At 36.8% G+C, this 72089-nt stretch overlaps 2 long non-coding RNA genes across 6 annotated transcripts in view; one reads left to right on the forward strand and one right to left on the reverse strand.

The window, feature by feature from the left end:
• LOC308192396 overlaps positions 1-10302 on the reverse strand; it is a 12834-nt gene extending 2532 nt beyond the window's left edge. For both annotated transcript variants that reach the window (XR_013948774.1, XR_013948775.1), the window contains exon 1: positions 9303-10302. This is a non-coding gene — a long non-coding RNA (uncharacterized lncRNA). The remainder of the gene's footprint in view (positions 1-9302) is intronic.
• A 21207-nt stretch (positions 10303-31509) lies between these two features.
• On the forward strand, positions 31510-53523 carry LOC308193166. 4 transcript variants are annotated; one of them, XR_013949437.1, is made up of 5 exons: positions 31510-31810; positions 38320-38373; positions 39400-39460; positions 51111-52103; positions 53434-53523. It is a non-coding gene; the product is annotated as an uncharacterized lncRNA (long non-coding RNA). The 4 variants fall into 4 exon arrangements; XR_013949439.1 differs by lacking the exon at positions 53434-53523 and having other exon boundaries at positions 51111-51852; positions 51948-52400; XR_013949440.1 differs by lacking the exon at positions 53434-53523 and having other exon boundaries at positions 51111-51165; positions 51948-52400.
• The last annotated feature ends 18566 nt before the right edge of the window (positions 53524-72089 follow it).

Here is a 72089-nt window from a genome sequence, read left to right on the forward strand (position 1 = left end):
CTTATGATGGGACTTAACTTTGGAAAGTGTGATATCCAAAACTAACATGAGTTCTGTATGTTTAAGCTAGTCTTTACGTTGGGATTCACCATGTTCTGAAGCTGTTGAAATGAATTAAATTTCAGTGGAGCCTTTCCCCCTCTAGAGACAGTATCCAGAACCCATAGTTTTGTCTAGGTAATTGACTTTTAGATTTTTCATAATAAATGAAATGTGTCTAGCCCTAAAAAAACACCTCTGGAACTTCACAGAAATAAGGATAAATATCTCATTACAGAACCAGGACCCAGATATTATCATGACAATATTTTTCTGCTATTTTTGTGACAACTCTGATGTAAAAGTTATGAAGTGGCAGAAACAGAGGTCATTCTGTCAGAATCTTAAAATGTGCAAGCTGAAGGTCCTATTTGTTGGTCTTTTTAGTTGTCCTTTTAGGATCAGCTCACTTTACAGTGTATTTCTCTTTTTATGAAAAGGTGTCAGCTGCAAAAAGTGGTCATAGACAGATACCAGTGCTTGCGCTTTAGGGGATATTGGAGACATACATACGTATATACATATATATTTATATAGAGTGGTGTTTATAATTGAAATGAATGTACAGCTGGAAGATATGAGCTGCAAAATAGTATAAAAATGTATTTTTTCATGTATGTTGCAATATATATTTTTTCTATAATTCATTTATAAACTTGTGATGCAGTTAATGGTTTGAATGAAAACCTTGATTGCTAGAAAGGCAGGGTACAAGAAACAAGCGGTAACGGAATGCTGAATGAGTTATGGACATTGTTCTCCTGTAACTAAATTTATGTTCAATATCTCGCTCAAACCTATTATGTAAACATAGATTGTAAAAAAAAAAATGTAAAAAATAAATTCAATATTTAAAAAAATCTTTTTTTCCCCTTTTTAAAAGGAATGTATCTACACAGAACCAATAGGTTTTCTCATATATTAGAAGTTTGAATTTGAATTGAAACACACTTTAAAAAACTTCTTGATAAATAATATATTTATTATCTTTTTGCAGAAAATAAGTTTCCTCTTTTTCATAATAAGTAAATTTTGATCTTAGTAAATTTAAATAATCCTGAGCAGTTACATTTTTTAACAGTTTTTCAAGTTTTATTTTTTTAATATTTTGACTGCATTTAATATTTTATCTTTCCAAATTTTACCTGAAAATTTGGGATGACTGAAAATTTGACCCTGTGAAAAGTTGATCAGTGTTTTCTGGTTGGTTCTGTATTAATAAGATGTTCTGCTTCCTAAGGAAATATTTATAAAGACATGGTGATTTGCATGCATTGATACATCATATTTTTTTGAGAGGCATGCCTAATGTGTATAATTTTTGTATTTAAAGGCATAAAATTTTGAAAAGGACTAATTATATCCTGCATTATCTCTTGATGACAGAGTAGCAACAATCTATTTTAAGTGACAAGCAATTTGTAGAAGAAGCTTTGCCACTTTCAAATGTCAGTTAAAAATAAAGTCAACCTCTTTTAGATTATGGATTTCAGGGGAGCATGAAGGATGGGTGCTAAAAAAGAATGCATTTGAAACTATGAAAAAAAAAATCGAAGATGTTCTGATACAGTGAATTCTATTAAAACTTCAGTAAATGATACTTCAAAATGGCACTGCAGCACCTTCTTTTTGAGACAGTGGACAGTAGCAAGACCCTGCAGATCCATGGAGTATTGGATATGCATTTTTTAATGATGGTCACAATTTTATTTTGTTCTCATTACCCACTCAGCACTTATAATATTAGTAGAAACCTAGACATGTCAGCACATTCTTGTTTCTCTACTCAACATTTTATAAGCTAGAATTTTTCTGTTCCACTAAACAATAATTTATCTAACTTTAGGTCAACTATTTCCACTTAACAATCAAATTAGTAGGAAAACCTGCTCTACAACAAAAACATGCTTTGTATAACATAATGTTCATTTATCTTAGACTAAAAAAAAAATAAATAAAAAAAATGGAAATGATGTAGTTTTATTCATAATAAAAGCATAAGAACTTCATGCTTATGTCTTGGTTATCTTGCAGCACTTACAATGACTGTAGATGATATTTGGACAACTGAATTGGTCCCTTAATATTTTTAGAAAATTTAGTGAACTCTTAAAATCCAGCAATAAACTATAATACAGAAAACAAAATTAATGACTTAGTTCTGAATCTTATTGTTTGGGTACTTATCTTTATTTAGAAATGTACATAATGAAAGTATTAGGCATATGATATATAATATTTCAAACCCAAACCTTCTCCCTGCTTTAAATATGTACTTAAAAAGAAACACTGCCTAATGAACAGGCAAGTACAAACAGGAGTGTAAAGAAAACCTTTAACAAGTCTCCAGCCAGCCAGAAGTCATGATCCTAATCCTAGATGATCATCTAGGATTAGTGTGAACCTGAGGACCTTACACACTGGATTTTCTCCATCCTGTGTCATTACTGAACCAGAGCTTTCTGATTGCTTTGCTATATTTCATTGTGATAAAAAGTCTTCATAAATTATTAACACATTAATTTGAGTGCTTTTCAAGATTTGAGTATCATGCTTTCCATTTTGCATACCTGTTGCATAGGCAACATCATACAGCAACTCTATATTAGACTTGTCTCTAATCTATTCACAGACCCACACTCTATTAGACTTGTCTCTAATCAATTCACAGACACACACTGTAAAGACCTAATTCAGACACTTGCCATTACTTACAGTCATTGATGTCTTCACTATTTTTTCCTAGCACATTCCCCAGTTCCAGTTCAAATTCTGGATATTTCAGCATCCTTCCAACCCATTTCCCCCCTCCCTCTCCAGCCCCCAGCCCCCGTCATTCTGAATTAATTACTGAATTTACAGATTCCACCAGGAATTTGCTTTAATTCATCATGTGAACTTGAAGTAGCTCCTAGTATTCAGTTCTGTCTCTTCTTCCTCCCTTCTTTCTGACTCATATCAGGCTACTGACAATTTGTCAGTGATCTTATACTCCTACCTCACAGTCATATTTTTTTCTAAACATTTATTATATAGGAATATTTCCTTAATTAATTCAACTCTTTCTTCTCTATGTACACTCATTAGAGGTGTTGGTGTGTTTTTGTTGTTGGTTGGTTGTTTTTTTTTTTGTTTGTTTGTTTTTATTCTTCATGCAAGATATCAACCACTCTAGTAGTTACCTTAAAGGTAACTTCAGTAACCATCAGGTAGCAAACCATGTTGCCCTAGGATCTTATTGTAATAACAATTTTCATTCCCGTTTGATTTTCCCTTCTGTTATTTATATAACTCACTTCCCTCAAAAAGTACAGCAATCTTATGTGAAGATTGCTTTAACTTGGCACATTTAGCAACTGGTATGATACAAACCCACTCTAGCCTGAGATTTCTCTTTGGTATAAGAAAGAAGCACAGCAAAGAAAAAAATAATAAAGAATCCTCAGTGAACTACTTTCAAATATCCATTAAGAATAAGATATGTCAAAAAAAATGTGATTGATAATGTAATTAAAAACTGAAGAATAAGAAGTGCCTCTTTCAGTGAAAGCAATATTTTTGTCCCACAATCAAGAAAATATAAAATATCACCTGTTCCAAAACTTCAAATATGATGTTAAATAATACAGCATCCAGTGATTAAAAAAAAAAAAAAAAAAAAAAAGGAAAATTTAATGTAATGTGTGTTCTTAATTTTAACTGTAATAAAGCTGAATGACAGTTCAGGTAGGATAATGGGTTGAAGAAATATAGATTATACATACAGTGTTTGGCTTTGTAAACTTTTATTGCTGAAGCAAGATTCAAACTAAAATTATACGGAAAAACCCTAATAAAAGTGAACGTGATTTTACTAATATCTGTTTCTTATATATTCAATACAGATTTCTTTTTTCTGTGTTATTTGTTCTCAGTCAAGATTGCTGCCTAACATACCAGTAAGGATGAACTACTCTCTAAAGGTGACTGTTTTTTTCACTGACAAGATATAGAGTGGGGTCTATATGATGAACTTAAACTAGACATCTACATTTTAGATAATTAATGGTAGAGAAAAAAATCTGTCTCATAAATAATGAGACCATCAGAATCTTGTTTGGATTTGTTTTTAATATGTTATGAAAAATGTATATCATTTATTTTTCTCACAATAAATGGTATGTAGCTATGTGGTATATTTTTACTGATATCACAGTAGTTATTTACTTTGCTTCTAAACACATGATAGGAGATACTGTCATCAATATTTTCAGATAAGGAATTACAAGAGGTTTAGAGGGGGAAATATCAAAATATTGGGTTTTCCATTAAAAAAGTTTGGATGTTTTTCTCTTCTTTTTCCTCTTTTTTTTTTTTTTTCTTTTAATTATCCTTCTTGCTTATGAGGATAAAGTGTTGTAAATGCAGGGACAAAATAAGTTTGTTTTTTTAGAGTGGTCACATATTTTAGCAAAACAAAAAGTACTTACTAAGAAGAAAAGGTGAAAAGGTTAGTCATAATACATTATTTTTACTAGTTTGTATTCTTAGAAATGCTCTCATCATATTGTATTGGGTTTATGTGGGAAGGGCTTGGTAGCAGGGGGCTGCAGGTTTAGCTTCTGTGAGCAGAGCCCAGGAGCTGTCCCATGACAGATCAGAGCCCGCTCCAGCCATATCCAAAGGGAACTGCAGCATGACAGCAGCTGAGAGAAAAAGGAGTGAGAATCAGTTCTGTTTTGCCCATGACAGCAATTAGTGAGGGATCTACCTTTCTTTATCTCAACCCTTTAGCCCCTTTCCTTGTGTTTTCTACCCCTTTCCCTTTGAGGAGGGGGAGTTGTTGTGGTGGAGTTCAGCTGCCCAGCAGGGTAAAACCACCACACCTCCCTACCCCAACCTCCCCCTCAAACTATCAAAATATGTAACATGGAATGCTTTACTTCTCTTTTTCCAAGAAACCATAATGTCATGCAATTAGAATGTAATTGGCCTAAGGTGAGGGTCTTGCATACAGGTCTGAATTATGTCATCAAGACTCTGCAGGCAGAGAACACTTAACAAAACTATGGCTGGAAGATATTCTAAGCTTTAATAAGGGGGACGAGGTTTTCAGGAACTCTATCATGTAATTACCTAAAGCAGGAGGTGATATTGTGCATGTTAAATATGGAAATTATGATCTCAGAAGGGGTAGAAAGGTGTTTTCCTTGAAGAAAAGAAGAAGTAGGCAGATCTAAAAATACCAGATACATTTCATGTTGTCACAGCTGTCTTTTAAAATATACATACAGCACAGGTATAACACATTATGCATAGGGCCAGATCAGAATACTTTGTATTTAACTCTGCTTTGTATTTATATAACTCTGCTTAATTACATTTTATTTTGGAGTGATGATTGCAACTAAAAGAATGTTGACCTCAAACTTGGCAAGTCACGGCTAATACTGTTTTAAGATTTTTGACCATATTTGAAGTGAATTGGGTAAGGGTTATGGAGGTGTTCACAGGAGTTCAAAAAGTTTAAAAAACTTTTTTGGCACTTTGTAGGGAAAAGGATAAAGAAATATTTAATTTACTCTGTGTCTTTAGTTGAGAACTAGGGCAACGAGGAAAAGTTTAGATGGTTCTTCTTTAATTTTAAAGTATATTAGGATTTAAAATGGAATGTCTGATTGCCTTGAAAAATGTTGCATAGGACATTCAAGGACTGATAAGAGTTATAGGTTAAATTGTTGGTATTGTTTTATAACTACTGTCGCATTAAACAATTTCTTCTGTTTATAGAGGGTTTTGTTTGTTTGTTTTGTTTTGTTTTTATGGTCTTGGATGTGTGAACAGAGATGTGAAAGCACAGTTAGAAACAACAGCTTCTATGGCTGGTATTTGTAAACAAACACCTTGTAAATTGGAGAAGAAGAAAAAAAAAAAGTAAGTATGAGAAATCTTGTCGTGGATTGTCTAAGATTTTACTATAATTGGGACAGAAATGAAAAACATTTTGTATTTTGCATTTATCTCAAATGAAAATATGTTCACGTGCTCCTAATGAACCTTTCTGTATTCATTCATGCCTTCTTTATCTACGTTTTAGTTCTGTTGGGAAGGCTTGCCAAGGAAAAGGAGACTTTAACAAGCTAAGCAGATGAACAATGTAGACATTAAAACTACTAAAATGCAAAAGAATGTTTCCTTGCATTACACAAATCTGTTGACTCTGTAAACAACTGAAAGGCCTGAGAGAATGTGTTTTCCATGGTGATTGTACTTGCTTTGAAAAATCACAGCACAAAAGATTGCCAGTTACCTATCTTAAAATTTCAGGGAGTGAAGTTTTAAGAATGAGGGAGATTGAAAGTATTTCCTTAAATTCTTTATTGACTGCTCTGGGGTAATTATATAACACAGCTCCTTTACCCATGATCTGATATACTGCAAGCACTAGAATTTTATGACAAATTGTCATTTATACTTCTTCATTTATATATATATATATATATTTAATGTAAAACTAAAGACTCTGCTGGAGACCAACTTGTACTCTCAGTTAATAAAAGTTAACTGAAAATGCCATTTAGCATTTTTTTTGACATTTCCATTTTTAAGTATTTGTTTCTCTTTTTTCCTAAGTTACATGACTAGTGGTGGGCAAATTTAACTGTTCATGCTAATGTTCCTTTTCTACCTTGGGCTCCTCCCTTTAGTCCTATTTTGTGTTTTCATTTCTAAGGAAATAAAAACTTACTATAAACCCTGCTTCAAAACATTCTTACCAGGATAAAGAGCCAGATATAATGTAAATGAGAAAGTGGTAACAGACAAAAGTGTAATTTCTTATTTCTAGCAAATTAAAAAGTATGGTTGTCTGAACTGTAGAAATCTATGCAATTAATGAACATGACTCATAATGTCAGAAATTTATAAGTTGCAGCAAAGTCCATTTCCATTGTGACATAACTAGAATACACCTACTTTGCTTAAATAAAAAACTACCAAAGTAAGTGCTATCTAATACAGGCTAATTTTATTTCTTGAAGGAAAGGAAGAAGGCAGATTTATTTTCTTCTAGGACATGAAAACCTATTTTTTCGTAGTGTTACTCCATAAGGTTTCAGAGTCTTTCTTTTGGAGTATATTTTTTCATTTTGAACCTGTATATTATGAAAAGAGAAAACAAATGCAAGTTAGAAATGGAAACTGAAAACAAGTTTAGGAAAGGTATAAAGGCAGATATTACAAGGCAGATGAAGCAGAAACTCTAAGAATGATGCCACTGCCAAAACAGAGAATGCTGCTCTTAAATTTAGAAATATTATTTGAGACAAAGGGAAAAAGTGTGGCTGGAGAAAAAAAAAAAAAAAAAAAAAAGCTTATTTTGTTCCTGCATTTACATTTTGTCCTCATAAGCAAGAAGGATAATAAAAAGAAAAAAAGTACAAGTAAGGTCTTCAAGTGATCTGCAACTTCATAGAAGCATTTAGAGAGACAGTAAGTTAAATCTAGGCTTCTTCTTAAGCCTTTCCATCAACAAAATATGACAGAATTTAACATGGTAGCTATAGATCCCCTTTATGTAAAAATACCTTGAACTAGAGGTTTTGTGGTCACAGGCAGTTTATTAAACAGTTTACAGTTCTAGAAGGAAATGTAACCTATATCAATAAATAAAATAAGTCCGTGCCCATTATTTTCCCCTGAAGGCAAGAGCCAGTGTGTCCTCACAGTTCAGCACACTCCCAAACCAAGTTTTAGTTCGAAGTTTCTCATCTGAATGCCCTACATATTATGATACAAAGTATGGGGAAACTTTAGGTTTCAAAATATTTTAAATTACCTATGATAACTAAGCCATTGACTTCTGTCATCATGAAAGTAACTCATGGAGGAATATGGCCCACTTAGTAATTACTCTTCATATTTTGGATCAAAAAAATAAATTAACAGGCAGATTTTTTTTTATCATTATTGTTATCTGTATCTTCTCTACAAACAACAGAAGTTCATTAGAGTGCATGATTACCATCTTCTTTTCCAGTGAGTTTGTGCACATGACCTTACACACACATAACTGTGTCCTATCTATGTATTTACATATACAATCACTATGTAGAAGGTGAATTTAGAGTATGTGACTAATCTGCAGAACAGAAAATGAGACTTTTTTTTTTCTTTTGCAAATTCATCCCCTCAAAATGCTTGTTTGTTTCATTAGGGTAAAGCTCCATGGGAAGAAAGCTAAAAAAGAACCTTACAAACGCTTTTTGTAACTTAATCTCTCTGATTTAGATGTTCATAGAGTGGGATTTGCAGATTTGCTCTTGGTTAAGCTCACTACATTCTCACTGAAATCAATTCTGTTGCCATCTTTAATTTCAAGGGAAACCGAGAGAGACTAATCTCAAGGACTTTCAAAACTCCAAATCCTAAAGTCAGTATTCTATTTTTATTAAAGTTCCTGCTCACCCATCTGGATAAATTTCCTGGCAAACTCCAGCCTTTGGAGGCAAGAAGATTTTATTATTTGGCTTTCACTGAAGACCCTAAATTTAACATCTAAAGAGAGGTTGAAGGCAGTTTAATCACCATTTAAATTATCTCAGGGTAGAAAGAAGTTACTTTCTTTTAACACATGTATTTAACATTTTTGAAAAACTCTCTTTGGAAAAACTCTATGACTACTGAATCAATGGATCGTGAAACAGATATCTTAAACAAATACAATTTTACTTTGAAAAAAAAAAAATCAGCAGGAGAATAAACTACATCCTCCTTTACACATTACAAGAAGCTGCTTTGATGGTGAGATCCAAACCTGGAACTTCTTGACAAAATAAAACTCTTCCTATGGCTACACAAATCACTTTTGATTTGTTTGTTTGTTTGTTTGTTTTTTTTAACTTTCAGCTCTTGTGGGAGTTTCACTTAGTCTCTGGTTTGAAACCTCACATTGTCAGCCTCTCTCATATGCCTAAATTCAGCGTGATTTCATAATCTCCTTGGCAATACCCTCCTGACATTTTTACTAATGTTCTCCCTTAGGACATTGTTGTGTTAAAGGGTACTTACCAGAGTCAAATGTTCACCTGTTTCAGAGCCCTTTCAGGGACTTTCACTGAGATAGTTTCATAAAGTTGAAAGTGTTTAATAAGGCAACAGACATAACAGATTCAAAATTGTCATTTATAAATACAGTTACAACAATAGCACTAATATATGATAATAGTGCTAGTAAAATGCTATCCTGGGTATTCCTCACCAAAAGGTGAAGGCACAGAGCTTACCAAGGAGGTGTCCCTGTCTTTGTGGAGGAGAAGGAACACAGCCCGTCGACTGCCTCTTCCAGGTCTCCAATCTCTTCTTTCTGCTCCACCCTTTTCTAACTTTTCTGTCACTTCATCTAACTAATTCTAACACTAACTCTTTTTCCTAACACTAACACTTTTTCTACACTCTTCTTTTCCTTTTATATCCTACTCTTATCTGTTCCCTGCCCTGGGGTGACATTTAGCATGATTTGGGTGGAGAGTTGAGTACTATAGCCTTACATGTTTAGCATGTACTGACATGCATTAATGAGCATTAAGCTCATTATCATTTAATATTCATTCTACAAGCAAAAGATTTCACTCTGGGCGCCACGGCCTTCAAGATTCTGTTCTGCTGACAAAACAAGACTGTCCTGCCACCGCCAAACTCCCTCGTTTGGCAACCTCTCATACCAAAGCCTGTGGACAGCCATCCACAAAGTTTGTGTAAGAGATAAGCAGAAGCAAGCTACTCAACTGCCCCCTTGCCCAAGGCCAGTGCTTATCAGTGACATTAATAAGTCTGACTATTCTCCACAGACATGCAGTGGCCCCATACAACAGTCAGAGCACGCTTTGCATAAGGGAGCAAACCTTTCTTCCAAACTCGTGTAGTAATTTCCTCTAACATTTCAGGCACTCCTTTGATCTTGTGACGTACAATTACTTGCCATTCCTATGCAGTGGTATCTTACCTGCTGGAGCTCATCCAGTCTGCTGTGACTTTCCCAGGTGTAAGTGTAAATCTTTCATACTGTTCACTCTCACTCCTGCAGCAACATTTTCCTACCTCAGAATACCTTGAATGCTAATTAGTTTGTCACTATTCTGATTTCAGATGTTAAAACAAAAACAATTTATTAAATTCTTTTTTTCTTTTCTTTTCTTTTTTTTTTTCTTTTTTTTTTCCCCAAATTGCAGTTTGTCAGTAATCCAAGCCAACAGCAAGAATGATTTCTTGGCAAATCTTGTCCATTCTGACCCACAACATTTAGTGAAGCTGATTTAGAAGATTTTGAGCATCTTAATCCAGAGGGAGGATCTTTTTATTTAAGATTCAATAAATACAGAGAAGATACAGATTTTGCAAAATAAGACAGCAAGATTCTGCTTTGTACTGGCACTTTGGTGAAGACTTTAAGCTTACCACCTTACCATTATGTTACAACCAAAGCAGGGACTTAGATAGCACCAAGGGAAAAGTGAGTACATCTAAGCTCTCCGTGAATCTATGGGGGAATTTCTCTGGCTGAGATGAAAATCCTCCACTGCAGAGGTAGCTTAGGGCAATTTAGGGCTCAAACCTACCAATCCGTCTGCCTCAAATTATATTGTGTAAAACACAAAGTAATCAGTATATCTTTGGAACAGGAAGATCCTAGATGCATTGTGGAAATTTTAGTATTTGTAAGTCTTATAAAGGTCTTGATTTTTAAGCATATATCAGTATTTATTTTTTGAGATAATTAGCAACAACAACAAAAGTCCAAAAGATAACAAAATGGGTTGAAGAAAATAAAACAAATATCATGTGACTTTTCACCACGACAAAAAAAATCAGGAGAAAAGAATAAGCATTTGCACAAAAAATCATCCTATTCTACATCAGCCCATAAAATTTATTCCACATTTAGTAGATTTTAGGTATGTTATATCAACAGAAAACAACTTTTTACATAGTGGAGTATCCAGTTTCAATTTCTCAAGCCTTGACTGCAGGTGAATTGCTGGAGCTGAAGTGGGGTCTGAAGTTTAACATGTCAAAATCTCAGGAATTCTAAAAATATCTTTTCTGACATGTTATGTGATTGTTGATGTTTTGCTAAATTTCTCTCTGTCTAAATACTACCCCCTCTACATAAGCCATAATAAATGCATGGACCTCTAGGTAGATGTATTCAATACCATAAGAATGTTCCTCATTTGAATTTGACTGTTTTTTATCAAGCAGCATTATGAATGCTAAGCAGCTTACTCCTAGCTGGACCCAGGTGAGGAAAAAAGGTGGGTAGAAAGAATAAAAAGATTAGGTTCCAAAAGGGTTTTCCTTCACAGTCTTTTCTTTAACTCAAAGGGAAAAAGAAAAAAGAAAAAAGAAACAAGAAAAAAGAAAAAAGAAAAAAAGTTGCAACTGTTGTTAATATGAAGAAAGTTGGGATTTTTTCTTTCTGAAATGTCTGTTTCAGATACTATGTGTGTGTGTGTTAACTCCTCTAATAACCTCTATAGAAAAGATGATACTAAATGTATATAGAATCTAATTTTCTGCGAAGTGCTATTTCAGCATCTCTCTTTGCCAGACAGATGTTTGACCATCTTTTTCTCATAAATTTAGTCAATTAATGTATTTATGTTATTTTTGGTTTTAGGGTTTTAGACACACTTGATGCTGTGTGCATAAGTTTTGTTAGATTAAAAAAAAAAAAAAAAAGAGAGAGAGAGAGAGTGAGGAAGAGGACACAAGGGATTATTGCTGTTGTATAAACCTATACCTAAGCCAAGTTCGCTGGTTATGCTTCCAGCCTGAAGCAAGACTTGTGTGTTCAGCAGCCCTTTGTTCTGCAAGTCAGTTGTTTTTAAAGAAAAAGGATAGTTGCCTGCCCCTAAAGTCTCTTCTCTACTATAAACAGTGGGCAGATGGGAAAGAAAGTAAAAGTCATGTTAGTGGTTACTATTACAACAGAATAAATCCTAAATAAAACTTCCCTGAACCTGTGAACATTTAAATCATTTAAACATGTGGGGAGTTTCATTGATATCGATGATATTATTCCTCTGCTGAATTTAAGCACATGCTTAAAGGATTTGTTTGGCTGGGGCATGTGAGCAGAAGCTGACCCTGGATTTTTTTCCAAGTCAAGTGTGCACAGACATATGCAAGAAGTGTGTAATGTACACCAGTGCACCTAATACAGGTTTACAATGGCACTCAGAAATGCAGATAAGTCATGTAAATCAGTAGTGCCAACTTTCTGCCTTTTGGATTTATCTTTCAATCACCTCCTTTAATGCTTTGTGAATCTCAAGGTTTTAAGGGAAATGACTTCTCACTAGATTGCAGTTTCCACAGTCAGGAGTTTAATACATGTCAATCTTTTCAAAAAACTTACCAGGACTAAGATAGATTTAATTTACACACTTTAATGTATCCTCTTAATCTCTAATGTTTCTGAAAGACACAATCATGTTTCTTTGGTGTCATTTAATAAAATTAAACAAATCAATCAGCAAATTTCTATTTCAATTTTATATTAGCTTTTTGAAACTAAGTATGCTTGTGTCTGTTCTATCATGTCCAGGGAAAATAATAAGAGTGCATATTTCTTTCAGAATACATAACCTAAGATCATAAACTGTCTATCTACAAAGTGCAGAAATATTTTATTAACAACCTTTCTGGGCACAGTCTGGAAATCAAATGCTTCCCATATGAATGAGAATATGGCTGTTGTGAATCACTAAAACATAAACATACTGATGATATTTCGTTCATATGCACATTATATGGTCCCTTTTAAAGACATAACTCTGAGTTGTGTGGTTGCCATGCAAGAAACAGTGAAAAAGGGAGTTGAGAAAGCTAACCTTATATTAAGTTGAGAGGAAAGAAAGAAGCATTTTCAACATCTTTTTTAATAGAACAGACACTGGGATATACACATATATATGTATATGTATATCTATATATATATTTATTAGTAAGTTCCCTTTTTCACTACAGATCTTTTTTAGTGTTTTGCTTTACAGCTAAACTCCCTGAGACCTGACATGGGATTTAGTAAGCTTTAGATAACATAATCTCCATCTAATGGGAATTTCTGAAGCCAGTCACTAAGTGTATGAATTATTATAAGAGAAGAAAATCAAATTTAATAACAAAGAACTAACTTTAGAAGTTCAAGCAGCGGACAATATTCGTTTTCCATTGACAGAATTGTTTAATAAGAATCTATCAGCAGCACAGGAAACACTAGGTACTCCAGCAATAAGTGAATCATGATGTTTTATTTCCTTTTAATTCTATGATCCCAGCTGGAACAAGGTGTGATTGGAGAATGGTTTAATTGTTCATAGACATCTGTCTTTGGATTCAATTGAAAAATAATATCCTGGGCATAAAATGGGCTACAGAATTTTTGACATTTTTATATCTTTCACAATCAAGGCATTGTCAGAAAGTCAGGTAGTGGAGCCCTGAAAAACTTATGGATATATTTAAAGTAGGAGAGAATAAAACTCTGGTAATATATCAATATACGCAGCTGGAAAGCAGATGTTCAATTGAGTGTACTCAGTACTTAGAGAAAGCTATTAAAGCTGTTACTTACTCAAATGAGAAATTTCTATAATTTATTGTTCTCTCATTTTTGATTTCCCCTTTTCCTTTCATTTTGAACAGACTATAGGATTTTATTTTTTTTTCATATTGTTGAAGTCAATTACCCTAAAATCTGACTTGATGCAGTATACTACATGATTGCTGATGAATGCCCAAGGCTACTGTCAATCAAATTAGCCAGTGACTTATGAGTTGTTTACTGTACTGTGAAATGAAGTGATAAATGTGTGTCAACCAGTAAAATGTGACATTTAGTATTGGATATACCCACTTGAAATAGGTTTTGCGTCAGCTTTATTCATTTCTCACCAGATTGGCACATATTTTAACTGAGCTCTGATTATCAAATGAGACATATTATATTAAGCTTTATAAGGTACTGGCAATCACTCAGCTCAAGCCTTGAAAGGCTTGTGTGGTCCACCTCTTGCTTATTCAGTACCTGAGGTGCACACAGGAGCAGAGCCGGTATGCCACTGAGCATTCACAGTTTTCATTTGCCTGATAAACAGTGGCAGAAAGAACTCATTTTTCTGTCCTTTGATTCTAAACAGTAATTTTGAGGGAGCACCTCTGGTTCAAATAATGAAACAGTGAATTAGAACAAATTGACTGTTGTTTTTACTCTTTAAAAAAAAAATAATTAAAATTTGAAATTGAAATCTGAGCAGGATCTGATCACTTACTTGATGTATCATATTAAAATGAAGCTTGCATTGCATGACTTCATAGACAATGACTTACTAAAGTATTCATCTGAGCTCACACTGCAGTGAAACACTAACCTTCTGGATCTGTGAAACCCTAATTAGTAGTTTGTGAAAGAAAATCAGAGTACTGGAAATCCAAACCAAACAAGAGCATTTTTATTTCCTCCAGAGGGAGATGACATGCCATTCCCACCAAATGTTTTATTAAAAATTCAGTTTAAATGCTTGCAAAATTCCTCTTCCTATGATACAGAAGAGAGCTCACCTCTTTCCCTGTTTGTAACAGCCAAGCACTTCTGTAAAAACTATGTTGGAAATGCAGAAAAGGAAAAGGTACTGATAACTTTGCCTATCATCTTCTCAATGTTTACATTTTTGACATAATTCCAGAGGAAAATTCTCTGAAACACAATGACAATTTGACAATGCCTGGCTTTAAAATTTTATTGTCCATGATGAATCACCAACCTTTGCTTCTGCCATATTATTTTCTACTTAGACATAGTTATGATAAGATGGGGGTTATTTCATAAAAATTTACAATTTAAAAAACATAAATACCTACCAAAAATCCTTACAATTTTAATCTAAGACTGTCTCAAATAAGGTGTATTGATCTATAGACATTTATAGATACAATTCACGGGCAGTTAATCACATTTTTGCTAAGTATTTAAACAGATGAATGGAAATCAGTTGCATTCTTGGGCTCAGATCAACTCCTAGATATATGTTCTCTCATTGGGTTTTTGGTCATTGAAAACAACATAATTATTAAGAGGGGCTCTTTCTATTACATTGAAAGTACTGAAATCCTATACTGCAGCACTACATATTTTCCTTCACAAAGAAACTTAGCAGTATTTTCAAATCCCTACAATCTGTCTTTCAAGAAAAGCATATTTGCCTAAGTTTTTGAAGACTGACTTAATTTGACATAAATAAATTTTAATTTTCTTTAAAAGATATAATAATATTATTAAAGGACTGCAGTGTGATATGGTAAGATATTTTTTTTTCCCTATATAAAGGAAAACCTATGCAAATAAGAGGTAGATGAGATATCTGGGGAGTTGATACAGGTCTCATTTCTGTTGTATCCGTATTTAATGCTAATTCTATCTCTAGTCTGATATCATTGTTTAAAAATCTACAAAGACATTTTTAAAAGGACATTAATGGTGACTGCCACAATGGTGGCACCATTGTGGCAATGGTGACTGCCACAAGCAGTGGTCAACTTTTTTTTTTTTTTCCTTAGTTCTCTTGCAGTATGGATCAACTTTATATAAGACTCCCTATTTTAAATGCATGTGCTCTATTTGATTTCACAAATATTATGCTTTTATTAAAGTAAAACCATATAATCTTAGAAATGGTCAGGATTGAAATAATTCTTATTTTCCCCATTGCTTTGTACATGTCCTAATTTAATCTTTCAGTTCTACCTTTTTGCGTTTAATATGTTTGATCCTCATGAGATAATGACTGATTAAAGAAATCTATTAAGGACCCTGTTGAGTCCTCAGGAACTGACTCCTTAGCTCTTAAACTGTAGGTGCCCTCATCATTGTGCAAGTGAGAGCAGGCAAGTCTTTTGTTACTCCTTACATAATGGTTGAACTGACACGAAAGTGTAAGAGCTGAAAAAGCAACTATGTTGTCTTTTCCAAGGTTTTTCTTTCTTCTCACCTCAGGGGAAATCTTGAACTGGCAACAGCAGCCAGCTTCCAGTTTCTTTTCAGACCTGTCCAACAATTCAAGCAAGCCAAACACAGCTGGAGGAATCTGTTCCAATACATTTAGCTTTCCTGAGTGGAAACAATAATAATAAATAGTGATCATCATGGCATATAATGCACAAAAACGATTTATTCACTGTTAGAAGAAAATTTTTAGAATCTTTTACAACTATTGTACTAACAAAGTATTTCTTAACTCCCTCTGTCCTTTTTGAAAAGAGTACCTAACTTTACATGGTAGGGGCAGCATTTTCGATCTTTTCCAGGTGGATCTAAGCATGCATGCTTTCTCACTCCTCTAATATGTGACCATTCCTTTTTCTGATTCCGAAGCTTAGTTTTTATGGGCCCCTTACTTTGGAAAATCCTGTACTGAGCTGCCTCTGCTGGGCCAAAGCATTATAGCTACAATATACTCCTGTACTTTTCAGTCTTGCACCTTGTAAAAGATGTGAAAAATGTGTTTACATCACTGTCTTTACATCATTTCACAAGCTCTGTTTTGACTTTTCTCATTTCCCGTTCAGACTTATAAGTCTGAAAATATCCTCCAGTTTATCCATCTATCTTTATATTCTGGCCTATTCTTGCTTTTAGGTACAGTGTGGGTCTTTCTGCTGAAACAATATGCAGTGAGCATGTCATGTATCTGATCAAAGAAGTTACACATTGACCCAGATGTAAAAGAAGTGGCACTTAGGGGTAAGTGAGGTTCTGGTGCCATTAAATGCCATTTTGTTTTATTTTTTTCACTTCCTTCTCCTAGGAGGAAAGCTTATGAGCTTATGGACTTTTTTTTTTTTTTTTTTTAATAGAAAACTGTTATTTTCTGTGTGTGAATTAAAAAAAGACTAAAAAATTACATATGAAATATTCAGACAAAGCAAGTATGTATGTGCATGCACACTGGAGACAGACACAAGACTGCACTGAGAAGATTTAATCCCATGGCAAAATTTTAACCCTGTTGATCACATCCAGACCAAGCAGAGAATCAGTCCTGGCCAGGGGGTGCAGTGGCTCCTTCCTGGCCCCCACAAATAGAATTTATTAAAAAAAAAAAAAAGAAAAAACAAACACAAGACAAAAGAAAGGAAGGTCTGGTAGCATTCCTGGTGTGTCCTTACTGGCACAAATGTTCAGCATGCAGCCAGCACATGCAACTCCATTTGGCATGGAGAAGTATTCCTTGGTCAACCAATTTAGACAAAGCCACGGAAATCAAAGGTCCTGCTTTCAGCAGAGCAGGATTCTACCTGGCATCTCTGAAACTACAGGTCAAAAGTGACGGCCTGTAGCAAGAGTATGTGAGCTGGTAGGGCTAACAACAAAAGCAGCAGAGTAAAATTGCCTTGCAAAGGATACAACAAAGCATCCATATTTCCAACTTCATGACCACACATATGGCTGAGCTGTACTGCTGTGCTTCATGTTTTGACCACACTTTTAAAAATATGCATAAGTTATAAACATCCAAGCATTCCGGCCAAAAACAGCTTTAGTGTCTCTGTTCACTGTTTGATTTTCAGCACATTCCTGACACCAAATGCAGACAGCAAAGAGGAGACTCAGCACTCTGGGGAATGTTTGTTGTGACATCGTCTTGCTGTTTCAGGTTGTGTTCTCAAGAAACATCACTGTTAGCAGTTTGCAAGTGTAATCAGATAGTGTTCTTCATCTGGGTTTTCAGTGTGAATTTTGTTACCTCTCAAAAAATTCTCTTTCTGTCCTGTGTCCACACAAACTTCAGATACAACCTTTTCTCTTCTTTGGCCATGACTTCTACAGTTTTCTTACTTTAGTAACACATATCCTTTGTGATACAAAACAGAAAAAAAAAAAAAAAAAGTTAAATTGCTCCCTTCATCCCTTCACCTGGGGCGTGGGAGCACGTCCTCTACAACGCAGGTCTATTTTGCTCATATTTGTTGACAATGTTTGCCCATTTACTTAGCACTTCATACTGAAGTCCTGATGCCAACAGCATGCTTCACCTCGTCCTGCTGCAATTCAGTTCACATCTATGTGCTTGGGGACTGCTGTAGATTGCAGCGCTCTCACCTGGCCACTCCCTACAGGGAAAACTGTGCTCTATCTGTATCCCTATAGTCAGGAATGTTACTGTTCCATCAGCAAATCCCTTCACAACACTTCTAAATTTCTTTATCTTATTGCATTAGGACTCACTGCTGCTTTACAGACATGTTCTGCTGCTTGTTCTTTTGTACTTTTAAAAATGTTTTGCCTGTATTATATTCACAATAACTTCCCTTAATACACGCCACCACATATATATCTATCCCTTTCTAAATATCAAATGACATGATGATGGAAAGTATCATCTGGAGAACATTATCAGCCTACATTGTTTTTCACAGTAAATGCAAACACAAATGTAAAACTGATCTTTTCATGGTGAGTTTCTTAGTATGGTAACTAATTAAGATGAACAAAAGCCTATTTAAGTGTTTGTATATAAAGGAGAGTAGGGAAAAGGAGACAATGCAAATGATCATACATACAGTTGTGTAAAGGCATGTTATTGTTCCTCCTTTCTGGCAGACAGGATGCAGGGGTGTGAGGGTGAGGAAAGTAAAAGGTAGAAAAAGCATACACAGAAATTTCCTGGTCATGCAACAAATTTAGTAGAAGATAACAAGCAAAGGTCATGACTGAAATGTTTAACCTGCTGTTTGCAACCATAGTTACCATGTTTGAAGATGCAATTATGAAGGCTGTATGGTATAAAAAGAGAGCCAACTAAATATATGCACTTTTCTAACAATAGCGATGAGAGTGCTCTCTCTGGATGTTTTTAAACAGCAGCCTAACAAAGTGATACAAAGCTGAACAAAGGAACACTTAAAAAGGTTAATCATTAGTATCTGCTTTGAATCTGTTGTAATGGTGATGATGTGGTAATTTTTTTGCTATTTAAGCAAAAATGTTTTTGTGTTACTCTATCTGTCATTTAGGTTTATACTGAACCATGTGCTAATTAGTATATTCTCTTCTCTAGTTTACCAGCTAATTTGTTTTCTGTCTTTTTTAGCATTTACAATGGAACTAGTGGGATGTTTCTGTCTGTTGTGTAAACAGACACCCCCTGCTGTGGAATTCATCTTCACAGAGAAATCAGGCATCAAGTTTAAAGCAGTCATCAAGCTTTCCTTTAAACTCACTAGAGAGAAATCTCTACCTGCTAATAGTTTAGTTTAGAATATATCTGACCAAGCCTGTGTTTCTGTCTTAATGTGAGAAGAGTTACATACTAAATATAAGTGAGAGTGTTGGCTAGATTTCTACTGACTATGCAGAAAAACCGTATCATCTAGCTCTGATTTAGATTCAAATAGCTGTTTTAAATAGCTAGTATTAGGTGAAGTTTTGAATAACTAATTTCCAGATAGATAAAGCTAGTCGAATAGAATTACATCTAGTGTATTATCTAGACAGGTGGATGAAACTGGTAAAAAAGTTTCACATGTTCCTATCTTAATAAAGTATCTATGGTCAATTTTCTGAGCTTTTATTTCTGCTATTATTCTGGAAGGTACGCAATAAATAAATAAATAAATAAATAAATAAATAAATTGTGATTGCCCAAAACCCAGACAATGTACCTTGTGTTCCTTACAGAAACATTTACACAGAGCAAGTGTTAACATCATCCCCAGCTTCATGAGTCCATCCACAACATTATTATTAATAATTTTTTATTTCTAGTGAATCATTTAAGGAAATGAGACTCCTGAAAACACCTGTGCATGTTTTTTTTTCCTGCTAGAATCATAATTAGCAGTACAAAGTTCCTTGCTATGAAGTCTACACAGTATTTTTTTTTCCTGCAGCTTCTATTGCTGGACAAAGAAAGAACACAATAAACAGTCCACCCTCAAAATGTTTAAGATAAAATAAAACATAAATTGTTAACTAATATGATAGAGAATTTTCTATTGACCCATATTAGTTTCCTTTCAAAGATCATTACCCAGTACAGCAGTCTTTTTATCTAAAGCATTAGTAGTCATTTGGTTGCTAAATGAGTTTAGAGATCTACTTAGACATAATTTAAATACCATTTAAAACTCCATTAAGTATGTTTATTGCTAAAATTTGAATAGTATTATCTTAGTTCTTCTTCACTGCTTTAAAAAAAAAAAAAAAAGGGAAGTACACAAATGTCTGCCAAAGTTAATTAACCCTCTGGTTGTCAGTCTCCTAAGGCAAAGGTTCAACATGAGAATGGTTCACTGACCATTGACATTCTAAACTAGTGAGTCTCCACTGAAATGGTTGGAGGAAAATATAAATATATATATATATATAAAAATAATCATAGAATAATAGACTCATAGAATGACTCGGGTTGGAAGGATCCTTAAAAATCATCTAGTTCCAACCCCCCTACCATGGGCAGGGTTGCCACCCACTAGATCAGGTTGCCCAGGGCCTCATCCAGCCTGGCCTTGAACACCTCCAGGGATGGGGCATCCACAGCTTCTCTGGGCAACCTGTGCCAGTGCCTCACCACCCACAGAGAATTTCTTTCAAATACCTAAGCTAAATATATCCTTTTAATTTAAAACCATTACTCCTTGTCCTAGCACTATACTCCCTGATAAAGGGTTCCTCCCCAGCTTTCCTGTAGGCTTGCGTAGGTACTGTAAGGCTGCTATAAGGCCTCCCTAAATCCTTCTCTTCTTCAAGCTGAACAGCCCCATCTCCTTCAGCTTGTCTTCACAGGATAGGTACTCCAGCCCTCTGGTCATCCTCATGGCCCTCCTCTGGACTTGCTCTAATAGGTCCATGTCCTTCTTGTGTTGGGGGCCCCAAAGCTGAATGTAGCACTCCAGGTGGGGTCTCACGAGAGCAGAGCAGAGGGGGAGAATCACCTCCATCGACCTGCTGAACACACTGCTTTTGATGCAGCCCAGGATATGGTTGGCTTTCTGGGCAAGTGCACATTGCCTGCTCATGTCAAGGTTCTCATCAACCAACACCCCAGGTCTTTCTCCTCGGTGATGCTCTCAATACATTCTCCTCACAGCCTGTATTTGTGTTTGGATTGCCTAGATCCTGAGGCAGGACCTTGCACTTGGCCTTGCTGAACCTCATGAGGTCTGCATAGTCCCACCTCTCAAGCCTATCCAGGTCCCTCTGGACGGCATCCCTTCTCTCCGGCATGTTGACTAGACCTCACAGCTTGGTGTCATCTGCAAACTGGCTGAGGGTGCACTTGATCCCACTGTCCATGCCACCGACAAAGATGTTAAACAGTGCCCATCCCAATACTGGCCCCTGAGGAACACCACTCCTTATTGACCTCCACCTGGACATTGAACCATTGACTGCAACTCTTTTGAGTGAGACCATACAGCCAATTCCTTACCCACTCATTCCTTACATTTTCTAGTACAGGCAAAGAAGCAAAGAATAATAAAATGTGTTGCTAAAATACATGAATAAACACCATCTTAAAAGTAAAATGATCAGCAGTGTGTAATCATTTTGGAGTGGCTACCAATAAAATGTCATTGTTCAGAGTACCATGCTGGAAAATTTCCATCCAAACCAATTTCTCAAGGGAAAAGTGTTGAAGTGTTTTTTCCTGCTTTTCAAACATCTCATTATTTGTCAAGCTTACTTTGTTTTTATATATTTAAATAATTATTCTTTAGTCAAAGCAGTGATAAATATGTTATTCTACAACCTCTTATTCTGCTGTCTACAGTAATTTTCAGAAAATTAAAAATTGTACATTTAGTAGTTTTTTATATAATTATTTATAAAAAAAGTTTATTAGTTTATGCATGCTTCACATTTCTATGTTGACTTAGAAAAGAAATAATTTAAAAGAACTTTTCCTTTTGACCATTTTTAATAACCATTATCTGTTTCCAAATTTCTATTTTTCTCTCTAGAAAAAAAAAATATATATATATTTTGAGGGGTCAAAAGTGTTCTTCCTAGAAAGTACTGAGAAATAAGTAGTTCTACAGATCTGATCAGATGCAAGTTCTCCAGAGTTGTCTAAAATTAGGAAAAAGGCATTTTCTAGAAAACTTTGTATTCCCCTTGATGTTTGATTGGTCAGCCATGTATCTATATCTATCTGTATCATCTATATCATCTACCTATATCTATATCTATCATCTATATCTATCTATATACCTTCTATATCTGTATCTAATATATATCTACATGTATGCACACATACGCTATGCATTGTATGTATATGTGTAGCTAAAGTAATGTGAGGTCCAAAGATATTTTTCAGGAAATATTTAAACTTTCTTTTTTTTTTTTTTTCCTGATCAGTAGTTTTTATAAATTAGAACTGTTCAAGGTCGATATTGTATATATTATGAAGTGTATATTCTGCATATGTCTGTATGTACCTATAAGCTGTATACAGAACATTCTGAAAACAGCAGCAGTTGAAGAATGAGGTGAGAATCTGCTAACCAAGTCCAGCAAAGACAGGTCATTTACAAAATAGCTTCTGATAGTTTGTAAAAAAGACAAAACTACCCTCTACTCTACCTTATTTGCATAGTTTTTTCATTAATTACACTTTCACTAGACTTGACTTTACCCTCCCTTTTATAATGAATTCCACAGAAAAGCGTTACCAAAGAAAAATACACTTGCAACTAAAAGATAATGGATAGCACACATACCTATAAATGTCTATCACATATGACTACTTGAAGAATTTTTAACATAAATGTCTTTCCATGAAAAGAAGAGCACTATGTGTATTAATCACCAGGAAACATTCCTGTTCCACATACCTTCTCTCACCTGGATAGTTCCAGCTTTAGCATGAACCTAGCGTTCTGCCTGGATCACATTCAAAACTTCCTAACTCCGGCATGAAACATAAATCAGATATTGAATTTAGCAGACCTTTCGGACTCCATTCTGGTCATTTATAGTTACACTATGCTGAATTGTACCATGTGCCCTTTATGTGGCCCATGGGACAAGTTCTCTGCCAAGAATTCTACCTTTCAGACCAATAAAATGTACGGCAGAATAGCAGCCTGGACTGAAAAGAAGGGTTTCATTATTATTTTATTTTATTAAACAGTTTATCACAGCATACTGAGATATTTATTCTTCTTTCTAAGGATACACAGTCCACTTGAGTTAACATGTATGTCTAAAGATATTATATATACTAATATATACCAATCTGATTTCATATGTTTTCCAAGAAATCAGAAGCTCAGGGTCAGAAGTCACAATATGACAGAGAGCACAGACATTCTTGAAGGAATATAGTCAAGATGTATATGTATATTTACCAAAACTGACTCAAACATAAATGGGGGAAAAAAAAAAAAAAAAAAAACTTTTCACAGATACAGACATTTCCAACTCCCTGTAAAACTGGTTGAAAATTCCTGACCTAGGAGAAAAAAAGTAGAAGCAGGATATTGTTCTTAGTTGAATTCTGGCCACAACATTTAAAAAATAACATTCATGTAATATTGGGATGTGCTGAGGTATTATGTTAATAAAGGCCAGATGGATTGAATTAATTGATAGAAAAATAGATAAAGCCTGTCTGACCAAGTTATATTAATGCACTGTGAACTGAAAATAAGGAATAAAAGGATGTGGGATTAAAACCAGATCCAAGGGAAGCTGATGAGAAGATTCTCATTAACTTTAAGGAGATAAACTCTACCGGGCACCTATTGAGTACATTATGTTAAATATGAAATACCATATCCATTATGTGAAAAGATAGAACAGCTGTTTGGCATTTTTGACAGTAGAAATAATAGGACACTCTTGAATTATAGCAGACTAGGTCACGGCATGTGTGTAGTCCCCAAAAGTTAACTATTAACTTCAACAGGAATTAACGTGAGTCCATAATAAATCTCTGTCAATGGGAGAATGTTTTAAAAAAATCATAATATGACATAATGTAAAATTATGTTAGGTAAATGTAGGCCAAAGGCCTATTCCACATTATATAGTGCTATGTTCAGCAATAAAAAGTTGTTTGGGGGGATGGTGGGGGGTCTTCCAAGGCAGCAGTTGTTCTGAGACTGGCTGGGCATTGGTCTGCTTGTGGGAGGTTGAGAAAGATTGCCACTGCATCACTTGCTTTTTTAATCTCTTTCCTTCACTTATTAAATTGACTCCATCTCTACCCATGAGTTTTCTCACTTTTGCTCTTATTCTCTCCCCTGTCCCACTGGGGCCGGGAATGAGCAAGCAGCTGTATACGTGTTTCATTGCTGGCCAGGATCAAGCCACCAAAAATGTCGAAGGATGGAATAGGAAGAAAAGTGTCATGTGTTCTACATAGATCATCTCAATATCAGACATTGTGTAATCTGTTTTACAACGACTCGTTTGTGCAACCCGTATGACAGTACTAACTTTAACATGTATGTTAAACAGGTTTACCTGTATGGGTGTGGAGAATATTTTAAGACCTATGCAACTGGTGACTTACCTAATTAAGTATCTCTGCGGTACTGTATTTGGAGCTACAGCATCATATCTATAATAATTTTTACTAGTGCAATTAGTTTTCTTTTAGCATGATAACTTCAAAATGAACAGTTTGCCAGGCAAAGAGTTAAATAAATCTTGTATCCAGTCTCTCCTGTTTAAATTAGATCAAATTTAGTCAAGTGGGACAATTCAGAAAGAGGTGTTAAAGGGCTTCTAATGTTTATTGCTCCCATTGAAATGAACAGAATTAAAGCATCCTAATGTTTATCGGTCCTTCTGAAATGAACGCAATTAAAAGAGACAGCACACCTGATGGTATGCTTATCATGCCATGTTCACCTAGCCCAGACAATATATTACCTAACACTAGAATGACTCATTTTGGACAGACAGAGACACACACTTACTGAAATTAATCCAAAAAAGAAAAAAGAAAAAAGCCTTTACTTGCCTTTCCTCTATCCAAGCAAACAATTTAACCATATTCCATACATATGCATGTTTTTCAGTTTCAGAATATAACAAGCACTTTGGTGTATTATTGTTCCTAATGAGAACGAATTAAAACCCAGCAGAGACTTGACCCAGAACCTTTTGTTTCCTCTTAACTGTCAGTTCAACTTTCTGTAACACTATGATCAGCTGCATCCTAAGTGGGAGTTGACACTTGCTCAACTTTCTGCAAATGCAGGTAAAATGGAATGTGAACTGCCTGAAACTCAGTGCTGATGCAACCTGATTCTGCACCATTACACATAATCGGTATCTTCAGCTTTGTATAGCTGCAATTTCATTTCTTTAATAGCATGGACTTTGATAAGAATCATGTTGTGGACCTTATTTTATTGTGTTTTGTTGTTGTTGTTTGGTTGGTTGGTTGGTTTGTTTGTTTGTTTGTTTGTTTCCCTGCACTTTTTCTCTCTTCTGATATCACAGCTAACTTTGCATAATGCAAAGTTCACCTTGGAATGAAATCCTGTCAGTGGTCTTTAATAGCAGGTTAAGGGACTGGAAAATCTTAAATTTTCAAGACTGATTTTCTTACAGGAAGAAGTGTTCCTTGTATTTTCTGTGTGGTCAGTAAAGATCTCTTCCTTTAAAGGACCTTAATAGTCAGCGCATGACAGGAATTGTATCACAAATCATATCTAACAATGAGATTTTCTTTATTTTCTTCTGATACCAACAACATTTTAGAAGAACTGCTGCCTCAGGTAAATTTTGCTTTGCCTCTGTAAATCAATAAAACTTTCTGCAATAGACTAGAGAATGTGCCTGCTGTGAGCTTACAAATATTAGATGAAAGGATTCATATACAATGAATCATCTATAAGTTGATAGTCTAACACACTGACATCTGCTACATGGCTTCTTTCATACTCAACATATTTGCTCTATATTTGCTATTCTTATTTGGACTTTTCATTAAGCATTTTCCGTATGTATGATACGTGTGAATGTATGTTTCTATATATATATGCACACGTGAATGAACGCTATACATACCTTATTATACATAGATATACACATACATAAATATGTAAGCATGTATGTAAGACAACATATAATGAAAGAGATTGTAAAAGAGAGAATAATAAAGACCATGAATGTTGAAGACCATTCCCTTAATTTTAAAGTCATACATAATGTGGCCATTAACAAAATGATACCGAATGCAGAAGACTTCAGCAGCATTTTACAGAATAGCTTTCCCAAAATAAATGATCTACAAACTTTGTAGCAATTCAGTATCATTAATTTAAGAAATGTTAAGACAGCAGTTTAGAAAGAAAAGCACTGAAATAGTTGTACAGCTAATTAATATATATGTGTTCAATTATTAGTCTTGGGAAACAGCTTGATTTTTTTTTTCTAAAGCTTGACAAAGTAACATCATTCTGTCTCTTCAATGTTACTTTTTACCGATGTAATATCTAGGCAGTCTATTCAAATTAGAATTACTTCTAAACATGCCTGCTATGCATGTCAGCATAGCTTTCCAAAACACATCTCCCTTGGAGTGAATTTCAAATTTTTCTTTTACATAACTCTCTACCAAATGCATCTGAAAGACATCAAATAAAATAAATGACAAATCTTCAAAACAAAGCACAAACTGTAAGATTTTAATAGTAAAACCAATATTTATCAGCCTCCGCACTCCCCCAGTCATTGTGGCTGCCTGAACCATATCCAGAGGGTCATCATTTCAGGGATAGAAATAAAAGTGTTCTTTAAAGAGCGAATCCCTTTTAAAGGTTTTAAAGGTATGAAATTCCACCAATGCATTCCCAGAACCTGCTCAATACATCCAGCTTTACTGGGCTGCAAGGGCAAAAGTTTGCCCTTACCCTCACTACCCAGCTTACTTACTGTTCACACACAGTATGTCCCTACCTACTTTCCTGTCCCCATACTCCAAATGTCTTGCAGTGTTTAACCAGGAGCGGTATTTCCCTAAAATTCTCAAGCAGGTGTTTAGTCCACTTCAAAGTCTGAAGGTACGTGTTCAGATTCAAGATTGAAGCCATGCAGCCAGATACAGTGCCACCATCAGTGATTATGCTTTAGGGAACATGAATTTGCCGTGTTAACACCAGTCAGGGAGGATAATCATAGCATGATAAAGACCAAATAAATGCAGGATCCTTTGCCTTAGCGTACTAATTCTGAATCTGTAAAGTATATCCAGAGCTTATGGTCTTCACGTTCTGCTCTTCAGTCATAAGGTCAGAAATATTTCAAGAAATTCTGACTTAAACAGATGTCTGCAGGAGAAAAGTTTTATATTAAATGCTAAAAAATTGGGAAGCTGTCAGTTTTACTGTGACAGTTGCCAGCTTATCTTTGAAACATGAGCAGTTTCTGCTTTCTCACTATATGTAAGTAAATTCCAAGAAACTGTTTTGTTTGTTTGTTTGTTTGTTTCTCATCAAATACTGTTTTTCATAAAGGGGTGGCACATGATGCAAATTATTCAGCAAAATAAGTTATGGAGAAATATTCATTATCCTATGGAGAAAAATAACTTTAATTCTATTTCAACATTATATACATTTATCACTTTTTAAAGTGCTAATTAGGCATACATATATTTATTTTGCAAAACTATTTTCTAATAATAGTGTTGGATATGTATTTATTAGTGTTATCCTTATTTAGCATTCATATTACAGGTATCATTAAGGTATCATAAAATTTGAAAGGCTTCTCATTCTTTAATATACTTGAGTTTGTAAAAGAACATTATCCATCTGATACATTTTGTAAACATTAGAGCTCTGCCAAGTTACACATCAGAGATGAGAAAGTTCCTCTAGGCTTGCTTAAGACTCATGAAGTCACTGTCATTCACCTTTATTAGGTGTAGAATGAAAAAGAACCCTGAAAACTGTCAATATTTATACATTTATATTTAGAGATTCTGACATTTCCCATATGAGCATGAGATCGATTCAAGCGAGATGAATGAAAGTGTTGACATTTTTCTGCTGGAAAATTTTCTTCTGATGTTAATTAAGACTTCATATACTCATGAATCTTGGGAGTATTAAATACTTAATTTGATATTTTCACTCAAGAAGTATTAGGTATGCCAAATATGAAGACTGTGCTTTTATTTATTTATTTATTTATTTGTTTATTTATTTATTTATTTTTCATCCATTTCTAGAAGGATATACTAAGACAAGAGATTGTCTTCCTTGGTAGAATCTGTTTTTTCAACTAAAGTTCTCATAGACCTTCAGATCTAGTAAGATTCTAATTATGATGCTCCCTGAGGGTTTTTAAATATTCATCTCTAAACATTCACAAGTACAATAGCCGTCTGGAAATCCTGTTCATAGCATTTACCCAAACTAATTTTAGGAATCTTATTTAATAGATGACAGAGTCAGGACTAACGCAAGTGTCCTGAACCCTCTCTAGAGGCAGCTCTTTCTCTTCACTGATATATACCAGGAAGACTTGCTAGAAGACTTACTCATCTATACAGATCATATACATACTTCACAGTATGATGAAGATGATATTACTTTACAGGTGCCATAGAGGTGTCAACTCAAATGTCCGATAATACCATTCTTATTTTACAGCCCAAGTAAGGTGGCTACAGCTTGAGTAATCAATATGTTTGTGAATAGTTATTAGGGATTTCCACTCTTAAAAATCAGCAGTATTCACAGATTTTTTGCATAATTTATTCTAAAAGATATTATATGAATAGAGAGCAACTACAAAGGTAAAGATTTCTGTGAACTGAAACTCAAGTAAGGAAACAAAAAAGATTGTACTCATATTTACCAGCATTTCAGAAAGTTACACCAATGTTAGAACCTTGTAACTACCAGACTGTCAATTTGATACAGATATAGAAAAACAAGTACTGTGAATGTAATGAGAAAATGAATTAGGATGTAATATACATAAATAAATAGGTATTTTCTGTTAACTAGAGTTGGGAGTTAGGGAAATGCAATCTGTGGCAGCAAAAGGAGATGAAAATGAAAGAACAAGAGATGAAAATGAAAGAATTTCACAGTGGTCTATAAAGGTGAAAAAGGAAAATATATCAGTACAACAAAGAACTTCCATTTTTAGTATGGCAGTACTAAGGTGAGAAAGAGGGCTAAAAGACAAATAAAGGTATGGAGAATTGAGGTGCTAAATCTCTTGCAAACCAAGACATGGGAGAAAACAGTGATAATAAACAAAAGCTGAAACATCCAGACATTTTGGAGAGCAGAGGAACTGATCTATTTTGGAGACAAGTGTCTCCAAAAGACAACCGTAGTGTCTGACAATATTAAGTCTGGCAATCAGGAGAGTCTAATTTGGCAAAGAAGGCTAGGAAGGAAGGAAGGAAGGAAGGAAGGAAGGAAGGAAGGAAGGAAGGAAGGAAGGAAGGAAGGAAGGAAGGAAGGAAGGAAGGAAGGAAGGAAGGAAGGAAGGAGAAAAGTTCGTTAGGTGGCACAAAACTGAAGGAGGTATCTGGAATGATTTACCTAACCAGGAAGTGAAAAAAAATGTGGAAAGAAGAAGAGGATACAGGCTGGTACAGGTTATTGAATAAAGGAAGGTGGAACTATGAGCATGGATAACACAAAAATTGTATATGCCATCCGTACATAAGAAGAATGTGTTGTTTTTTTTTCCAGTTTTGAGATGAGGGGTGGCATATTAATGAATAACATGAAGTATCAGGAGGAAGGTCACAGAGAAAAAAATGAAATGGGAGCCTGCAAAAATAAACAATGGATTCTAGAGAGAGATGAAGAAATGTAGATATGAAAGGAGCAATGGAGAAAAAAGCAGAAGAGTGGGAGGTGAAAAAATGAGAGAAGCGACAATGGAGATGGAGAAAATAGTTTTACGTGGAGTATGAGAATACAGAGGTCAAAAGATAACATTGTTTATACATAAATGGACAATGGTGAGAAAGAAAGAGAAAGAGGAAGGAGAATCTGATGAACAGAGGGAGAGGAGGAGTGAGAGAAACTGAAATGTAAAAGTAGATGTGGGTTTTCTGAATTTCTGAAGAGAGGGGAGGTATGCAGAAGCAGATCAGTTTAATAAAGATGGAGTTACATGTCTAATCCAAATGAGCCATGAATCCATTCACTTAATGGAGAACTGTGTCCGCAAAGTCCTCATTGAAGCAGGTTATGAATAATCAGTTAATTATCTACACATTTCCACTAGTAAGGACTGATCTTCTATAATGTGCTGGTGGTGTGAATCATGGATGTCCTGACCATGGAACCATTTCCAGAGAAGTCACAGCTACATTGGTGACAGATTATACAAATTGAATATATCAGAAAAACAGAAATCAGAATGATTTGTGTCTTTCTTCATTTGGTGCTAATTGCAAGAAAGATTTTAACAGATAACAAAGGAACCTGAGAGACACATTCAGATGTATTCATTTGGAGGGCTGTACTTTCTTGTTTGGTCCCAAAAATCGATCAGCTGGATTGCAAGAATAATAGAGAAGCATTGAAGGAGTGTTTTTATTAATCTAGTTCTCTCCTCACAGGATCAGAAAACAAACAAACAAACAAACAAACATCAGATTAGGTGAATTAATTTAGACAATGCAGAGGAAGCCACAATCACTATTTTGAAAAGCATCTGCACAGCATTGTCAGATAGTTTATGTGTTAAAAAAATTGGGACTGCTGACTTTACCATATATCCTACTCTGCTACAAAATTCTGTGTTTTTCACACCCATTAAGATTTACTGTATCAGATTCTGAATGTTTCTGATAGCCTGTGACGATTGCATTTTTTTCTCTCTCAAAAATATTTTGTAATTGTATGGAAATCAGGGAGACATATAAATAACTTTCTAGTAAATTATAAGGATTTTACTCATGTTGTACAATTGAAGACGTACTTTTTCACCGAAGAAATTAATGGGACTTTCTTTTAAGTTCTCTTGCAGAAGCAAACTTGAATTGGGCTAGTCCAGTGGGACTCCATCACAGCACACCACAAGACCCAGATCCGCGATCAATTCTGAATGCCACTCCTATCCCATCTGGGTCCCTTCCTGTGGAGCCTGAGGTGCAGAGAGTAGAACAGGAAGCATCAGTGAGTACATCATCCTAAGGACATATCTGGGTTCACAGATCCAGGGCTGGGAAAACGTATGTAACTTGGGGAATACACACATGATCTGTTCAGCCACATTCTCTTTCCAAAGCCCAAGCACCATCAGAGGAAAAAATGCACAAAGGAAGTGCAGCCAGATCACAGTAACAAAAGACTTACCGGTTCTGCCTAAAGCCTGCTCCCAGATTTCATCTGTTATATAATACTTAAGAAATCACATTTAGGAAGTTGGAGATTCCCTGCTGTCCTGGTTCCAGTTAGGACAGAGTTAATTTTCCTCCTAGTAGCTGGTAGGGTGCTATGTTTTGGATTAGGATGAGAAGAGCGCTGATAACATGCTGATGTTTTAATTGTTGCAGAGCAGTGTTTACACCAGGCCAAGGACTTTTCGGCTTCTTGCTCTGTCCTGCCAGCGAGCAGGCTGGGGGTGCAGCAGGAGCTGGGAGGGGACAGACCCAGGACAGCTGACCCAAACTGGCCAAAGGGGTATTCCATACCATCTGACGTCATGCTAAACAATGTATAGGGGTGGCTGGCCGGGGTGGGGGGCCGGCTGCTCGGGGATAGGCTGGGCATCGGTCAGCGGGTGGTGAGCAATTGCATTGTGCATCACTTGTTTCATACACATTATTAATACTATTATCATTATTATTATTATTATTGTTATTATTATATTCCTGTCTTAATAAACTGTCTTTATCTCAACTCACAGGCTTCACTTTCCTGTTTCTCTCCCCCATCCCAGAGAGGGAGGGGGGAGGGTGAGCGAACGGCTGTGTGGTGTTTAGCTGCCAGCCGGGTTAAACCACAACACCTGCTCAGAGAATGCAACATCACATTCTAAGATAACAGATCCCAAATATATTTCAGTGGTTCCTTCTGTGTGTTTAGCCAAGTATCCTTAATTTTTAATTGTTCTCTATATAAAATGTACATGGACCTTAATTATATAAAGATTTTCCTCATGCTGTCATGTCTAAAGAGTGTTTATTCACCCAGTTGAGAAGCAAGGCCTAGAAAGGAATGAAAAAAAACCTATTTTTATTTGTCCTCTTTTTTTCCTACTAGATTAAGGCAATAGAGATACAAGACTTTGTTGTAACTACAGAATTTGTCCCATGTACTCTAAAAAGTGAAATATATACTTTTCCCTCAATTACGAGTCTCAGGTTTTAAAAAAAGTGATATTTAACAACTATGAAATATGCAAATATATCTCAGCTATTTTTGCTTGCCATCTTTGTTTTAATCTTTTGTGATAGAGTGGTCACATAGTTTAGCACAACTTACTAAGAAGAAAAGGTGCAAACGTTAGTCATAATACATTATTTTTACTAGTTTGTGTTATTAGAAATGCTCCCATCATATTTTATTGGGTTTACATGGCAAGGGCTCTGTGAGCAGAGCCGAGGAGCTGCCTCATGTTAGATCAGAGCCAGCTCCAGCCATATCCAACGGGAACTGGTGCGTGACAGCAGCTGGGAGAGAGAGAAGTGAGAAACAGCCCTGCAGACACCAAGGTCAGTGCAGATGGAGGCCAGGAGGTACTCCAGGAGCCAGAGCAGAAGTTCCCCTTCGGCCTGTGGAGAGGCCCCTGGTGGAGCAGGCTGTCCCTCTGTAGCCCATGGGTCCCACACGGAGCAGATCTCCACGCTGCAGCCCGTGGAGGAGCCCCCGGTGGAGCAGGTGGATGTGGCCTGGAGGAGGCTGCGGCCCATGGAGAGCCCTCGCAGGAGCAGGCCCCGGGCCGGAGCTGCTGCCTGTGGAGAGGAGCCCACGCAGGAGCTCCTGACAGATGGACCCCGTGGTACAGAGCCATGTTGGAACAGTTCTTGAAGAGCTGCTGCCTGTGGGCAGCCCCCACAGGCTCAGTTTCGGAAGGACGGCATCCCGTGGGAGGGACCCCATGTAGAGCCAGGGGCAGGGAGTGACCGTGAAGGAGCGGCAGAGGCGAAGCATTAGGGACTGACCACAGCCCCCATTCGCCATTCCCCTGCACCACTTGGGAGGAGAAGGTAGAAGAGGCTGGGGAGAGGGGAAGGTGGTTTTAGTTTGCTTTTAGTTTCTCACTGCTCTAGTCTGTTAGCGATAGGCAATAAATTGTATTAATCTTTCTATGTTTAGTCTGTTTTGCCCATGACAGCAATTAGTGAGCAATCTGCCTGTCCTTATCTCAACCCTTGAGCCCTTTATATCATATTTTCACCCCCATTTCCTTTGAGGAGAAAGAGTGAGAAAGAATTTGTGGTGGAGTTTGGCTGCCCATCAGGGTAAAACCACCACACATATCTACCAAAATTATTAATGTAAAAGACAAAATGTATGAATCAGAAATATTCTTTAAAATTGATTTAATAAATAAATAAATAAATAAATAAATCCAGTTCTCTCAGTCTTTACTTTGAAGCCACCTTTTTCAAACGGCTGGTAATTATCATCGTATCTGGATCTTTTTCTCATGAGCCAATGTCTTGTTTGAAATGGTGAAGTTTCAACGATTGTAATAGATTGAAATCAGGCTGTCTCACTTATATCATGGATTATACGTTTGTTTATATATCAAAATTGATGTTCAGCATTTTCACTCTGGTTCACGTCTGGCTGTCTGCCCTCTCTTCCAGTTCTTCTCTATCCAGGATCATTTAGTTCATTACTCTTGCCTAGGTAGAATTTGCACCTGCCTTCAGTGAAGTGAAAACTGTATGTCACAGTCACTTTGAGTTTGAAATCTGTTCCCCAATCTGCTTACAGCCAGACGGAGCCTGGTGATCTCTGTAGATGTCATTAGCAAGCTCTTGATTCCATTTTCCAGACTGTTAGCGGAAATACTGTATTATTCAGGACCTACTGGACCTAAACAGATGCATTTGCTACATCCTTCTGTTTTAGGAGTGGATCACTGATAATCATGCTTTTAGTGATTTTTCTGTGTAGCTTTCTCTTTCTGTTATCTAATCTATGTTTTTGCCATCAGCTTGTGAAGCAGTATCGAAAGTCTTATTGATATCAAAATATATGTGTATTTACTACTTCTCCTCTATTCACAAGGCTGTTACCCTCTCCTGCAAGGAAGGTGGAAAAACTTGACGTAATTTTTTCTTACTAAATTGATTTTGTCTGCTACTTGTTATGTTTTCATTTGGACTTTTTTATGATAATAGTTATGATTTGTTTCCCTGTTTCTGAAGAATTTAAACTAAGCTGCCTAGGTCTTTAACATTTCAGCCCTTCCTTTTCTCCTTTTTAAAGACAGGAATTCCAGCTTAGGAAAATATTATTTATTTACCTGTGTAAAAACATTCTGTCAATTATTTCTGATAATAGCACACTCACTTAGACAGGTCTCTTGTTAGGGTCACAGAAATGTCTTTTGCCATTTATCTGCAACTGTATCCCATTTACAAAGTGAAAGCTTAAGCATTCTCATATGCTCAGTAGAATTTTCTTTAATTTTTGGTTTTCCTTTGATCTTTTTCAAAGATTCCATCTTCACTTTAATGACCAGCCTGTAAATCCTTGTGAGTGTTCATGTTCTATTACATTTCCTAGAAGCGCTGGTATGACTTGATAATTCATTAATACCACAGAAATGTTAGGAAAGGCCCTTCTTATACCAGGGCTTCAAAATGAAAGCAGTTTTTTTTCATGCATTTTTGCTGAAAGTTTTAGTTGGTGCTGGGTATTGAAACAAAACATCTGAAAATGAGCTTTGCTATATACTCACTGCTCTTTTGCTAGTTACAAGACTTTAAAGAGAAGATACCAGTCAGTGAGAAATGGACGAGTGTATGATCAAAGCAGAATAAGTAAAATTAAGTAAGAAACAGTAACAGTACACCAGTATTCGTAGTGAAGCAGGGGAGCATACTCTGAGGGGGCTTGGTTGACTGAGATATAGGAAGGGAAGGGAAATTTGGGAGCAAAAGGGAGAAAAAGTTTGCAATTTGCTGCCAAAGAAGGAACAGCAGCTAGGATGCAGATGAGAGAACAAAAGACAGAAACTGTGAGAAAAATGAGGACTGAGCTGGCCAGAGGATAATTCTAAAGGTTGCAAGAAGCTCGTGGAAATAGCAGTGCTTGACTTGAGGAAATTACTCAGTTCAGACCTTCTGCCTGGACATAAACATCTATTCTAGTAAGTTTTCTGACAGGATTTTGTCTTAAAACCTTGAGTGATGGCATCTTCACAGTCTCTTCTGGCACTTAATCCTCCTATTTCACTATCTCTCCCATTCAAATAGAATTTTCCTAATGTCTTAGCTAAATCTTTCTTGCTTCATTTAAAGTCCATTCCTGCCCTCTTGATCAAAGATGTAGAGAACAAATATTTTCTACCCCTTTCTCTTGATATATTTACAAACTAGTGGGTCTCTCTTCTTTGGGTTAAACTGACCTTTTTGTTCAAACCTTTTACATAAACCATGTTTTCCAAAGATTTGATCATTTTTAGGATTATAAAATAATTCAACGTTGAGGTTTCCATTCCAATCTCCAGCTCAAAACAGTAGCAACAGTGAGGTCAAAACCAGACTTTTCAGGGCTGTATCCAGACTGGTATTAAAATTTCCACACAGAGACGGCACAACCTCTTTGTATAGCCTGCACCAGCACTTGACTGTCCTCTGGGTGAGAGAGATTTCCCTCATAGCCAGTCTGAACCCATCTTGTTTCAACTTATGCCTATTGTCTCTTCATCTTCTGCCACACATCACTCTGCAGACTCTGGCCTTATCTTCTCAATATCCTCCTCATAGGTGGTAAGTGGCTGTCCAGCTTTTTGCTACTGTTTCTGTTGATACTGATCTATCATATTTTAGGCATCTTCTTTAGGATGAATAGAACCTCACACAATAGAAATGCTCCTATTGAAGGACCCTCAAAGAAGTCAGGGGAGATTAACATGATTTTGCAGTCCAGACATTTATAGTCAAGCACGATACTCCTGAGGGGCTAGCTATCATCATCATCATCATCATCATCATCAATCAAATAAAGTCATATTTTAACCTGATAGTCAAAGCCAAATAGAACTAAGATAGTCAAAATATTCATGGGGCCTATTTAGCTTAAACTAAAATTTCCCTTACATAGTGCTATTAGTGGTATGCCTTACTCCCATGAAAAAAAGCTTCATTCATGTTGAGGCCAGAAAGGCAACCAGTATCAAATAGCTTTAACAGTGAGACTCTCACATTTAGGAATGTGTCATTCATTTGAGGTTTTTGTTTGTTTGTTGTTTGTTTGTCTGTTATATTTCTAATAAGGTGATCATATTGAGCATTAAAATGTTGAAGGTTAGACAGCTTGGGACTACAGTGCTTTAAATAATCATTCTTAGCCAGCAGTTCCTAGCCAGCATCAGAATGACTTTAGAATGCTTTAGGTCTAGCTATAACATTGCTTGACACTGAATGTAGTAGTGATGAAATATAATCAAAACCCAGATGAATAAATGAATAATTGCTTTTGCAGATTAAAAATAGTTTCTGACTCTGCAGACATTGGCTTTGATAAGTACAGCTGCCACCTAGGATAAAGCTGATATTGCTGTACAGTGTGAGGCCTTATTAAATAGCGATCTCGCTATAGGTCTTGCTATAGCATGTGAGATATATTTGATTAGTTACCAGAATCTCTCAGGGTACATTGCTTTTCTTTTCTTTAGGGGTGTGGACTGGGAACTCTTTTTTTCACAGTGACCTACTGATTTTAAATGGCTAATCATGCATTGTTCATTAACATTTCATATCTTCATTGATAAGGGACATGAATAGCTCCCTGGGTTAGTAATTGCCTATAGAGTTCTTTGCCTTCAGATGAAAGGGTCTAATACACTACTGACTGAGCAGATTAGAAGTTCTTTTAAGGATTTTGGATTAGTAGGGATCTTTAAAGGATATGAACCTAAGGTTAGTTTTAAAAAGGGACTTCATGCTAGTCTTTGCAATGTCAGCCTCTGGGTTTCTGGCAGTCAAGGTAGCATCTAGATGCCACCTTCTGCTCTAGACGCAGTTAATTTAGGTGATGCCTGAAGAAAGTTTGATGCCTTTCACTGGGGACCATAAGAACCAGCACTGTGAGTGCCACACTACAAGCTGCTGAAATCTGGCTAGTGCGCAGAGCTGAAAAGGAGTGCCTAGCTGCATTGCTCAAGGCTAAGGAGGGCTTTGCTGGGCTGACTCTGTTGGCCATGGTCCAAAACCTTCTCCACTGGAGCTCTTTTCTCATGTCTTTTAAATCTCCTTTACACTTCTTCTATTATCAGGAGAGGCAGGGTGTGACTGCTTCTTTCGTACAAACAATGAATGAATAGCATCAGCATATACCTTGAACATGGGACAACTGGATTTCTTCTTCTAACTATAAATTTTCAAATCCTTTTCCCACATCTTCCTGAAAAGTATTCTTATGGAAAGATCATTAGTTTCAGATGTTTTATGAAGGCTACAAATTCTGTGTGATTCTGATTACTGTGTCCTCCTGACAAAGAGCAGAAAGCATTGCAGAACGAAAGCAGCTCCCCAAGCCACTGGAGAGGCTAGTGCACAGCTTGCAGGATCAAGACAGCTGGATCCTCGCTGAGCTCTTGCTACCTAGCAGAATAGCTGATACAGCCATCACACTTTGCAAGCACAGTAAATATTTGAGTGTTATGGGAGAAGTTTGCAAGCAGATCAACTACCACAATAGTTCACTCATCAAAAAAAAAAAAAAAAGGAGAGTACTGTTTCTTGTTTTACAAATAGATAGACAACTGTTGTGTGCTGTGCTGTTTAAATGTCTGTTTTCCTCTTTTTTTACTCCCTTCAACCAACATCTTACTGTTTCATTAAGCCAGTTGATTCATCATTTGAGAGCAGAGAAGTACAGCTCACTGAGCACCCAGACAGTTTAATTTAATTTTCTCAGGTTTTTAGATGGGGACTCAATTTGATATGACCCCTTGAAAATTGAACCTAGCCCTTGCTGTTGCTAATCAAATCCTGGCAGACTGTTACATCAGCAAGAAGAGTTTTAAATTGTAGTAGCACTAGTTTGTAGGAAAGTTTATTTTGCTAGAGCTGATGTGATAATGAACCTTCTCTTTATCCATTTCAGAAGACAGAAAATTTGATTGTGGATATAAACAGCTTTGTAGTGAGGAACAAAAAAGTGAGTCTATTTCTTTCTTTATTTATAGCAAACTAACTTCAGCAACAGAAGGGACAAAAGGACAGAAGCTGACAAGGTCAGAAGGACAAAAGCTGAGTCTTTAAGTTTTATATGTTAGAGTTTCACCTGTACTTTTAATTTCTTGTTGTTTTGTTTATTTATTCTTACTTTGGAAAAAAAAGGAAAGGAAGGGAAAGGGAAAGGGAAAGGGAAAGGGAAAGGGAAAGGGAAAGGGAAAGGGAAAGGGAAGGGAAAGGGAAAGGGAAAGGGAAAGGGAAAGGGAAAGGGAAAGGGAAAGGGAAAAGGGAAAGGGAAAGGGAAAAGGGAAAGGGAAAGGGAAAGGGAAAGGGAAAGGGAAAGGGAAAGGGAAAGGGAAAGGGAAAGGGAAAGGGAAAGGGAAAGGGGGAAGGGAAGGGAAGGGAAGGGAAGGGAAGGGAAGGAAAGGAAAGGAAAGGAAAGGAAAAGGAAAGGAAAGGAAAGGAAAGGAAAGGAAAGGAAAAGGAAAGGAAGGAAAGGAAGGAAAGGAAAGGAAAGGAAAGGAAAGGAAAGGAAAGGAAAGGAAAGGAAAGGAAAGGAAAAGGAAAGGAAAGGAAAGGAAAGGAAAGGAGAAGGGAAGGGGAAGGGAAGGGAAGGGAAGGGAAGGGAAGGGAAGGGAAGGGAAGGAAGGGAAAGGGAAGGGAAGAGGGAAGGGAAGGGAAGGGAAGGGAAGGGAAGGGAAGGGAAGGGAAGGGAAGGGAAGGGAAGGGAAGGGAAGGGAAAGGGAAGGGAAGGGAAGGAAGGGAAGGGAAGGGAAGGGGAAGGGAAGGGAAGGGAAGGGAAGGGGAAGGGAAGGGAAGGGAAGGGAAGGGAAAGGGAAGGAAAGGGAAGGAAAGGGAAGGAAAGGGAAGGAAAGGGAAGGAAAGGGAAGGAAAGGGGAAGGGAAAGGGAGGAAAGGGAAGGAAAGGGAAGGAAAGGGAAGGAAAGGGAAGGAAAGGAAAATACTGTTTTGTTTTGTTTTGTTTTGTTTTGTTTTTAAATCTCACACAGGTACTCATCCATTTCTGTGTGGAAGAACCTACCTCTTCATTTCTATCATTTATATATGAAGGTGATGATTTATTCATTGTGACTTTTTCTCATCACTCTGCTGAATCCATCAGGATGTGCATAATTTTGTCTGCAATGAATGTAATGTACATACTTTATATTAAATAAGTGTTAAGTTCTCTAGTAGGGCAAAACTTATGCTGAAGATGGAAACAAGCTGATACACAAAGATATGCAAACTTCAAACAGGGATCAAATCTTATATTTTAATGCATATATTTTACCCCCTGGAATTAATATTTCACCAAGTCATAGACTCTCTCTATATACTGTGGCTGAAAGTATAAGAGATAAGATTTTTTGAAATATCTTTTGATGATTTTAATAATGTAAAATATGTAGCTTAGTGAAGTTGATATAACCTTCATTAGCCCTTCAAGTATTAGTGTAGGAAAACAAAAATTTTGCACTACCTTTCCAATTTTTTTTTCAGTTATTTCACCTTTTCACAGCTGGCAAAATTGTTCTTTAACGATTTGTGTTTTTCACTCTGAATCTGCTGCCCAAGGCAAGAGCCAATTAATGTGTGGTCGAATCTGGTATAGCAAGTCTTATTTTCTTTGAAAATGGTGACTTTGATCTGCCCAAGAAACCTATTCTGGGAAATTTTCACTGTGATTCTCACTGAAGCTTAAGTTGCATAGACTAAAAGCAGAAATAGAAAAATGCTTTGCATTGATTTACAATTCACAGTCTTGAAAATTACAATAGCAGACATTGTTCAAAGGTGACTAGATATAGCATGAGCTCAGCAGAGAAAACATATTGCAATAAGAATTTAAAATAGACTTTAATTAAGCTCAGTCCAGCAGTTCTTTGAACAAAGGAACTTAAGAACTTTTTCTAGAGAATACTTCAATGATCCTGTAGAATATGATCGCATATAAATGACAATCTAATAATGTCACAGTTAATGATATAACCCAATATTATCTTTGAGTTTTTCTTCTATTTCAGAATTCTGTTTCTGTTTCCAGAGATTCGGTGGCAAATCTCATTGTTTCTATTCTTTTATTTATTTTTGTTTTTTGTTTTTTTTTTTAATGTTTCACTAAAAAAAAAAATCATTTTATATTCAAATTTATTAATATTCTAACTCCACGTACCTATAAGAAAAAAGAATAGTTAGGATAATGTCAACTACTTTGACAACTGTTTCATTTTAAGCCCCCTGTCACTATTCATAATTGTTAGTTGTATGAATACTTTATAAACAGTGTATATATACTGTATTTGTAAATTTTTTTCCACACAAAACAATTTGTAATACTGTATTAACTTGTAGTTAAATGCAAACAATACAAATAGCTTCATTTACTAATGAACTATGGTTACCTCAATAAAATACTATCAGTTATCAAAAACTTGGGTTTATTAACGTTTTGCTAATGGAAATAGAGAATACATTAACTTTCAAACATGTTTGGAAGGGGCTTTTCCTTAAGACTGCTAGACTTAAGTATAAAAATAGTGAGAAACTTCTATAACATTAATCCTTGTCTCTGGATAGTGGGAAAACCTTTGTGATCTCTCCAAAGGTCTATGCATAAGACAGAAAATGAGATGGAAAGGACAAAGAAGGATGTGATATTTAAACTTCCAGCTTCTTTATCAACCATTTTTCTCTGCAGCTGCATTTACAATAAAGGAATGTGTCTTTTGGACATTTGGCCCACTATTCCCAAGGTTATTTTGCAAAACTTATCAAATCAAGTATTGCATTTTTTATTTTATAAGAAACGTTTGTCAAGGCAGGGAAAAAGAAAAAAAAAAAGATTTAGCTTTTAAAACTCATTTAAAAACAAATAAATTAGTTTAATGTTTTATTAATGTCAATGAGGGAAAAACTTTGAATGTATTCAAAATTACTTTTCCTGGAGTTTTCCCTGTTTTGATGTCCAAAGGCCATCTTTATTACACCTATCCATGCCTGCAGGTCTTTCATAATTATGCATCTGAAGTCTGTGGCAGAGCAAGAACAGAATTTTCAGTTCTGAAAGAAAGGCGTTCATGAATAACTGTGTTTTCCTTGTTTGTAATATCAAATAGAAAAATAAAGGAAAAACATTTTGGATCAAAATAAATACTCTGTGAAGCCAGAAGGAAAAAAAAAACATAACAAGCATTATATTTGTTTATCTAAAATACAAAATTTTTTTAGGTTATATTTCCCTTCAATATAGCAAAAGAGAGTAAATGAATTGCATTTTTGAACAACAACAAAAAAGGCATTTTCAGAAAGTATTAAAGTAGTTTTCAGAAAGGGCTTTAAACAGCCTCAAGTGAAACAATTTTACAGCTGACAAGAATTACTAAATATTTCAACTCCAAAAGAGAGGGAAAAAAAATGTTAATGTTAACAATGGCACACCAGAAAGAAAGTCTAATTTTTCTTGTTGCTGTTCTAAAAATGATCACAGTTCATCTCTTCAATAGACTTGGGCTTTACTCATTTATGATGCAGTTACTGAAATGACTGTGTTCATCATTATGGAAACAGTGATGGGTCTCATCTGAAATTTATGAAATGAGTTGAGAGGCCCAGGGATCTGCTGTGTCTGCTCTGTATTATCTCCTGTATTTGTTGGTACTTGTTGAATACATTATGGCTTGCTACCAATTTAAACACTGCAACTTCATTGCAGCTATATCTCTTAAATGACTTTGTGATTATGAAGAGAAAGTAAAGGTGGGTCTACACTGGATATGTAGCTGCACGTTGAGATAACCATAGCCACGTGACTGTTCTCACAACTAACGTCCCCAGATGAGATTACTGCTCTCCTTGCCTCCTTGCCTGAGGTATCAAAAGCCTCCACAGACACTATGTGATCAGATGGCTAGAATGATATAGACTGGGGGTCTTGGTATACTTTGGGTGGATTACTATTTTGATGTGATTGGTCTAGACACATTTGCCTGTGAGATGTCTCTGCTGTGCCTTTACAGACTTAAGCTAACTTCATTTTCGCATGGTGGAACTGTGGGGCACGTTCAAAACATCAGGTGCCAGCCCACTGGAAGGTGGCAAGTGTTGGAAATTCTCACACGCAAGTACATGCACAAACATGCACATAAAGACACACACACACTGGACAGTGACCCATTTCCCAGTTGAAACTGATAACCTTGTTGTGTCAGCATTTCTCTCGTATCTTGTACTTCTGGTGGTGTCTGTGTTTGATTTCCTGCCAGTGAAATAGAGGTTGAGAGACATCAGCAGGTTCCAGTTCTCGCTATAGCCTGGTTGTGTATGGCATTTACTGCTTCCTATGTTTTTCCTCACTTCCAGTTCAATGACTAGTGACCTTCTTTATAACCCCTCTGCTTTGAGAAGAATCCATTTTACCTCAGAGTAGTGTGGATCACAGAAGAATCATACGATCACAGAAGAATCACAAGGTTGGAAAAGACCTCCCCCAACCACCAGTATCACCCACGAAACCATGTCCCTAAGTACCACATCCAAGAAGCCGCAAACCAAATCTTATCAAATCAGACAGTAATTTTCCTTCTTCAGTGACAGGAGAGTTTATGGTACCTTAGGGCCCAACTGAACACAACTTATCTGTTTGGTGCTAGGAATACATCTCCTCTTTGCTACTGCACCTGTGGAACCTTGTGTGTATTTTGCAAAAAGTTCTGATAACAGGGTATCTGCTACCATTTCTTGTGGTTTAGCTCTAGCAGGCAGCTAAGCCCGACACAGCCATTCACTCACTCTTCCCATGTGGGAAAAGGGAGAGAATAAGAAAGGTAAAAGTGTGAGAACTCACGGGTTTAGATAAAGACAGTTTACTAGATTAAGCAAAGCACACAAGCAAAGCAAAGCAAGGAATTCATTCACTACTTCCCATCAGCAGACGGGTGTTCAACCACTGCCAGGAAAGCAGAGCTCATCACACGTAATGTTTTTTCAGGAAGACAAATGCCATCACTCCAAACTTCCTCTCCATTCCTCCCTCATTACCCCCTCTATTATTGCTGAGCATGATGCCATATGGTATGGCATCATCCATCTCTTTGATCAGTTTAGGTCAGTTGTCCTGGCTGTGTCCCCTCCTGGCTTCTTGTGCACTCCCAGCCTCCTTTCTGGCAGGGCAGCACAAGAAATAGAAAAATCCTTGGCTCTGTGTAAGCAGTGCTCTGCAATAACTAAAACCATTGGTGTGTTATCACCACTGTTTTCATCAAAAATCCAAAGCACGCACATTGTGTGAGCCTCTACAAAGAAAATTAACTGTACCAACCGAAACCATGACATGTTTTATACTCCAGTCAGATATTTGGTCTTTACCCCAAAGCCCTTCCTGTTATATGCATGTGTAAAGTGTTACACAGTTGTTCATTTATTTTTCTGCATTAAAGTCAGGAACTCTGCTTACCTGAAAAATATATTAAAGCCATCTCAATGACACCACAGTGAGAGATGTAGTTTGTGCAACTTCATTTTTCAATCAATGAGAATTAGGGCTAGAACTTTCAGCCTGCTTAAAATGCATGGAAATTGTGAATACTTTGTTTCCAGGCTGATGCTGTGCTTTAATGCCCATGCAACATATATTCAACAAAGTGCTCTAGTTGCAGATCAAATTATTTAGATGAGATCAGAGCTCAATTGCCCTTTTATCATAAGACAAAGACAAGACTTTTCTTCACAGCTCTTTAAAAAAGGCTATATGAATAGCAAATCAGCTGTACAATGACAATGAGCAACAGAACACAGAAATTTTAAAATCCAAAACTGAATTGCAGCTCAGACCTTATAATTTTGAGAAAGTGCTATTTTAAGTGCTATAAAGGAATGGAAAAATCATAGAATCATAGAATCACATAATGATTTGGGTTAGAAGGACCTTAAAGATCATCTAGTTCAAACCCCCCTTCCATGGACTGAGACACCTTTTGCTAGATCAGGTTGCTTAAAGCCCCATCCAACCTGGCCTTCCAGGGATGGAGAGCATCCGCAGCTTCTCTGGGCAACCTGTTCCAGTGTCTCACCATCCTCAGAGTAAAGAATTTCTTCCTTATATCTAATCTAAACCTACGCTCTTTTAGTTTAAAACCATTACTCCTTGTCCTATCACTACACTCCCTGACAGAGAGTCCCTCCCCAGTTTTCCTGTATCCATGGAGGGTGGACAAAATTCCAAAGTTACAAAATTTTTTAAGTTCCTTTAAATCTTTTTTTTTTTCTCAGTACTTAAATATTCAGAAAGTTATTGCATAAGACCATATTTATTATTTAACCATATTTATTTATTTATTAACCATTCTAGTGATACATTGTACATATATAAATGTCATTTTAAAAACATGCAAAGTACTCCCCTTGCAAATTCTGCAAAAGATTGTAAAACTGCATAAAACTACAAAAATAAGAAAAATTCTGAACCTTTTTTTTTTTCCTGCAACTTTTACTGACCTGAAAATGTGTGGATTTATACTCTGGGAGATGCAGCACAGAGGAAGTGTTATTAAGTGTTTTTACCCCTTGATGCTCCCCTTGATTTTTAGAACAAAATTAATGATTCATACTCTCATTAGAACTGAGCTATCAGATTTTTTTTTTCTGTATTGAATGGCTCAATAATGTTGAAACATTAAAGGCTGTATCTAGTGTGAAAAGATATTTTTTCAAATCATTCTTGCCTGACTATTACCAAGATGGTGCCAGTGCCTTGATTTTTTCACCAGGCTTCACTAAGAAGTCTTCAGAGCTCGATTTGAACTTATAATTTCTTAGAAGACAAAACAAATTTGTCTTTAACACTGACTGAAGTGTTTTTTTATCGCATTTTTCTTGGCATAAAAGAAGCCTAGGAAGGAAGAGAAAATTATCTGCATTGCTAGTAAATACACAGTATTTCCCCCCCCCCCCCCCCCTTTTTTTTTCAAGGGATTGACTATTTCAGAAGAGAATAAGTTTGGTCATACCAAACCACCATCTTCATAATCTTCATAGTATCCATATTATTTCTGAGAGTAGTCAATGGCAGATGCGTAGGAAAGGATATAAAAACATTACAAATCACATTGTAGTAAATGTTCTCCAGAATATTCTGCCAGCCTCCAGAAAATTCACTGCTCAGAAATTTCCTCAACTGAAAGTATCACCTGTGAGAACAGAATTTTATTTTCTGAGGACCTGATTTTTGAACACATAAATGCCCTGTTGCCATCGGGCAGAGGGAGGGGACCTGCGAGTTGAGGAGGAATGGAGACAGGTCCCTGCTCGACCTCGCAGGAGATGCCCTCCCCTGCCGGCGCCGCCTTCCCAGGTGCCCTTGAACAATAGGTTTGAGACCCTGGAGCTTGAGAGACCGGTGGGTGAGGATGAGGTAGGAAGCCTACCCAGGAGGATGCCTGAGGTGAGGAAGTTGACTCCACGCCTCAGGACTGCCTCCACCAAGAAAGAAAGAAGGGTGATTGTTGTGGGCGGCTCCCTCCTCAGGGGAACGGAGGGCCCTATTTGTCGGCCTGACCCCACACATAGGGAAGTCTGCTGCCTCCCTGGGGCCAGGGTCAGAGACGTTACCAGGAAGCTTCCAAACCTGGTTCGCCCCTCTGACTATTACCCGCTTTTGATAGTCCAGGCTGGCAGCGATGATGTTGAAAAGAGAAGCCTCAGGGCCATCAAACAGGACTATAGGGGGCTGGGACGATTGGTGGAGGGAGCGGGAGTGCAGGTGGTGTTTTCGTCTATCCCTACGGGGGAAGGGAGAGGCACGGAGAGGACACGGAAAGCTCATGTGGTTAATAGGTGGCTCAGAGGCTGGTGCCAGCATAGAAATTTTGGGTTTTTTCACCATGGGGAGCTTTACTCGGCACCCGGCCTGATGGCCCCAGATGGGTCTCTATCTCCAAGGGGAAAACGGATCCTAGGCCAGGAGCTGGCGGGGCTCATAGAGAGAGCTTTAAACTAGGTAAGAAGAGGGACGGGGCTCAAACAAGGCTTGTTGGAGCTGTGCCGGGGGAAACAATGGCTAGGCCGGGGAAGAAGGCGATGGCCCAGCTGAAGTGCATCTACACTAATGCACGCAGCATGGGTAACAAACAGGAGGAGCTGGAAGCCATTGTGCAGCAGGCAGGCTACGACTTGGTTGCCATCACGGAGACGTGGTGGGACCGCTCCCACAACTGGAGTGCTGCAATGCCTGGCTATCGGCTCTTCAGGAGGGACAGGCAGCACAGAAGGGGTGGTGGCGTGGCTCTCTACATTAGAGAATCTTTTGATGTTGTGGAACTCCAGGCTGGGAATGATAAGGTTGAATCCCTGTGGGTTAGGATCCGCGGGAAGGCCGGCAAGGCTAGCATCCTGGTGGGGGTCTGTTATAGACCGCCGAACCAGGATGAGGAGACGGATGAGGAGTTTTATAGGCAACTTACAGAAGTTGCAAAATCGTCGGCGCTTGTCCTCGTGGGGGACTTCAACTTCCCGGACATATCCTGGAAACACAACACGGCACAGAGAAAGCAGTCTAGGAGGTTTCTGGAGAGCGTGGGAGATAGCTTCCTGACGCAGCTGGTCAGTGAACCTACCAGGGGTGGTGCCCCGCTAGACCTTCTCTTCACAAACAGAGAAGGACTGGTGGGAGATGTGGTGGTCGGAAGCTGTCTGGGGCAGAGTGACCACGAAATGGTAGAGTTCTCTATTCTTGGCGAGGCCAGGAAGGGGACCAGTAAAACCGCTGTCTTGGACTTCCGGAGGGCTGACTTTGAGCTGCTCAGGACGCTGGTTGGCCGAGTCCCTTGGGAGGCGGTTCTGAAGGGCAGAGGAGTCCAGGAAGGCTGGGCGCTCCTCAAGAAGGAAATCGTGATGGCACAGGAGCGGTCCGTCCCCACGTGCCCAAAGATGAGCCGGCGTGGAAGAAGACCGGCCTGGCTCAACAGAGAGTTGCGGCTGGAGCTTAGCAGAAAAAAGAGGGTTTATAATCTTTGAAAAAAAGGGCGGGCCACTGAGGAGGACTACAAGGATGTAGCGAGGCTGTGCAGGGAGAAAATTAGAAAGGCCAAAGCTCATCTGGAGCTCAACCTGGCTACTGCCGTTAAAGACAACAAAAAATCCTTTTACAAATACATCAACGCGAAACGGAGGACTAGGGAGAATCTCCATCCTTTACTGGATGCGAGGGGAAACCTAGTTACTAAGGATGAGGAAAAGGCTGAGGTGCTTAATGCCGCCTTTGCCTCAGTCTTTAGCGGCAATACCGGTTGTTCTCCGGACACCCAGTGCCCTGAGCTGGTGGAAGGGGATGGGGAGCAGGATGTGGCCTTCGCTATCCATGAGGAAATGGTTGGCGACCTACTACGGAGCTTGGATGTGCGCAAGTCGATGGGGCCGGATGGGATCCACCCAAGGGTACTGAGAGAACTGGCGGAGGAGCTGGCCGAGCCGCTTTCCATCATTTATCGGCAGTCCTGGCTATCGGGGGAGGTCCCAGTTGACTGGCGGCTAGCCAATGTGACGCCCATCTATAAGAAGGGCCGCAGGGCAGACCCGGGGAACTATAGGCCTGTCAGTTTGACCTCAGTGCCGGGGAAGCTCATGGAGCAGATTATCTTGAGGGTCATCACGCGGCACTTGCAGGGCAAGCAGGCGATCAGGCCCAGTCAGCATGGGTTTATGAAAGGCAGGTCCTGCTTGACGAACCTGATCTCCTTCTATGACCAAGTGACGCGCTTGGTGGATGAGGGAAAGGCTGTGGACGTGGTCTACCTTGACCTCAGTAAGGCTTTTGACACCGTTCCCCACAACATTCTCCTCAAGAAACTGGCTGCTCGGGGCTTGGACTGGCGTACGCTTCGCTGGGTTAGAAACTGGCTGGATGGCCGGGCCCAGAGAGTTGTGGTGAATGGAGTCAAATCTGGTTGGAGGCCGGTCACTAGTGGAGTCCCCCAGGGCTCAGTACTGGGGCCGGTCCTCTTTAATATCTTTATCGATGATCTGGATGAGGGCGTCCAGTGCACCCTCAGTAAGTTTGCAGATGACACCAAGCTAAGTGCGTGTGTCGATCTGCTCGAGGGCAGGAAGGCTCTGCAGGAGGATCTGGATAGGCTGGAGCGATGGGCTGAGGTCAACTGCATGAAGTTCAACAAGGCCAAGTGCCGGGTCCTGCACCTGGGCTGCAACAACCCCAAGCAGAGCTACAGGCTGGGAGATGAGTGGCTGGAAAGCTGCCTGGCCGAGAAGGACCTGGGAGTATTGGTGGATAGTCGGCTGAATATGAGCCAGCAGTGTGCTCAGGTGGCCAAGAAGGCCAACGGCATCCTGGCCTGTATAAGAAGCAGTGTGGCCAGCAGGTCTAGGGAAGTGATTGTGCCCCTGTACTCGGCTCTGGTGAGGCCGCACCTCGAGTACTGTGTTCAGTTTTGGGCCCCTCGCTACAGGAAGGACATGGACGTGCTCGAGCGAGTCCAGAGAAGGGCGACCAAGCTTGTGAGGGGTCTGGAGAACAAGTCTTATGAGGAGCGGCTGAGGGAGCTGGGCTTGTTCAGCCTGGAGAAGAGGAGGCTCAGGGGCGACCTCATCGCTCTCTACAGTTACCTGAAAGGAGGCTGTAGAGAGGTGGGGGTTGGTCTATTCTCCCACGTGCCTAGTGACAGGACGAGGGGGAATGGGCTAAAGTTGCGACAGGGGAGTTTTAGGTTGGATGTTAGGAAGTACTTCTTTACCGAAAGGGTTATTAAGCATTGGAACGGGCTGCCCAGGGAGGTGGTGGAGTCACCATCCCTGGAGGTCTTTAAAAGACGTTTAGATGTAGAGCTTAGGGATATGGTTTAGTGGAGTACTTAGTGTTAGGTCGGAGGTTGGACTCGATGATCTTGAGGTCTCTTCCAACCTAGAGAAATCTGTGAATCTGTGAATCTGTGAAAAGGTTTTGACATTCATATACTCTACAGCAAGAAATTTTAAAGTTGAAATACATGGTGTGTAAAGAAGTAAGTTTGCCCAGAGAAGTTGTGGATGCCTTGTCCCTGGAGGTGTTCAAGACCAGGTTGGATGAGGTCCTGGGCAACCCGATCTAGTGGGTGACATCCCTGCCCATGGCAGGGAGTTGGAAATAAATGATCATTAAAGTCCCTTCCAACCCAAGCCGTTCTATGATTCTATGATCCTATGATTGTTCAGTTTAGACCTAAAACCTATATTTTGTTAGGTAACCCATCACTTCATAGAGTATTTTATCCCTCTTTGGTAACTGGTTCCCTAGAATGTGAGGAGTCCTCATCTATTTGATCTTTCCTCATAAGCAAATTAGTGTTTACATATGATATATTCGTAGCTATTAATCCCTCTCCATATCTGTCATATTCTTCAGCAGTGGGGGATCAGAACTGTACATAGTGTTCAGGACATGGGAGATCCATGGTTTTATGAAAGTGGACCATGTGCTTTGTTCCTTTCTCCTTTACCATTAGTTCCTAACATTTAATTTGCTTTTTTTGACAACTGTTGAACATTGAGCTATCATTTTTATAGAACAGTCCATAAGTTTGTAGGGTATGCAGAATTTAAGATTGTTTATTCCCAAGTTCATCAGTTCAAACCTGTCTAAACTGAATTTTATTTATTGTTTACTACTCACCCTCTACTACTACTACCGTAATGATGCTTCTTTGTTGATTCTCATTAATTGCTTCAGTTGTGCATGGTAGAAATAGTTGCTAAGGAGAATGATAGTCAAAAAGGAAGACTACTATAAAAATGTGTAGTTGACATCTCAGAAACATACCTGTTTTTATTATGTACATACAGACAATATGTTCGCATATATGTCCTGTTAACTTTTATTATTCAACCAGCCTCCCACTTGCATTCCTTTTAAATATCTACAGACATCACAAGCACCCAATAAAGGCATAAAAATTATGTTTCATGTTTCAAATGAATATAAGACTGGGAAAGGGGTGCTTTTCACAATACTACCAGTCCTGGATTTACTAAGAATTTATATCTGGGTTAATTTTTCCTTTGTGTGACATCTCATTTCTGCAGCTCAGAACTTATGTGTAGAGATTATCAAATGTCAAATGCAAATGTAAAATGGATCCATGCTGTACAAAATAGTCTCTTACTGATATTGAGCTGACTATTCCCTTTAAATGTTAATGAAACTGTTGTAATTACTGAAATACCAAAACAGCTCAAGAGCTGGAGATCACAGCTGTAGCCCATTACTTGTAAATTACTGGCACAGGCATTATCTTGGCAGAAAGAGTTGTGCAAGAACTTGTTCATCATGCTTCTCTTTTAAGTAAGTGATGGAGACCAAGTCTAAAGAGCACAGAGAGAAAACTAAGCAACTTTCTTGCTCTACAAGAGATATAAAGATTGCACCCAATAAGGCTCACTTTCTCTACCCTCCCCCGTAGTTTATTTATTTAACTTTTTCTGTGGTACACAGAATTGAGATTATCTCATAAAGATATTGAACACACAGTGAAATAAAATAATTATCTTTTAAATAAAGATTCCCTTGTTATATTTTCATCTAAAATTAATAATTATCCTTGCATATTTATTTATTTATTTATTTATTTTAAAAGAGAAAACTGCCTATGTTCAAAACCAGAAGGGCAGGATGGGAGGAAAGTAAATTAAAAATGGGGGGAGCATGGTTACATTTTTGTGTTTGATATTCCTTCAGTCAGCAAGCCTGTGGCACAGATGCAGTGAAAAGGAAGATAGAGTACTTGAATGGGGTAAGTAACCTCAAGACAAAAAATGTCTAAGGGCTATGCAAGCATAACTAGGCAGTAAAGAACCAGTGATATCTATACTAAAGAAGGCTGGTGACACCTTGATTCTTTGATCTGTGAACTGTGTGACAGGCTTGCAAACGGATAGTTTATTATCTAGGAGGTGAATAGCAAAGTCCTACAGAGTTTCACAGGGTTAATATGTATAAAATAGCCATTTAGATGTGCGCCAGGAATAGACTGTGGGAGGAGTTTTCTTCGGCATGCAAGGAAGTTGTACGTGCGTCTGTGTCTATATGCATGTCTATGCGTATGTGCTTGTGCAGAGCACTGCGTGGTACCCAGCTGGTCACAACAACTGCATCTGGGAAGATCTGTACTGAAACCGACCATGGAATTGCCAAATCCTCTTAATTCACCTTCTGATGACATTGAGGGTGGCCCAAACCTGATCGGGACGTTGTTCTTATTTTCACGGAGGATCGCTATCGTTTCACTCCATTTAAATTCAGGAATAAGCATCTCATGACGCCATGCTCCACTGCATCGGAACTGTATGAGCAAGGCGGTCTTGCAGAGAGGGAGAGACAGAGAGGGAGACACTTTCCAGGCTGAGAAGAAAATGAGACGCTATCTGGTTTTGTTGTCTCTGGGTTGATTTTTTTTTTTAAAGAAAACTACAGCTTGAAGGTATTGGAGTAATATTTCTGTAAGCCTTGTATCAACAGCAATAAATTTATTTGTATCAATGGCAGAGCCAGATAATTCTGCTCTTGTTCTTACAGGGATCTGTTGTTTCGTGGATCATATAGGGAATTCCAAAGAGCAGCAATCTTCGTGCTACTGGAAGTTATGAGCTTAGTCTTCCCAGGCAAATAATTCATCTTTGAAAGAAGCTTACATCTCAAGTAAACTTAAATAAGTGGCCAGTCTCTCCTCAGGTGCCTATGCTTTATTTCTTTTCCTTCAGTCATTTTTAAAAGTATGTTTGGCATGCAGTGTACTATTGATGTGTGGTATTTTTTAGTTACTTTTTCTTTGTTTAAGGGCTGTCTTTTGTTAGACACAAGTAAATATGAAACTGCAAAACAGTAATTATTGCTTCAGTAAAGTATAACTTTTGCAATAAAATTGTTAAATAATTAGCAAAGTCCTTTGAAATCCTTTGTTGGCACCTGATGAGTACATGAAGACTACCTGTACTTTCCATCATCATTACTCTACATCCATGTAATCATGGCTGGCTTAAAAAAAAAAAAAAAAAAAAAAAAAAAGACAGTCATGGTAAACTACAGAAATAACAACGGGAGAAAAAAAAGAAGTTAAAAAAAGGGAGGTCAGATAAATGAACAATAGCATGACAAGTCATTAGGGACTTGGGTTTTTGTTTTTTCTTGAAGTAAAAAAGAAACAGTTAATTGAAGTGAACAGTTACAACTGAATACATAGATATTTTGTAAAGAAAAACACATTCAAAGTGGAAATCAAGGTGAAAAAATCTTATACTTTAGTTGTATGAAAATAAAACTGTAAAATATTCAAACTCACATTAGTGAAAATAATCATGATTATAAATCTGCAATGAGAAAAATTAGAACCAAAGCTTTGCTTGCCTCATATGGTAATTGAGTAATAAGATATATTTTACTGCTGCAAGTCAGTTTCCTCATTCCACTTTAGAACACAATATAGCTCCAGCAAAATAGCATCTTTATGGTCCTGTGGATTGACACCACAAAGCCATGGTCGTCTTTTGAAATCTATGGGACTGTGATAAATCTTCATGGCTCTGTATTCTAAAAGAAGAAAGGATTAAAGAAAGATTTTCAAGAGCGGTATATTACCTCTTATACACTATTTGAAGATGAAAGGACTGCATTATGGTGGGCTAGCTGTTATCAGTTTTTCTTGGGATTAATAATTACATAGAATTTATGGGAACAGAAAAATAGTGTGAATGGTATAAAGATTTAAATAATGAAAAACTGTTTAAGCCACTGGGCTTAAAGATTGAATTATAGGTATGAGTGTATACAATATGTATAGAGAATCTTCCTTTAAGATGTATATTTTAATTTTATCCTACATCATCACTAGAGAGAACCACAGAAAAAAAAGAACCATTCTAATAGAACTATATTTGTTTCTTGATATATGTCAAATCAGTTATAAAAGACAGCTCCTATCATTCAGAAATGCAGATAGCAGTTTATGTGGTTGAGCTACCATTCTCTGCATATGGGTTTATGATCAGTACTGCTCTGTTTATAGATCCGAGTCTTCATTTAGATTCTCACTCGGGAAATTTTGGAATAAACAGTCTCTAGGAAAAACAGAAGAAATTAAAACACAAGAAGTGACAGAAGCTTCTTTATACAGAAAAGTAAGTGAGTTTTTATAGAGTCCAAAAGCCGTGTTAGACGGACAGTTTGAAGAAAATCTTTGTTGCTTCTCTGATAAAATTGAACAGGTTGCAGTTCTCGATTGCTTGCTCGTTGTCATGCTGTTCAGGTTAATAGAGAAATATTTTGTACAGGCAGGCTTTTGCTTTCATTCTACAAGTGGACAGAAACTGCATGACTTCAGTGGATGTGAGTGTTAATCCCCATCACATTGCCTGGCAATGAGCTCTCCCACTCATCTGACTTCCAAGGTTCGATTCAGCCCATATTCTTGGACTACTAGGCTCAACACAATTTTCTGTCTCCAGGTTTATTCCAGGTTAAAATTCACCATGAAGAGATACATTAGTCTTCATTATAAATGCCTAAAACTATGTTTTCATATTTAACTCCTGTTTACTTTTGCAAAAGGATGTGCCTAATGTGTTCTCAGCAGAGAAATTTGATGATATGCTTTTGCAGAATCACAGAATAGTTGAGATTGGAAGGGACCTCTGGAGGTCATCTGGTCTTTGATTAAACTACTAAAGCAGGGTTTGTTCTGAGATTATATATGTATATATATATAATTTAGAGTTAGACTGGGCTTTTTAGACCAACCATTCCTATTTAACACCAGTGGATGCCAGGAGCTATAAACCTACCTTATTTATCAGTGCATCAGAGACTAAAATTTCAAGCAAGAAAGCCACTTGCTTCAAGTAACACAAAATCTTTTTCCATTGTAGAATACACTGGTTCTATTACCAAGGGAATCTTTATACCTTCAGAAATAGGCTAAAGTTAATCCAAGTTTAAGTATGACAAGACAATAAAGCCACTTCAAAGTTGTTATCAAAATGCCTTTTTAAAAAGTTGTTGAAAGTTAATATGAATTTTTATGAGGCTGTATTGCTCTCAACACAAAACAAAACAAAAAACTAACAAGTATGAAGCAGAATTTAATTACCACATCTAAATATGTATGTATGTATAATGATTACAATGCATTGATTATAATATGTTTAATTTAACAGTCTATCATTAATGCCTCATTTAAAGAAACTTGAGAATCAAAGTATGTGGCAGTAAAAATAGAGTTGTCAAAGACATCCAACTATAACAAATTTAACATATTTTTAATAGCTGTATAAACTTGCTGTCTCTTTCAGATCTAGAACTGATCCTAAGCTGGCATCAATCTCAGGAAAAAAACAACAACAACAAAAAAAAAAGTTTAGGTTTATTGGGAGTTCAAAGGATTTCAAATTTTCAAATAGGCATAAAGAAAATGTCTGAAGAGACTTCAAGGTCTATATCAGGCCATGGAAATGAACAAACTTTCCTTGATCTAAAAGTAAAGCCAAAGCTGTCCTTATATACTCACTATTAACACTCTGGTTCTTTACTACATTTGTGAACTGTCCATGCATAGGACAAAGTTGGAATTTTAGCTCAGATAGTTCATTTGTTCCAGTCCACATCTTTATTTTAACTGAAGAAACCTATTCTTAGCTCAAACAGCAACTCTCCCAGATGAAAACATATGTAACATTTTAGTAAACTAGATTTATGTTTGGTAGGCCATGAACCTTTATTTTATTCCTGTGATAAATAACATAAACAACCAGAAAAGCTGTTGACCACTTGTAATGAACTGACTCTCCTATGCCAATCTGAAGACAGTTTAAATGGAATAAAAAGAGGAAAGCTTGCATATAGCTGCAGAAGCCACAACAAATTGATTTTTTCCACTGCTTTTGTTACCTCGTGGAATTTCCACAATGTGAGAGCCAAACATAGTTAGAAGTGAGTTTTTTTTTTTCTTTCTTTCTATTTTAAAGAGAAAATATGCACTTACTACAGAATATCTTTCAAATATCCAAAATCTAAAAAATTAACTGGGTAAACATGTCACTAAAGTGACAGCAACAACAAAAAATTGTTTTACGTATATTTTTATTGATTTGTTTACAATAACATTTTGCCATCTTCCAACTCACTGAGTAGGCAGTTTATATAGAGTTCTCTTGATCAGATTGCATTTCTCAAAGGATTATCTGTTTCATACCTGAAAGTATTGCACAAAGGCTTATAATTAAGGGTATGGTTTGTGATGCTAGGCTAGAAAAAAAGCCTTTAAATCCCTGTGATCTGCAGACTTGTGTCTCATACTTTCTCCAGTAGTGTGAGCGATATCTCCAATATAACTTTCCTTCTTGGACTTTCTTAGATTAGTTAGAGTTATTCCAATTGTCTGGATGCAGTACAGTCATTCTTAGAACATACCAATATTGCAATCAGAAGTATGACACCTACACGCACAAGCATACCTGTGGCAGTTTTTTCCCTAGCTGGCTGAGATATCAAGAGAAATACCACAGTATTTCAGTAGTAACTATTTTTTTCTCCTGAGCCACTGAGTATTTAAATGACTGATCCACTTTTTTACTTACTATTTTTATTTGACTTAGAATGACTGAAGTCATGTAGATTTTGAACATATAAGCTGTAGTCTCACTTGCACTTTTAGTATGCCTTTAACATGAATTAAACAATTATTAGAAATATGCATCTCCAACTGTCACTTCATCCCATCCTGAAATATAGGAGACAGAGAAGGAAATACCATCTGCAAGTCTTTTTTTTTTTTTTTTTCACCTCCAGTGAATGTAAAGAGAAGGTGATTAGCATAGATGACTAGCTTGGACCAGCTGTCTTATTTTCAGTTGGACAAAGTTAGAGAAGGTGAATTTCATCCTGAATGATTGGAAGTTCCTTTCTTTTCTGAGATGAGTATTGAAGGTAATCAGGCCAGATAGAAACATTCTGATTTCCACTGGACAGATGGGGATAATCATGCTTTTATCACCAGGGTCCCCACTGCTCATCACCCTAAGCAGAGCCATGACTTGAGTTCACACATCCAACCACGCCAAAAAATAGTTGGCTTTCACCTGGATCATCTCCTTCCTCTGGTCATACGCTCACTTGTGCTTCTAGAAAGAGAGATTGAGCAACTTATGAGGACAGTAGGGAGAGGGGAATTGCTTCTGTATCCCACTGCATAAACACATGCTAGAACAAAGTGACTCTAAAACCATCGTCTCAAAAATGCTCATTCCTGGCTTAAGTGTTCTAGCAATGAGTATACCGTGTGCTGTGAATCCCAGCTGAGGTACTTGGCTCTCCATTTAATACACAGGAAACTCTAGTGCCTTAAATCAGGATTGTGAATTCCATGTCCAGACAAGGCTCACAACTTTCAGGCACTGCAGAACTGAGCACCACAATTCCTTGACATCTTTCTCAACCTGAGCTCTGGGGCAACTATATCTTTCCTCTTGAGTTGTTGTTGATGTTGCGTTGGATCCAGCCTTGGCATGCTTGTGTTTCTGAACTTCTGAAACCAGGATGCCAAGTCATCACTGCTCGTAGTTTTACATTGCTTTAACAAAGAACCAGACACAGATTTCCTCTTGGCAGCAAAGTCTTGTGCTACAGCTTTCTAGACCCAAGGAAGTTCACCTGAGTGCTCCCACAGCTGCATATGAACATTCCCCACCAACCTCCTGCCTCTGTCAGGTCAGCTCTTTGTACTGCAGTTTCACTTTCTAAGGAGGTATAGTTAGGCACACAGGCAGAAAGGCACCAAGGTAATACAAAGAAATGTCTTCATCTTATACTTCCCCTTCCCCAAGAATAACTAACAGAAACAGAGAAAGAATTTGGGAAAAACAGGGAAATCTTTTATAGATAAATCTTTTTTTTTTTTCCCTTCCTTCCTTCCTTCCTTCCTTCCTTCCTTCCTTCCTTCCTTCCTTCCTTCCTTCCTTCCTTCCTTCCTTCCTTCCTTCCTTCCTTCTTCTATATCCCACGCCTCATGAGAAAGTCTTTCTGGAATAGGGAGGCATATTCTCCCTGCTCTTTCTTTGGAGTGAGATTATCTTAAAAAAAATGAGACTTCTGGAACTTCACTTTATTAACATATCCTGATTTTAAACAAATCAGCTAATGTTTTATTATCAAAAACATTGCTTTGTCTTAATAATTCACATATGGCAAACACCCTCAGCCATGCAAATTATTTTTCACTATTTACAAAACTATTAAGAAAAGTAACAAACAGCAACAACCAAAACCCCTTGTAATTAGTTTAGTGTGGCAATTTAAAATACAACGTATATGTTGAAAGAGTGAGCGGAAATATTTAATCTGGAATTGTTTACAAGAAGACTGAAATTTAATTTTTGCTTCCCATGTATCATTTCATAGTCTTAATTTTTAAACTTGCATATGTCAAAATAACAGAAATCAGTCTTTAAAAGGGATTCAAAAACACAAAATTACCTTCTTTCTCTGAATATTCTTATATATGCTTGCAGGTTTCTTATATATGTGTATGTTTATGCGTGTGTTATGTGCATGTGTGGCAATGAATATAGATGTTGATGGTGGGAGTTTACAAGGAATGTGAGTCATATACACGAGGTATTGATTACATATATGTTTGTTAGAACCCGTTTGTATGAGCTGCCATGCATGAATCAAAGCAGTTTAATCTACAAAGATATTCCACGCAACATAGCTTGGTTGCCATAGCATTTATCATGCAGACTCTAGCTCCAGTTCATTGCTGTATTAAGCAATACATTTCCAAGCAGCTACAGCACAAATTCTATAATTTTTACTGTGGCAGAGAAGCCATGTCAATATAGCAGCCATTCCCACCCCATCTACCAAAGAAGTTTTTATTTTTTTGTAAGGAATTCAGTCATGCATGGAATGCAGAAAGTGACAGATTTTCTACCCCTTATGTACACATTTTGATCTTTGTCTCCTTTTTGCTTAATTTAGAACTTAATTGAAATTGCTTTTTCTATAGCTCTCCCACCTTCCTAGAAGCTATTAAATGGACATACTTATTCTCTTACATAGTGTTTTCTCTTCAAGTCAGAATCATCAAATTTTAAAGGCCAGTCAGCTCTCCTCTATCGCTTTTGTAATCAGGAAGACCTGGCAAGTGGGATCTCAGACCTCCTTGTGAAAAGTCTATGTTCAATCTGCCTTTTTGCCTCAGATTTCTTCTATGGCTTTTGATATAACCATTAAGAGTATCTAAGGGTCAGTGCATGGTACTCACCTTCTGTAATGATGGATGGAACAAATGAGGCATATGTTGCTTTGTTAGCCAGAGAAGTAATTTATTCAGAGGTACTCCCTTTACATGCCTTGCAGCACTCCTGTTGAGAACAGTATATTAAAATATACTCCTTCCTAGAGTTTAGGTGTAAAAAGGCATGTCTACACAAGACAATGAAGCTCAATCCAGAAACGGTCAGGATGGCACTAACACAATCCCTGTCTCTTCATGATGCATCCCTACATGCACATTTTAAGATAAAAATGCAAATATTGTAAAGTTTTGGACTGAAATTAAATTCTCAAAAAGTTCAGGCCATGTTCTGCCTTGTGAAAGAATTACATGAATTACCTGGCAATTAACTTTATTGGGGAATGACTATACCTAGACTGAAATGAGAGTTAGGTATTCTGCAGGTCTGATCTATTTGTACTGATCAAAGCAGAAACATCTGGTGTCTCAAGCAGGAGGTAGTTCTTGGCCTGCAGGAATGCTGCTGTCTTTCAGCTCCTTAATTCTGTCAGCCTCCCACTTTAGGCATCTGAATCATTTCTTAGACAGCCTTAATTTTTAATACTTGAGTCTGTCAGTACCAACCGAAAAGTGTCAAAAGACTTGTGCCAGAGTTTTATATCACCTTATGACACAGATGATTTTGTTTTAAACATAGAGTTTATCTTAAAAGTTGTTTCTTTTATGAGAGAAGTAACTCACTTGATGAAAGATATGTTTGGAAGGAGGGCAAAGCACAAAAAAAGTCTGCAAAACACTGAAAAAGGATGCTCTTTGGACATTTTAAAGGTTCCAACACTTGACGTATTAAAGGTTCATTACACAGATTAACAGATTGTTATTATCTAGCAGCAACACATGTGCTTTGCCAGGGGTTTAGAAGACTTTTTGTGCGAGTGGCATGGAAGAAGATTTGTGAGAGGAGAACAGCATCTTCTGGTTATACCAGATGAGACAGCAACAGACATCAGTTTGGAACATTAATTGTGACAGGCACAGTGGCTGAGCATTACTTGGAGCTGTTGCATTAAACTAGTTGTGTTCCCAGATGTAACCTTGTGTGACCTCAGCTAAAGTATTCAAAAAAAAAAAAAAAAGGGGGCAAAAAATTGTCTTTCTTCTCCTCTGTAACAAGAATGTTGTGGACATGCTCAGAGTAATGGCATCGAAGTGGACAAGAGGTAGGTTAGACACAAATCTGGACTTTACATTCTAGTAACTCAGTATGTTCTCCTCTAAGCTATAGGTATCATGAGGAAACATTCTCAATCTCCTACTAGTACCAGTAAGTTGATACTGAAGAAAAAGAGGTCAAATTCATATGTACTGCAGAATATGTCATGTAGAAATATTGAGAGGCAGTGATATCAATCACTTCTGCCTACTTTCTACCTTTTATTATATATTTGGAGGTGGAAAACTGACAAAAAAAAACTGAAGAGTCTGATTTCTAGGTTGCAGAAGTATATAGTAAGTCAGCAGAAGTGCTGGAAGTCAGAAAAGGAACAAGAATCATGGAGCAGTAATACTAAAGATCTCTTATTTCATTTATAACTTAGGTTTTCATATACATTAAAAAAAATCTAATTTCCCATGGTACATGATATCATCAGAATTATCTCCAATTCTACATAAATTCTACTCTTAGAATGTGAAACTGCTTATCTATCTGAATAATTTGCTAAGAAACTTGTCTGCCTTATTTGAAAAGACAATCATTTGTCAAAATTTATCCTTAATTCTGTATTGCTTTTGTTTATCCTAGCTACTGTCTATAAATGAGAGCATACCGATGTATATGAGAGCCAGCTAACACTGATAATGTCATCCCTTTGTATACAGAAGGGAAGAAAATGCTACGTAAGTGAGAAAAACATGATAGAAATAACATCTAAAATAATGTTGATGATCAGCTTTTTTAATAAAGTTCTCTGTTTCACAACGTAGATTAACTTCTATTCCTTCCTGGTATTTCATTATAAACTTGTGTCATTCCTCCTTCTAACCTCATCTTGTCATTTAAAGAGCAGCATTCCAGTAGCCCAAAGAGAACACCTTAAAATAATAATATAAATGTGGTGACAAGAACAAAGCAGCAGATCTGAAATGTTTAGTGCCAATCATTTGCATTCCAGCTGCATAACATATAAAACATTGCAAACATTTCCTTGGAAACATTTGTGTGTAATAAACATAAACAATAAAAATAAAATTATTCTTTAAATAAGCTCACTCGCTGAATTTTTAAAAACAAGTGGGAAAAAAACAGTATGTGTTTTTATAAGTCAGTTCATCAAAGATTCTGAAAGAATGACAGAAAAACATTTCTGCATTCACTCTAACCTCAGAGAAAAAATATAAAAATAAAAAAAAATGTTATGACCTGCTTATCCTCTCAAATCACATGGAATTAGAAATAAAGTCTTATTCTTACACACAAAGTCTTACACACATTGTCTTACACTCCAATTCTTACACACAAAGTTGAGGGCATCCAAGAATAGGTCAGTTAGGTTTACTAGGAAAGACAGTAAACTGTGGATGTGAATGCTAGTGTAGTTTTGACTTTGACTTTTGCATACTTGAATTTTATACCATAGTAAAAAAATTAGGGAAGCTAATTTTCTGCAATAAATCTTCATTCTAACTGGTTACTTTAAACAGACAATGCTGCTGATGAGTAGCCTCTAAATTTCTCTTTTAAATTCTCATAAAGATTGTGGGAAATAAAATGGCTTGCTTTGGACTACTCATATATGAATCCCAAGATCATTTTGCCAATCTATAATAAATAAATCTATAGTATTTGTAGTATTAGAGAAGCTTTCACAGAATCACAGAATCATAGAGGTTGGAAAGGACCTCTCCATCTATCAATGTTTAAAAAAAAACAAACAAACACAAAACACATACTAGTTACTTTCCAACTAAAAATCATGCAAGCTTGAGTATGATTTCTTTTTTCATTCCTGATAACTGACTTTCAGATAAGAATCATGACTTTCTTCAAAGACATTTGTAGTCAAAAGTCTTATACATGGGATCGCAAATACTATTTATCTGTATTTAAAACATTGATTAGGCTTATCTACTGTCTCCAAATTGTCTTTTTTTCTCAAAACAAACAAACAAACAAAAAGTTCAGTTATGTGAACTCAATGTCCTACAAACATACTTCTAATGTTATTGTCAGCCTTAAACTCAGACCAAACAGTTTTGATGTTCACTCTTAAACACATCTGTACTCTTTTTGTATTTTTGTCTTGTAATGATGGATGTTATTGTACTATAGACATGCAAACAAGCATATTTTGGCTTACAGTCTTTAACGGTAATCTCTCTGTTAAATTGAGTTAAATTAACTAATAATTACTTCTTAATTTAAAAGGTTCAAAAGCAATAGTCCTCCCAGGCTAAAATCAAATAATCATAGCTTCTATATGAATGTATTGTTAAGGAAATAAGCAATGGAAGCTTTAGCCACATAAGAAGATAATGATGCAATGTTTGTTAACCAGGTTGCAGCTGTGGAATGCAACCAACATGCACAGTGATATTTTATGTTCATAGAAGGCATATGCAAAGGAGTCTGAATGCGTTGGCTGCAGGGATTAATAATTTATTCCACATATATCAACACAGCAGCTAGAATCCATCTAAAATAATAGACAAAGTAACTAATTATATGCCCACCAGTGTGATTCACAAACATTCCTTAGATGGGTGTGGAGTCTGGAAGAACCCTCAATCAGAGCAGAGTTACTTATTTTTCTCCAGTCTAATGTCAGAATTAAAACCTATTAATATTGAAATACCTAGTTGTTTGAATATTCGCTAAAATTTTAAGTCAGAGTTTCCATTGAGAGCCCAATCCATGTCTCCCATGAAAAAGAAGGTAGGGCTTGAGATGCAGTAATGTGATATTTCCATTCATGACCTAGGAATTTCCTTTGGGATGCAGGGGTTAAGAATGATGGAATTCAAAAGGTATGGTAGGGTTAATATGTGAAGAGGAAGCTGGTTTTGGATTTTTGATCATGTACATCGTGTGGGATGACTTTTTTTTTACAATATTTCTGCATAACATTTGCAATCAGTGCATACTTTAATAAGTCAAAATTAAATGCTTAAATTATAATTTCTGATTTTTTTTTCTTTTTCTCTTCAGCACTTTTTTAACAATAGATTTTTGTATGCATACAGTTGTAATGAATTATAACTTCTGTACTTTAAACAAAAAAATGAGCTAGAGCTTAGGGACATTTTCTTCTTTATCTCTTTCTCTCCCCCCACCCCTCTGCACCTCCCCAAGGGTGTAAAGACCCATATTCACTTTGAAAATATGTAAGAAAAATGTTATATCAGATATTTAGCACAACCAATCTGAAGACCATCTCCCTGACATAAATATTACATATGCAAACCATCTTTTATTTCTACAGGCTAGTTTGTAAATTCACTCATTTACTTAATGAGTAAAATCAATTGCAGTGATCCAAACCAACACTTGAGTTTCTCCCATCTCATAATATGCAAAGGAATATTTTTTGATGTTTTGATTTACTAAATCATAGGACCTGATTCAACTGATTCTAACAAAGTCATCAGACTGTAAAACAAACAGTATGTTATAGAGCTTTTCCTCACACAAGGAAATCCACCTGTTTTATTGACTTTATGAAAATATTACTTATAGTTGTATCTTTTCTTACAACTTATACCTAAAAGGAAACCTGAACAATCCTAAATTGTTATTTCATTGAGCTTCTGCTCTTGGCTTGGCATGAAGGAAATAAGGCTCTTTTAACATCGTATATCTGTGTGGGAAGCCTTGCAATCCTTCCAGAATCAGATGGCCTCAGGCACTATTAATTTCCCTTTACTGCCCACGGTTCTGTAGCAGTATCTCTAGTGTCTCCTTCTCTTTCTTCTGTACTTTAGTTTACTATTTAGGTTTTAGTTTATCATGCTCTTCTTTCTTTCTCTCTCCCTCTCTCTCTCTCCCTCTCTCTCTCTCTCTCTCTTTCTTTTTTAATCATCTTTCATTCTTTCTTTCTTCTTTCTAACTTTTTCTTTTCCTTTATTTCTTTCTCACTCTTACCCTTTCCCTTTTCTTTTTTTCTTTTTTTTCCTTTTTTAAAATTTTTTTTCCTTTTCTTTTTTTTTTTCATTTTCCTTTTTCTTTTTTTTTCTTCCTTTCTTCCATGGAGTGGGTGCAGAGAATGGCCATGCAGATGACTATAGAGCTAGAGCACCTCTCCTGTGAAGAGAGTCTGAGGGAGATGGGATTGTTTAGCCTGGAGAAGAGAAAGATCCAGAGAGACCTTGTAGCTGCCTTCTGGTACTTAAAGGGTCCTACAGGAAAAATGAGGAGGGACTCTTTATCAGGGAATGTAGTGATAGGACAAGGGGTAATGGCTTTAAATGAAAAAGGATAGATTTACATTAGATATTAGGATATTAGGAAGATCTTTTTTACTATGAGGGTGGTGAGGCATTGGCACAGGTTGCCTAGAAAAGCTGTGGGTACTCCACCCCTGGAGGTTTTCAAGGACAGGTTGAATGGTGCTTTAAGCAACCTGGACTAGTGGGAGGTGTCCTTGACAATGGCAAGGGTTGGAAGGAAATGATCTTTAATGTCCCATCCAACCCAAACTATTCTATGATTCTATTCTAAGATTCTGAAATGACTGGAAACAATTTGCTTAATCCAATGAAATTGGTTCTTCTGTTTTAAATGGGGAAGAAACAGACTCCTAGCCCACAACAGACATAGATTTGTGAAAGCTATTCAATGCACAGCCTCTTCTCAGAACATGTCTCCAGGAAAAGGGAAGCTGGAGACAAGCTGCATCTTCTTAAAATGTCAGTGTGGACTTTACCGGATCAGCCAAGTGGCTGTAGAAACTGACACTTGATTGAACTTATTTAGTACTCTTGCTTTCCCCCAAACCCACCAACCAATTTAAATTCTGTCCAAACTCTAAGAAACTAGAATGCAAGCAATGTGTTAGTATATGGTCTGTGTGCTCAGAAGGAAGAAACCTTTCATAAAAGCAAAGAACCAAAGAAATTTACTAAGACATCTGTAGTCAATCTGAAATTTATATCAATATCCACTTTATAACCATGTCTGTATTCAGTTTGATACCAGTTCTGAACTAAGTTTTTCTACACTTAATATCCCTGTCTTGTACAGCTTTGCATTTATTGCTATGACAGTGAAGAAACCTGCCATTATCCATGAGACAATTAGTGTAAACAGCAGCAATTAATTCATCATTTCTTACCTAACTTCAGCAACTCTTGGCACCAATTAAATTAGCAGTGGAACCAATATTTGAATCACTGGCTGTAGTATGAATGACAGATAAGGATAAGTTCATTTAAGAGAAACAGGAGAGAAAAATACTCTCCAGCAGTACTGTGGAGTGCAACATGTGCTTTCAGTCATATGAGAGGGGAAGAGCAATCCAGCCACAGAAATCCATCCAACCATGGTAGAAGCCATAAGCAAATCTGATCCTTATTGGAACACCTTGACATCTGTCATAGATTTTCCTACACTGAGAGTGCTTAATTGGTTTATTCATTGTGTTGAAGAGAAATTCACAGGGGTTTTTTTGTTTGTTTGTTTTGTATTTTGGGGTCTGGGGAGGGGGGTTGTGTGGTGGTGTTGTTTTTTTTTGGCTCTTCAGAGAAATGGAATAGTCTTTACTTGATTGCTATCCCCTTTTTTATCCTTTTTTAATGCTTTTTTTACTCTTCCTTTATTTCTATTAGGAGTGTATTCCAACATCTCTATGAATGATGAGTAAGTAAGCCAGAACACCAACTTCTTCAACAAATGTCAGAGCAAGAACTGTTCTCTGGTGGCTTTCACAGTTTAAACTCAGTGTTGGAAAGGGAGTGAGATGTGCTTGGTGGATGTGAGAACTTTCCTAATAAGGATTTCCATTCAACACTTTTTCTACATGCTCCCATCAAAGATTCAGAACTGTAATTTTTCTTGAGCATAGCAATGATTCTGTGTTTCTATACAGACACTTTAATAATTAATTGGTTGATATATGTTCCTTTCATACACTGAAGAATATATCTTCCTCCTTTGGACATTAAACCTGATATGTACATTTCCACTTATCTTTATGATCCCCAGGCTTTTCAGAATGTTGAGATGAAATTCAGCAAATAACATCATGACAGTCTGACTCTGATACTCTTTCTTACTGGTTGGACTTGTGGCTATTTTGAGGAAAATGCTCATACTTGTGGATTTTACTGATCTACTGCTTCAGAACAGTGGCCAAGTGGTTTTCATAGAGAGAGAAAAAAAACAAACAAACAAAAAAATGCATTTAAGCAGTTTTAGGCAAAACAAACAGACCAAAAAAAAAAAAAAAAAGGCAACAGAAAGAAACCACCTTCAGTGATCAGGAGTTAACAGGTATTTGAGGTACCTTGTGCTACCTTTCACCTCTACAACCAAAAACTCCAGCAGTTATTGATTACAGTCCTCAGCGGAAGTGAGTACAGAATACAACTGGTTGTGATTTCATTGAGTCATATTCTGATTCAAGCTGTCTGGGATTCCTTTTCCCTATTGTAATGAAATTCCTAAAAAAGGATTCTCACTGTTTTACACCATTCAAACATCTCTTTTCTGAGGGAATTACTTCAATTTCAGCAGTGCTACTGTTGGCTCACATAAACCTCCTTTCCCTATCACAGCAATGTTCTTGATGGCTGTTATATAAGCCTAAAAAAATAACAAAAACCTTTCCATTTCGTAAAAATCCTCTGTTTCAACCCTGGATTTCTTCTGTATCAAAGAATTACTTCTGTTGACCTGTTTCTGAATCCTCTCTTTCTGCAATCTGGTACTCAAGACGGACATAATCCTGACAAAATGTCATAGTCCTTTCACTAAGAATGGCAGAAGTAAACAGAAAAATACTCTGACCTGGTAACTAATTTGAACCACAGAAGACAACATATACCTTTTGGTATACGACTGGTTTTAGTGGCATCACACATTCTCATCAACAGAGTAGCATCTAAACAGCAGTGTCAGATTATATTTTCATTACTGCAATAGCATTCTAACACACCTGCAAAAGTTTTTCTTTTTAAAGACAAACAGAAATACACTGGTGAGTTGAAAGTCCCCTTTTTTTCCTAAATTCTGGACTAATCTTTACTGGACTACTGGACTGATCTTTACAAATCAGTCATAATTCAGTAAATGGTCTAGACTTTAGCTGCATAATTACTTTTGATTTGAAATTTACCTGATACAATGATACTTTGTTTGGGGGTGAACATCATAGGATAATAGTTTCAGTTTGGGAAAAAATCTCGGGTGCTTTTCATGTTACGTATTTTGGGTAGTTTTTGTATTTATCACACTTGTCCCATTGTGGAAATACAGCTGAAGTGAAACTAAGCATAATGAACACTTATTTGCACTGGGAATTGAGACTACTTCAGACTTTATCGAACTTCAAACTTTACAAGTTTTTTTGGTATTAATATTATTTTTTCTTTGTACATTTTGTTGTAAGCACATATCATTATTTGGTCCAAATATTTAAATAACTGCAAAACTTCTGACTCTGACTTGTTCTTTCCAAACTGTGAGTACAGCTACAGAAGGGCAGACAAGTATTCAAGCTTGACTCCTGATCCAAAACCATTGACTTGAACGGTCTTCGGATCAGACCTTTGATATCTTGTTTTCAATATCCTCTTTCCAGTAATATGTACAGCATAATTAACTGTAGTCTGAAAACTGACCACTGTGTCCTCTGCTCATTATTTTTTTTTCCAATTTAATATATTTCTATGCATGACTACATTTGTGTCTCTTGCTCTTTATCCAGATTTCTATCTAGCACCCTGTCTTATCTATGACTCTTTACACAGTTAGCAATCTCTGATGTGGAACCTCACCAAATACTTCTTGAAAATCCAGCTGTATTATACCTACTAAATTTCATTTATTTGTCATGTCAGAGCTATCTTCAAAGAATTCTATCAGGTTATTTAACCATGACCTTCCTTGACTGAAACTACTCCGGCCACTTTTAATGAACTATACTTTAGTAGATGTTCTCTTACTTACTTCTGTCAAGATGTTTTTGCTACAGTTTGGCCTACACTTTCTTGGTTTATCTCTTAAGACTCTTTTTGATTCTTTTTTTCTAATAATGGAGTTATATTTGTCACTTCTCAGTCCTCAGAGAAAGTCCTCTTTTGTATCTAGTGAACATCTAAAACATCCTATTTAAAGGGTCACCAAGCCCTTACTTTTTTTCTTCTGAAAAAAAAAAATATATATATATATTATTTAATATACATATATAATATATATATATATTTGTTTACAACTTATCTAAATTAGCCACCAGGTCTGGGAGGAGGGGAAAAGAACACCCAGGTCACAAGTTACATATGTCATAGGTGAGCAACAGGTTTGGGAATTGCATCAGGCCTGCCAACAAATTCTAAACAGGCACAAATTTTCTTTAAAAAAATAAAATATATATATATATATTTATCATTATCTCTACCTGTTTTGACTCCTCCCGGCATAAATAATCTTTGCTTAATTAGCTCTTTGTCCTTTTAATACATAAACCCAAAAATCTGTATATATGTTCTGACATTTCTTTATCCCCAGTATGTTCACTGGCATTATATTAAGAGTTTAGATTGTTTAACTAGCTTGGTTGCAGTGAATAGTTAGAAATTCTATTTTCATTTAACATTATTTCATTTATAAAAGGAAATTTAGACTAGAGATATTTTCACCTGTCTTACAAAATGTTTGAGATTTCATTTTTCTAATATATAGATGATTAGTCTCATTCCTTATTCCACTGAATATTTGACCATAGAATATTTCTCCAGCAAGGGAAAGAGAAGAAGTCATAGGAAAAAATAAGAATAAAAATGCAATTCTCCATGTCTTAGTGATTCAACTGTAGTTTGAGATAAAGGCAGTACAGGTTTAATCATGGAGCTGTTCTAACAGGAATTGTTGATATTTACGATAAATTTCATGCTGGATCTGACAAACATTTGCCTTCTAAATTTTTTTCCTGAAAAGAGTATGCAATCTTTCTTCCTGTATTTTTCTCAAAGCATTATAAAATGGTCTGAGACACAGAAAAGTTCTTTGTGGTTGAAAAAAGGAAGTAAATTCAGGAAAGAATTGAGTCCACTCCTTATGTAAGTCAGGGTGGCAGAAATCAGCTGTCTTATAGACCTTTCCACCTTTAGAGAAGGTGGAGAAAGTGTGGTATCAAAAGATGATAAAATTCTACAAAGCTTATGGCAAAACCAGATAGAGCAGGTGTAATTCTGCCCAGTGGAAATCTGTGACCTATCAGTGTCAGAGCTGATTCAGAGACTGAACCAGCTCTGAACCTGAAACTGTTTCAGCAAGGTAAGAAAGTGCTAAGAAGTATTGGACCACTCAAAACAAGGCACTCCATGGCTCCATCACCCCTCTGCTCACACTTGGTGTGATCATTGCAGAGTCACTGATATTCATACACAGGAATGACTATGTAATGGAAATGCTTTAGTAAAGTCACAAATAATAGCTAGAACATAGCACAACTGCAGTGTAACAGAGTTGACTTTTTAAAAACATACAGTATAGTATCAGAAATGAACATGGTCATTCAAACTTATATGGTTATCTCCCCAGATCAATGCATTTCATGCAGTGGAAGCCAAGGTCCCTGAGGAAATCACTATGTAGTAACTGTTAGGAACTGTTGACTATTAAACACTATTAAAAAGACTATTAAATCCTTGTCTGGAAATAATCAACTGTAGTAGAGAGAGAGCAGAGAAACTTGGTGGTGACAAGTAGTTTTAAAAGTAATTGGTTGCCTGGTACTATTAGTGAGGAAAGATAATTTGAATACCTGTCCTCTTAGCAAGAAATCTCACAAAGAGATTTCTACACGTGAAGTAGACACTTCAGTGTTTCAGTGAACAATTTTTGACAGTCAGAATATTTCAGTTCAGCACCTTGCTTATTTCATATTACCTTAAAGTTATAGTAAGCCATTTGATTAACTACAGACACAGGTGTCTCTCTGGTCTCTGCTGCTGATGGCTGTATTTTGTATGCTTTGACATCAAGCTTTTCATGTATAAATAAGTAGACCTTTCATGTCATTTACACCATCTGTAATGCCACTGTGTAGCTTTTCTTCACTTTCTTAGAACACAGTAATTCAGTGGTTGACATTACAGAGATTCAGGTAAATGCTGCAGGTAATGCAAGGTTTTAAAGTTACTTAACTGGTGTTTGGTTGGTTGGTTGTTGTTGTTCATTTGCTTTGTTTTGGTTTGGTTTGGTTTCTGCTCTGCACATGTTGTTGCAGCCAATATTTACTATTTAAGTGGAAAACTGTCCCCTGGCAGAGAAATAAAAACTGTTACAAAAATAATGCCATCTTATCATTTACAGAAATCTCCAGCCATGACAAATATTTAAATACCTGAAAATCTTCTGATTCTGACTTTCTTAAGACTTGAGAACAAGGAAAAAAATAATAATTTGCTTAATGTTTCTCCACAATTACAAGATTGCTATGTTTTGTTTCATTGTAAGATGAATTCTTGAGCTTCTATATGGCAGAGTTCTCAATGTTCTCAATATAAATTTTGAGCAGGCCCAGTTATCAAACTATTTTTCATGAGATGAGTAACATGGATCACACAACATATTAAGTAGAACAGGACAAGATAAAAGAAGAGATTTCATAATCTACCCACAAAGACAATAACAAATAATCATCTTGTTCTCTGTACAAATATAATATCACTGTCATCACCATCATGTAGGTATTCAACCCAACTCAGTGTTACAAGGTTCCTTTAAATCCTTCTAAATATTTCTGATCAAGTCAACTTTCATGGTAATAACATCTTTTTCAAATGCAGCACTTTAAGCAGTTACACCATTTATGCCATAATAAGTTGTTTCTTGGAAAACACTATTTACAAGGTGAGCTTCTTTGCTCTGGGCTGACTGCCACTACATTTTGGCTTGCTGCACAGGACTCTGTATTTAAGTATGGTTATAAATTAGTATAAATCTCCTTTAAGATTCTTCTACTGCTCTCCACCCAGAAATACAATCTATTTACCCTCTTCAGTTTGAGAAATTAACACACCACTCAAATACTCATAGAATGTGTCATTCATTCAACAGAGATAATTAGTTTCAGTTACTTAAACTGAGCAACTATTTCTCTTCAAAGAGGATATTATATTTGCCTAATTGCATTTAAGTGCTAAACACTGTAAAGGATAATGTTTCCTGAGAATGGTTTTTTGTTGGTCTTTGCTAGTAGAAGGCTAGCAGCCTGTTACAAGGGTCAATAGAAAACTACAGACAGTTTGAGCAACGGATGAGAATTCACAGATCAGTGAGCACAGACACATTTTTTTTTTCTCCCCAAACGATTCACAGTGATTCTTTCCCATGCAGTTCATATCCTTATCACATGCACTAAGTAAGCATGAAAGGTAAATTGTTGACTTTCAATTCTTTTATGAAACAATCAAGACTGAGGTGAGCCAAGCAACAGTCTGCAGATTTCTGTCTACTGACACATCAACCACACCAGCCTTTTTTTTTCTTTTTTTTTTTTAATGTCTTAATTAAAGAGCCCTTTCCACTAGTATATTCCAGCAACACATCCACAGCGCAGATGATGTGGTTTCATTACAGTCAGAACAGAGACATGCTATACAACTTTGCCTTTAATTTTTGGCTAAACAAACAGGCAAACAAATAGTAGATGAAACTAATGGTGAACTTAATTATAGCTACCCATCAAGTCCTAAATTTGCTTCCTTTCAGAATAGCAGGCACTGTCTTTAAATCCAAAAGGACTGATGGCATGATACCAAGTTTAAAATTCTCCCACTGTCAAAGGCTGTTTCACTAATTATCCAGATTCCAAGGCAATCATACAACCGTAATCATTCACCTCACGCCTGGAAACATAAGTCTTGTTCTTTTGATGAATATTTATAAGACAGTGTAAAGCAGTCTACTTTCTTTTCCCTTCAGGCAAGACAATTTGGAGTTCATCAATATGTATTACCAAGGACTTTTATAAAAGGCACTTCAAAGGAAATTCATCAGGCATTCCTTTTGTCTTGATTTCTGTTAGACTGATACTTCCTTTTGACAAGTATCAATAAATTATCCTCTGATGGCTAGAAACTTGATGTCTTATTCAGAAACTTCCTCACACAGCAAAGTCTGCTCCTTAAGTTTCCAATGAAATTTTTAGCGTCTAACTAAATTAAGGATAAAGCTAATTTAAGGATAAAGAAGGACTGAGGAAGCAAAT

This window comes from Anser brachyrhynchus (genome assembly GCF_964034855.1).
Source record: "Anser brachyrhynchus genome assembly, chromosome: 3".
Lineage (NCBI taxonomy): Eukaryota > Metazoa > Chordata > Aves > Anseriformes > Anatidae > Anser > Anser brachyrhynchus.